Source organism: Mixophyes fleayi, chromosome 2, assembly GCF_038048845.1.
Source record: "Mixophyes fleayi isolate aMixFle1 chromosome 2, aMixFle1.hap1, whole genome shotgun sequence".
NCBI lineage: Eukaryota > Metazoa > Chordata > Amphibia > Anura > Limnodynastidae > Mixophyes > Mixophyes fleayi.
The window spans coordinates 330153452-330225540 of record NC_134403.1 but is presented as its reverse complement, the minus strand read 5'-3'; the positions used below and the strand labels follow the sequence as shown (position 1 = coordinate 330225540).

The 72089-nt window shown below is 41.3% G+C and overlaps 1 protein-coding gene across 1 annotated transcript; it reads left to right on the top strand.

Annotated features, from left to right (window-relative positions):
- The first annotated feature begins 32204 nt into the window (after window positions 1-32204).
- NUFIP2 (nuclear FMR1 interacting protein 2) lies at window positions 32205-62805 on the top strand. Its single transcript, XM_075196852.1, has 4 exons — window positions 32205-32573; window positions 48615-50300; window positions 57302-57334; window positions 58258-62805. The coding sequence occupies exons 1-4, from the start codon at window positions 32375-32377 to the stop codon at window positions 58308-58310; spliced, it is 1971 nt and encodes a 656-aa protein (XP_075052953.1). The 5' UTR covers window positions 32205-32374; the 3' UTR covers window positions 58311-62805.
- Window positions 62806-72089: the final 9284 nt, after the last annotated feature.

Below are 72089 nucleotides of genomic sequence, written 5' to 3'. Positions count from 1 at the left end.
AGAAGATATAAATAGGGATTAATTATGAACTTTAGACAGGAGATGGCAGTAATACCTTATACTCTAAATAAAACACTACATCTAGGGCTAAAGGTATCAAAGTGCGAGTTTGCCAGTGTGTTTAAATCGCGGCAAATCGCGGATGTTTACCCGCGAGTTTTGAAAAAAAAAACTGAAATGTATCAAGCTGCGATTTTGACAGTTCAAAATCGCTGGTTATCTCTCCCGAGATTAGCTAACTCTCCTGTGTTTGGCAAACTCTCCTGTGTTGTAACAGTGAGTTGTAAACACATCACTGTTACACTGCCCTGTCATACAGCTGCCGGAGCTCCGGCAGCTCTTTCTTTCTATACTCACAATACTTCCAGCTCAGTAATAATTATACTTAATTGTACAGTATAAAATACATATGAATAATGACAATAAAGTTTACAGTCAACATCCTAGCAATATTTGCAAGCAACCATGCAGTGATAGTATCCGGGAATGAAGCTATGATGCTTTGTGGTTTATGGCTTAAAGCTGACATATGAACTTGCTGTCACAGAAACACTAAAATAAACATCTAGCCTTACAATTTTTTCCCATTGGCAATGCCAACTTGACAGCATTGTCAGATTATTTACCCTTAATAAATAGAATGCAGTCATCCCACAAGAAATGGATAGATGATATCAAAGATCACTCTATACTAGCCTTGTAGACAATATGGCCTCAACATTGCTGGTTTCTAAATTCCAATAGTAGGCCCTGAGCAGTGAAACTGGCAAATCACATATGTTGCTTTGTAGGAAAAAATACTATCTAGGAAATAAAGTGAAGTCTTTTTCCAATCCCATAAATCTAAGAAGGCAGGAATATGATGTACCATTATGTGATCATTCATTAGTACATTATTGTGCTTTAACAGACACAAAGCATCATTGGTCTTTAAAGGAAATACCAAAAAGATCAAGCTATTTACAAATGCTTTATGTGTGGCTTTTGAAAATACTTCTGCTGCTATAGAAACAAGAGACAACTCTTCACATGCATTATTTGTATGGACAGCAGCACTGCCAGCTTCACCTACATCTGCAGCATCAAGCTCTCTTTGTGTACATTAGAACAGTGTGTTCTAAAAAGGCAGCCTGAACTGAATTATTATGCTAAGTGTCTGTGACCGCTCAAGCCTGAAATAGTTTCTTGAGTAATTTCACATTACCAGTTATGCCAACGTCAGTCACAACATATACAGTATATAAGCATAATGTAACTGATGCAGAGTTGGCTGCCATTGAGCCCCAAATCAGAGTCGCAAATTGTGTTCACTAAAAATGATGCAAATTAGCGCATTTTCAAAGCTGCGACTATTGCAAGATACCTGCACCAGTAGTATATGCTCCCAGTTAATGCAGATATATGTCAGATACACTTATGCCAATGTTTATAATACCATTTATAAAATATGTATTTGCTATTAGGCATCAATAGAACTTCTAAAATCTCTCTATTACAACTTGAATCCATTGAGCTATACTCAATAGTGTGGCATGCGGACGACAGTTGGAGTAAGTTGTACACTGGCTCAGCTCTTTGCCCAAGCTCCCTGTAACGATACTGGTGGTATTATCTGAAGCCCAATAGCCGAGTAGATATCCAGAGAGTAGTCAGGCGTTTTCCAGGTCGGTACACAAGCGGGTAGTCAGACGTTTGCCGGGTCGGTACACAAGAGGGTAGTCAGATGTTTGCCAGGTCGGTACACAAGAGGGTAGTCAGATGTTCGCCAGGTCGGTACACAAGAGGGCAGTCAGACATTTGCCGGGTCGGTACACAAGCGGGTAGTCAGACGTTTGCCGGGTCGGTACACAAGAGGGTAGTCAGATGTTTGCCGGGTCGGTACACAAGAGGGTAGTCAGATGTTTGCCGGGTCGGTACACAAGAGGGTAGTCAGACGTTTGCCAAGTCGGTACCCAAGAGGGTAGTCAGACGTTTGCCGAGTCGGTACCCAAGAGGGTAGTCAGACGTTTGCCGGGTCGGTACACAAGAGGGTAGTCAGACGTTTGCCGGGTCGGTATACAAGAGGGTAGTCAGACGTTTGCCGGGTCGGTACACCAGAGGGTAGTCACAGATGCACGGTAGAGTAGCAGGTAACAGGAGCTGAGCAAGCAGAATACTCAAGCATATGTCTGAACCAGGAAGTACCATTTATAGGCCCAAACAGGAAACAGGATCCAAGATGGTTTCTCTTTGATTCCAAACTGGTCATCTTGGATAAGGGCAAATCTAAGATCAAGTTTGCAAATACAGAGACCTCTAGTGGTCGGAGGTGCAAATGTCAAAGTAATTCCTTACACTCCCACTTTTCCTTATTTTCACAATTATAAAGCACTGGATATTTACGAATACTGGTGGCAAACATCACAGCAGCGCTGAGGATCGACTTCATACTGAAAACAAGGCTGTTTTAGGATCTACTGAACTACCACAGAACTCAACTGTCATTGCTGTTTCAACATCTGTTCAGCTACTCACTTAGCTCAATTGTGATTGCTGTTGCCATCTCTGTTTGGCTGCTGGACCCTCTGCACCAAACTGTCAGCATCCTGGACTTCGTCGTGTCAGCGCTACAGAAACTGCCTACTCCATTAACCCCTGCCAGGAGGCGGTTAAGTATCCTTCACCTCTTTGACTGCTCTGCACCATTTTGATCAATTGTTCCTTTCCAGTCTCATTATCTACCCCAGCTAATACATATTCATTCACATTTCTCACATCTCCCCATCATGCACCTACTCAATTTACACTGTCCTCTATTTACTATCACCATACTTCTTTTCAAACTCTTCTTCTTTCTCCATCATCCTATTTCTCCCTCCCCTGTTATAATTTCCCCTTCACTACTTCCCTCCTTGCTAGTCTGTACAAATGAACTGTTTTGTCACCTGCATCCACCACACTCACCAGCCTACTTAAACAGAAATAAGCCTCACACCCACAAATCCTCCTCACATGTCCTCTTTCTCACCATGTTCCTTTTCATGGCTGCTGGTGTCATCTCGCCTAACACTTTATCCTGTACAATACCCACTCTCTGCTCATGCTCCTTTTCCCATCCCAAACCATTCCGTCCACCACGTACTTCCAACTTTATCCACATATCTCCACTACCCTCTCTTTCTTTCTCCTGTGCACTATGAAATACCAGATCTGTTTGCAACAAACTTGCATTCATTCATGATCTATTCATTTCTAAATCCCTCAACCTCCTGGCCATTACAGAGACTTGGCTCACCTCCTCTGACACTACAACTACTGCATCTCTCTCCTATGGGGGACTCTCCCTCAGCCATACCCCCAGACCCGGAAACAGGAGAGGGAATTCTAATTTCTCTAAGTTGCACCTTCCAAGTCATACCCTCTGAACTCTCACTCTCATTCTCTTTCTTTGAAGTCCACACTATCCTTACATTTTATCCTCTACACCTTCATGTTGCTTTCATTTATCGACCTTCAAGTCCAGTTTCCCGATTTCTTTACAACTTTGCCACCTGGCTCACTTATTTCCTATCCTTTTACCTGCCTACTCTCATACTAGGCAATTTCAACATTTCCACTGTCTCATCTACCACTATACTTCTTTCACTTACTTCCTCCTTTGGTCTCTCCCAGTGGACCTCATCTCCCAACCACTGTGATGGACACTCCCTTGACCTTGTCTTTCCAACTACAACTACATCTCTAGTTTCACCAACTTAGAATTCTCACTTTCCAACCCCAAACTCCTTTCCTTCAGACTCACCTTACCTCATGCCCTCCCCTTTGCACCCAAATCCACACGTACACAATGACACCTAAGTACCTTAATCGAATCCACTTTTCATCTGCACTAAAACAACTATTTTCTTCTATGTCTGTATTGTACTGCCTTAATTACGCCACCTCTTTCTACAATAAAATATTCACTTCAGACTAGACAATGAATCTCCAGCTACCACATAAATCTCCAACTATCTAAACCCCAACCAGGGCAAACCAAACAGACCTTCCGCACTGCACAGTGCCACTGGAGGATATCTCATTCCTATCCTGATTTCCACCACTATAAATTTATCCTTTCATCTTAAAGCACTGCCCCTTCAATTGCCAAACAAACATTCTTCAAATCTCACCCAGTCTTCAATCCTACGTCGCCTCTTGCCATCTTCAACTCACTTCTCTGCCCACCTGCACCTTCTCTCCCTTCCTCACAGCCTATGATTTTGATACCTACTTCAAAGAAAAATCGACACCATTCAACAAGATATTTCCTCATGTCAAATTCCACATACTCCACTCACTCTACACCCCTTTACCTACACTCCTCAATCCACCCTTAATTCATTCTCTCCAGTAATTATCTCATAATCTCACCCTACAACCTGTCCCCTCAACCCTATTCCGTCCCAGCTTCTTCGCTCCCTCTTCTCCACTGCATGTCCACCTCTAGCTCCTCACCTCTTCAACCTGTCTCTCTCCACTGGCACATTTCCATGCTCCTTTAAACATGTGCTCATCTCACCTATTCTAAAGAGACAATCTCTCAATCCAGCCTCTCTCTCCAACTACCACCATACTTCTCTCCTCCCCTTTGCCTCCAAACTACTTGAGCGATTAGTGTACAAACGCCTGACTCACTTTCTCTCCTCTCATTCCATTCTCATATCTCTGCAGTCAGGCTTCTGTCCCAAAAATTGCACTGAAACTGCTCTTACAAAATTGATAATCTACTTACTGCAAAATCTAAGGGTGATTTCTCCATACTCATTCTCTTGGACCTCTCCACTGCTTTTGACACTGTTGATCACCTACACACCCTTCACTCTATTGGCCTTCATAACACAGTTCTTTCCTTGGTTCACTTCCTAACTATCGAACTGCTTCTTACGTTTTTCTATCTCTGACATATCCTGTACTGCACTCCCACTGTCTGTTGGGGTCCCACAAGGTTCTGTTCTTGGCCCTTTACTTTTTTTATTGTACACCTCTTCTCTTGGAGCACTAATTCGCTCATTCAGTCTCCACTACTACATAAACGTTGATGACACCCAAATGTATATCTCTTCCCCTGACCTCTTCAGTTCTGTACTATCTCTTCTAACCAACTGTCTTTCAGCTATCTTCACATTGATGTCCCATTGCTACCTAAAGTTAAAGATACTCAGAAAGCAGAATGGACAATAATAATAACTGGGTCGGATACATGAAGGCACAAGCAGCAGAGTAGTTAATATGAATAGCCAGGTCACATACACAGGAGCACTGGCAGCAGAGTAGCCAATATGAATAGCCAGGTCGGATACACAGGAGCATGGGCAGTAGAGTAGTCAGTAAAAATAGCCGGGTCGGAAACACAGGAGCAAGGACAGTAGAGTAATCCAGAAGCAGCGGTCTAACAAGCCAGAGGTCATACACGGAGGAAAACCAGGAAGCAGCACATGATACACAGAGAGGGAGAGCCAGACACCAAGCTGTAACTTGTTGCTCTGACACAGTCAGTGTGGCATAGCGTGCAAGATATAGGAGAAAGGAATTTAAAATTCCCCGCCTCTGTGTCACATGACCGCAGCTGCGCGCTGCCCACACGGAAGAACAGAGCAGCGGCTGCGATCGATAACAGGAGCGAGGGACACAAAGCCTTCAACAACATCACTACCCCTTCAAATATCTCAAATCTCATATCAAAATACTCTCCCTCCCGTCCTTTTAGGTCTACCTCTGACCTGTACCTTGCCTTCTCTCATAGCCAGCTCTCATGCACGCCTACAAGACTTTTCCCATACTGCTCTCCACTTATGGAATTCCCTACCACGCCCAATCAGGCTTTCCCACTGCCTTTAAATCTTTAGACGTTCTTTATCTCTTTTTTTAAAGCTTACCTTATCCCTCATGATACTATTCACACTAATACACCCTCACAGCTGTCCCAAGCTCCAATCTAAGCTACACTCGCTCCTCTTGTTTCAGCTGTGCCCTCTTCCACTTAGAATGTAAGTGCTCCGTACCTTTTGTTTTCATGTCTGCATTTATTTTGTCTGCCTTGTAAGTCCTTGTTTTATGTATGTCCTGTTTTCCCTACTATACAGTGCTGCGGAGCACTGTGGTGCCTTACAAATCTCTGATAATAATAATAATTCCATTGTACCTAATGTGACAAAATCAGTACAAAGTACTCATTTTAACCAAAGAATGTGCCTTTGATTTACTTTAGTCCCTTGTTACCCAGATGTACCCTAGATAACTTTGTGTCTGTGTACGAACCATGGCTATTTCTGTGTTAAACGTAAGTTTTATAAACCTCCAAGCTAACTGACGTGTGAGTTATGTGGTATTATTATTAATTATTAATTTTTATTTATAGGGCGCCACAAAGTATCCGTAGCGCCGTACAAGGACAAACAATGGCACAGTACAAGGTGAAACAGCACAGTACAAGTAACAGTAAGCACTATAACTCTGGGGGCTCAGGCACAGCTAGAAAGAGAGGGAGGGGAAACGTCAGTACAGGCAGGTAACTTGGGCCCAAGAGGGTGGGCACGGATGACAGGTTAAGAGCCACTGAGGGGAGCGGAGAGAAGCGAGAGGAGACAGAGGGCAGAGGGACAGAGAGGAGGAGAGCTGAGTAGCTGGAGAGCGCAGTTAAAAGTGATGGAAACAGGAGGTAGGAGAGCCCTGCTCAAAGGAGCGAACAATCTAAAGGGAGGGGAGTGGTATTTTCATGTTGTACACAATTCTATTTTCATATATGGCGTTCATTTTGTGGTGCCTGAGCCTGGAACTATTGGTCCATGTTTAATGTGTGGAGTGCATTGCCTAACTATTAACCACTTTTGGTCCATCATGGCATAGTGCTGGTCTGAAAGCTTCTTGGTAGTATGACCAGGATAGGCTTGATATTTCACTATCTGTGGGACAAACCCCTTTCGCCTCTACCTTTCTACTTTGTTTCATCACACTTAAAGGGGATGCCCACTTTTGGCTCCAAGTCCAGCTTAAGCAGAGCTGTCAGTGTGGTTGGGTAGCAGATTCATACTTGAACTCGGGTCGACCTATCCATGCACACCAATCAGAAACACCATGTAAAGGACAAGCACAAAACACTCAAGGACAAACGGACAAGGGTACTTACCCTTGGTTCTCACATAGAAATGCCATGGACCCGTAATTCCTCTCAACGGCTGTTGGTGCAAACAGAACAAACACAGCTGACTGGTCGTAATCTCTGGTTAGTATATCCCACCCACTCTAGTCTAGTTACAACAACAAGGTTCTAACACCTGCACTGGGTCTATGTGTAATACTGCAGCAGAATAGGTGAAGTGCACAATTCCTGACAAGACACTGTAATACACAATGGAGTGGATAGGGGAGAACAGCAGCACACAAGAAACAAAAATAACAAGGCAAAACAAACACATCAACACAATACAAATGGAACCACTCCTGGCTAAACTTTAATGGGGGCCTGGCTAGGGTATAGAAACACAGGACACTGAATGGAAATCTTGCAACAAAATGGCCACCAGGGGATTAGGGTGGGAAAATGGGATCTAAAAATGAGGGGATGCACAGGGCGTAATCTCTCAATGTGCTGTAGCTAACCTCATATATGCCTCATATATGCCCGATCAGTAACCACAGGCCTAACACCCAATATAATATGGTCACAGACTCTAAGTTTGATTTAAGTGTTCCACAGGCTCTTGGTCTTAACAACTCTCTGTACCCACCTAGGCTCTAAGCCTAGTGAATTTCAGGACACATTCTAAGCCTGTATTCACGATGACCCTGGCTTAAGCCTGAACAACTGTTTTCAAAAAGAAAATAATTATACCCTTGCGCCACTTCTCCTGTTTGGCACTTAATTTTGTTGAAGTGGCTCTGTTCTTTCCAGTCTGCGCCAACAGACTCCTCCAATTGATTGTTGCTCTGGTGTCTCTCTGCAATTCTCCCTCAGATTGTCTGTCACCAATGCCTGGGAGCACTGGAGGGAGACCAGACTTACTTGCTCTGGATCAGAGGTCTGGTCAATTCAATCCTCTTCTCTTCTTTTCTTCACTTCCTAGCTGGCTCCAGCACTGTCCTCTTCAGGCCTCCTCTTGTTTGCCCTCTTCATGGGCACAGCTCCAGGGGCACTCTGCTACAGCTACTTGAATAGGAGAGATTTAGTCCAGTAATGGTGACAGCTCTCACCTCAGAATACTGTAAGATACCATAAACTAGAAGCTACATGTGAGGTGCAGAGACCTATAAAAAGACAGCTTTGGTGGAAGGGATTGTCTCAATAGCAGAGTTGCATATTTTTAGAGTGGTTGCTGCCAAATTTGAAATAGGCATGACAGTTTTAGTGTTTGCAAATGACTATATGCATGCATTTTAGATAAATTGGTGTTACTGTGGAAACCTGTTCTGTTACTATGTACAGAGCTTTTCTTTGGGAAAAGAACCATTACATTTAAAATACAAGTTTATCCAATCTGAAAAGTCATTCTATGGGAGTGAACCTGAGCATGACCTTAGCCCCTGGTTAGTCTTGACTTAGCTTTAGATAATCTGATACTTTCCCAATACTAAATGTATCCTTGTTGGATGGAGTTATTCTCCTTTTCTATCTGTAACACTTAATAAGAGCCAACAAGCTGTCTCTTAGAGAGACCTCCACTAAAAAAATGAATCTGTAGTCCTAATTAGCCAACGATGGGACAGCTGTGCCATGCCTATTTCTGTAACTGGATGTTGTTTTGAGATCTGGGGGTAAATGTATCATTTACCCCCTTGCGTAAGCTCTATTTACAGTATTAGAGCTTACGCAAGTAGCGTAGCGCATGCGCAATGAGCTACGTTACTTGCGCAAGCTCTATTTACTGTATTAGGTGATTTCCCCACTAGCGTGGGAAAATCACATAATACAGTGGTTAGAGCTTGCGCAATGAACGTAAGTTCATTGCGTACCGGACCTCCTACTAGGTAGGAGGTGTTAGCGTCAGGTCCACAGTTTTTTTTATATTTCTACAATCAAGATTAAAGACTTGTGGATATTACAAATATGGGGCCCTCCTGGCGGAAGCAACGAAGACTTCAATCAACAAGGGGCCCATTCTGGGCGAAGAACAGAAGAGATTGGCCAAGCAAAACTTTTGGAAGTATAAATATTCCTGGACTAGGGCAAGCAGGACTATTGGATGGTATAATTAATATGGGACTGGGGCAAGCACGGACCTTTTGGAGAAGAAAGAAGACATCTTTGGTGTTTATTGTGGGTTTTTTATTTTTAATAAATGTGTGTGGTGTTTACTAGGGTGTTGTTATTTATTTAACTTTTTTTTTTGTGGAACTACAGGTCCCAGCAAGCCAGGGATGTCAGGGCATGTTGGCACTTGTGGTTCTCCATGTGCCAACATGCCCTGGCTGCCGTGGGTATGCTGGTGCTTGTAGTTATACAAGCAGCAGCATGGCCACACTGTTTTTGGCAACCTGGCTGGCTGGGACTTGTAGTTCCACAAAACAAAATGGCATCCGTTTATTATTTTAACACTTTTGCGCCGTTATTACCGTACTACCCAGAGCCCAGGGGTAGTAGGACGAGCCCTAGTGCTATCAGCACTGGGCTGGTTCTTTCTAGGGGGGGGCCCGTTCGTTTTTTTCAGCAGACCCAACTCTCTAGGGAATCCAGCACAGGGCTGAACAGTCTAGGGTTGGTTAGTCATTATGGTAGGGGGACCCCTGCTGTGTGTCCCACTGCTATAGTGCCACCAACCCTGGCTGGTTTGCCTAGTGCTGGTAAAGTGAAAATCGGGGGGACCCCACGCAAACTTTTCCCCGATTTTCACGGGACCAGCACTAGTCAGGCAGCACTAGGGTTAAACATGAATAGCGGGGGGACCTCACGATTTTTTTTTTCAACTTTTATCTATTCTTTAACATTTTAACACTGCCAGGGCAGTGTAACAGTGATGTGTTTGGACAACACGCTGCTATCAAGCAGCGTGTTGTATCTGGCGTGTTTTGAAGCAAACTCTCCTGAGTTTGCTTACTCGCAGCTTCATACATTGGAGACTTGTATAGCTGCAGTGGCAAACAGTCGGGAGATTGATCTCTGGCAATTTTGCATATAGCGATTTTGACAGAAGCAGAACTCTGGCGATTTTGCATGAAATCTCAGCTTCATACATCTGCGAGTTTCAACTCTCCCGAGAAAATCGCTGGATTTGCAAACTCGCACTTTGATACATTTACCCCCTGGTATACAACATTTCTGATAAATCAACAAGTCCCCTTTGGGTCTGCCAAGTGAGAACATTGGAGGTCCAGCATATAAATCCTGGCTGGATGTATCTCAAAGGCTAGCTCCACGAACAAATAAAATTTTTAGCTAATGCTCCTCCAAATTTGTAGCATTGTGGGTATTCCAAGCTATTGACTCACATAATCCACACTGATTGGACACAGCTCTCTGTGAACAGCGTATACCGCACTACTGCAAAATGAAGAGAGTGGAGACAGACTCTGCTATGCTGATTCCTATTTGAGTGGCAGCATTATTTGTAATTTTTTTAGAAAATGGTTTGCTGTATATACTATATATTTAGTATGAATGACTGTTATGAGCCATCGCTCAATTCGTGATGGTTCAGTCTGAATACACGGGTTGTTACCTTCTTGTGACTGCAATCACCTGTCTCTGCAGGATGGCTTTCTCCTGATGGAGCAATCGATTGGCGCTCTCTACTTTAAAAGACAGGGAGGGCTTAGCCTCCCTGCCGGTTATAGCATTGTGCCTGCACCTCGTTACCTGCTCCTTTGTTGTACATTTGCTGTTTGATTACCTGTTGCCAACCTCCTGCCTGTTCTTGAATATTCTCTGCTCACTGCCCGTCCTGACCCTTGGCTTATTTCGGGACCATCCCTACTCACTGCCCGCCTCAACCTTTTAGCTTGTCTACGGTTGTTCCTGTTCGCTGCCTGCCCTCAACCTTTTTTTATCAGTACTGGTTATCCTGTGTATACCTCCTGGTCTACTACTAAGCCCAACCTCCATAACCTATAGTTACTTGGTTTCTTAGATAAAGTCCTTCTACTCTAAGTATAAGAGCTGTGGGCATTTGAGTACCTGTGAGAATATCACTCCCTATGGGAAAAGTTGCTTGCTATAGATGAAGACCTCTCTTTGCTTTGTTCTAGGAGTGTATCTAGTTTCCAGTGGGAGCCATAACATTATAACCGGGCCAAGGGGAAAAGGAATCCCCATGGAGGATGGACAATCAAGCCCCGATCAAGTGCTGGACAGTCAAATCCAGACATTCTCGCAAGTGGTACAAGAGCTGTCTATTTGTTTGCCTCAGGAAGATACCTCCAGGGCAACCCAAGCTTCCAGAAGTCAGGTAGTGGAAACCAAATTCAACTTCTCTGACCATTTCTTGAGGGAACGTAAACTCTTTTGCAACTTCAAGGAGAATTGCAAGTTATATTTCAAACTGAGGCCTAATTCTTCCGGTCTGAACTACAAAAGATGGGAATTGTTATCTCATTACTCCAGGGAGACCCATAAACAGGCTTTTGGTCTCTGTCCATCCAGCGTTACTCTCTGTAGATGCATTTTTTTAATCCCTCGGATATTTATAAAGATGACCCCACACGGTATTTTCCACTGAGAGTCATCTGCGATCCTTCAAACAAGGCCATAGGACTGCAGAGAAACACTGCTTGGAATTCAGACACTGGTCAACAGACAGTGAATGGAACAATTCAGCTCAGCACAGCAAATTCCGTTTAAGACTTTTGGAACAGATTAAAGAATCTCTGGTCCAGTACCCAGTCCCAGACATTTGGAAAAATGAATGCAATTAGTGATTAAGATCGACAGATGCATCAAATAAAGAAGAATGGAAAAGGAGTCATCTTCTTTTTACCCGTCTCCTATATCTTCTCCTGCCATGGCTGTATTGGAGAGACTATGCAGCTTCTCCAGAGAAGAATTCAAGGAGACAATCTTTGGGACTTTACAAGGAAGCACACACAACTTCCTGATGGCGCACTGTATGACCAATAATATTTATCAATAATTTTTAGCATTTAATAACAATCGAATTAAAATATAAATTCAATAAAGTTCCTGTCTCGAAAGATTACTTTTAAACGAGTTTTCATAATTCTGTTGGCACAAATCTGTAACCACCAATTCTTGGAACAAGTCTATGTGGCTGCTTCTTGATTCCAGGGGATACAATTTAGATGTGGGTTTCAAGCCTAATGTTAAAATACTTTCATAATTGGAAATAATGGCTGTCTCTTTCCTTGCAAAATGTCTTTTCAGGGTCAGTTTCCTCATGTACTTGTTGATATCAATATACATTAAGAACCTATTGGGTTTCTGGGTGGAAGCAAAAGTTAGACCTTTACTTAGTAGGGTAAATTAAGATTTTTCTATTGAATGTTTAGATAACTTGAAGATACCATTATCTCTCAATCTTTCGTTGCTTATTATATGTGATCGCTTCTCTGTTGTTTTATTGCCCCCTTGCTTGCTCTCCTTCGCCATGCCTGCGTTTCATTGGTAAAGCAATCTGAATATTTTCCTTTACAAGTTTTCGGTGTGCTCGTCTTTCATATGGTGTGTGGGCCTGGGATAAAAAAATCATCGATGTCACTAGCATCAGTTTGTTCTAGTTTTCTGAATCTATTTCTAATGGATAAAGGTTCTATACGGAGATCCCTAGCTAGTGGGCTATGTTGTGGTCTTTCTGGATTCTTTCCATATTGTACTGTTTTCTACCTATTGATGAATTTGAGTATTGTCTAGTGGTGTGATGAGTAGTGGTATTGATGAATTTGAGTATTGTCTAGTGGTGTGATGAGTAGTGGTCTTTTTTCATTGCTTAATGTTGTTTTTTTCATAGTCACGTTTATCTCAGATAAATTTTCTCTCTTTAACTTTAATGATCTCGGTTTCTATTCTATCAAGTTTTTATTTAGGACTTGTTCATTAATGACAAAGTCCTCCTTACTTTTGTGGGGTTCTAGTAATTTATCCTTAATAATTATGTTTTCCTCTATTTTACTGAATGATTTTTTTCTTTTCATGTATAATTAGTTTCATCAGTTTAATGGAACATTCGTGTAGAATGTGGTCCCATTCTTTGGTAAAGTCTGGATCATCCAGACCAAAAGTGGAATTTTTATTAATGCGCAAACCTCTTGGGATTCTATTGATATATTGCTCCAAACCTTTGATATCCAACCATATTCTGGTTTCCTTAGTTAATAGTTTCTCAACATCTCAAAAGAGATTATCTAGATCTGTACAAGGTTCAACGTTAGCCATGTTTTCATTAAATACTTTATGGCAGCGATCCGTTTTTTGGTTAATCCTATCTGTATTCCTCAACATTTTGCAATAGTATGTGGGAATCTACCTAAACCATTCAAATGTCCTGCCTATTTATTATAATGTACCAAAATAGATAAAGAAAAATGACTTTTAGAAACAATGGAGCTCAATTCGGAATCGTTAATCACTTATCGATAGTCCATATACACCATAAACACTTCCGAGGTGGCAGCCTTCCTTCAGAATTTTGTATGGTACCCCGAATATATGATTCTAGGAAAAGCAGAAGGAAAAAGGGTGCCTAATATATATATATATATATATATATATATATATATATATATATATATATATATATATATATATTTATATATTAAATACTACAGTGTTTTCGGCTGATTATTGGGCCAATCAAACAATAGACGATCGGTTGGCCCTATATCACAGTAGTGTGTACCCTGCAACGATGAATGATTATTGGGTTTATAGAGTCATGAACTTTTCAGCATATGGTTATGACAGATGAGGAGCTCATATCTGAAGGTTATCATGTACAACGTATATAGTGTGCACACATAAATCGGCATGCTGATCGATACTTTATTTTCCTGTCGTTGGTAAGAACTGTTGTTCGAATTTTCCTGTTGTGTGTATCCAACTTTACTAAGCAAATTAAATGAACAATTGTTCTAAGACCATTGATGCACTTGTAAATTAAATCCAGGTCAAAGTGTTTGATTTAATGCGATTAAAGGAAAACGACTATTAGTACTCCCCACACTCTGAATTCAAAGTACGTACCACCGCATATAGCTAAATTCTAAAGGAACTGTTCCATCTACTACTCACGCTGGTAGTTGATAATTATCCAGAGAAGGGAGCCCACTTTTCTGTCAAGTATCAGACTCACAGAAGGAACATGTCCACTCTCACTGTAAACAACAGCGAATGCCGACAGCTGACCCCTCTGGACCGTAAACAGATGGAACACATATTCCCTGGCTGTTATAATTTGTGTCATGATCTCAAAACACTGTGCGAATGGTGCACTCAATGTTACTACTTAGAGGTGGTGTTGGAGATCTAAGATCGGTGTTTCACTCAGTTTCATAATGCCTTCATCAGTCCCTTGGTAATTCTATGAAGCAAGTCAAATGGAATATCAATCAGGAATCAAGAATGTAATAAATTAGTAAAGAGCAAATCCTGACGCGTTTCTTTTCCATTTGGCGATTTCATTAGAGGGATAGATCTCTCAAAGCGAAAACTCCATACAGCAAACTGAGTACCATAAGTAACCATGTCCTTAAATAACCTACACTAATTACTCAATTAAAACAGCTGTAATAAACATGTATACCGTCTATTAGTATCTCACAAATGCATTTAAATACACAAATGTAAAAGCTAATCTGTGTTGTTGTAAAAAGAATTTTTTTAAAAAAATCACCAAAATAAACACAAAATAAATTATTAACAAAAACAATCAATACTTCCAAAAAACAGAAAGTTTCTAGGAGACATTGGCACTAAATCATACATAATGATAGAATAATGAAAACTTCTACATCTCATTAAAAAATTAGTTACTAGATTGTAGTTTACAATACATCACTTAAATCTAACAACAAAAAGAAAGGAAAATAAAGTCAAGTTAATATATAAAAACAATAAAAATAATAAAGATCTATTAAATCTTGACTTTGGTCATCTAGAAATAGAACGCAAGACTCCAACATCAAGCAACATCTCATTGCTAGTTCTTTGAGGTTCATTTGTATTGTGGTGCCAAGGGTCACATGGCCTGCATCTGCCTCAAAAAGCTTGGAAAAGACCAAGCCTTGTGTATTTGGAAGGGGTCAATCTAGACTTACAATTAAGCTCTTATAAAAATTCTCTTCTTGTTCCAGCTCGCATCTCTTTTCAAAATCAAGTTGCTGACGTCTTTGCTTTCCTGGATAATGGAGGCACTGGAAACTTTTTGGATATTGGGCTTGCTGAGACCCTTAAGATTTCTTTCTGCAAGATGGACCCTCCCATCACTGTATGTGGTTGTGATGGTATTCCTCATGTCAGGGGTAAAATTTTGAACAAGACTCTATATATACATCGATCCATAGGGAGTCTGCATTTGGAGCAGTTGCCGCTGTATTTGATTAATTGTCCAATGGTTTCTCTTATCTTGGGCCATGCATGATTCTTTAATCATAATCCTCTCACTGACTGGACTAATGGAGGAATATTTGTTGGGGGTTTTCTTATGCTGCCTCCTGCTTGGCCTTACATGATTCAGTATGTTCCTCCTAATCTTCCTCATCCATACCACGAATTCCTCAATGTATTGTTGTAGGCATTGTCTTAGGAGGAGGACCCTGGGGTGATGGATACACGTGTTAGCCTGGTTTAGCACTGGCCAAGCAGAGGCGCAGAGTCGAAAGGGTCCCCGGTCTTCACCAAGTACCGCCGCAAGGCGGAATGGACTTTTGTGGCTGGGAACATGCAGGCCGCAGCCCTATGATCAGCCATAGGAGTAATACAGCTGAGAGAAAGGGAAATCCAAAAGCAGGTCAGCTAGCCGAGGACTGGTACACTGGTGGTAGCGAAGTACAAAATCAGTATGCAGAAGGGAAGTCCAATAACAAGCCAGCATCTGAAACACAGGCAGTAATGAAGTGCAAAATCAGGATCTGAGAGAGAGTGGTCAAAAAAAGCAAGGACTGGTACAGGAGGTGTTCACGGCAGAGAGACAAGCCAAGGGAGAAGCACAAGTAAGCTCAACCTCTGCAACAAACAGTCAGACCAGCAGGAAAACCTATTGCTCTGACACTACTGCAGTGTCAGAGTGGGCTTTAGGTACACTGCAGATTTGAATATGCCCCCTCCCAGCTACGATTATGTAACTGCCCGAGTGGAAGTGCTGACCTCTACACAGAGACAGAGGAAATCAGTGGTACAGGAGTGCGGAGCAGGTAAGTTTTGTGACACTTTTCTGAAAAAGCAGCTGATACACTACAGCTCGCATAGGAGCTATGACTGTGCTATTGAATTCGTTCTCGGGGGACAGACTGCCTAAAGGGAGGCTTTATGCTTTGTCTTGTCTAGAAAATAAGGCCATGGAAGGATATATCCTCAGCGAAGGCTTCATAATGCCTTCCAAATCACTCACTGGAGCCAGGTTCATGTTTGTTGCTAAAAAGATGGCAGTCTTTGACCGTGTATTGACTGCATCTTTTGTATCATCAAATACCCCAGATAAGCCTAATATCTTTTTTCATTTTGGTACGAGTTCACTTGGCTCTATAATCTGCTGATTGTGTTAATTATTCTTTTACACTATGTTTGGCCCTTCTGTTCTGTTGTTTTTGAATCTTAGGTGTGACACTTGCAGACATGTGCTATGGAAACAAGGAGCTGCATATTTACATATGAGAATTAAGTATTGTTTTTTGATTATTTTATCACTAAACCACTTGATTGAAGTTCACCTAGCACCTAATTTGGCTTATTTTTTATTTCTCGCTTTTTTTCAAAATAACTGGGTCAAATATTCACAGTGGACAGTGGACAACTCCTGTCATTCTTCCTCCAGTACTTCACCTTTCTTTGTGTTTCATCAGCATCCCAGAGCTAATTCATTAGACCACCTCAGGCCTATTAACCTTTCTGAAGTACAGAATACCACTCTTCATTTAAAATCTATCTGAAGAAAGGTTAATTTTGCTTTCTTACGTTCATCTTTCCACTCAAAGTTTTTCTCAGACTAGCACCTTAAGGCTTGTATCTTTAAAAGTTGCTGATAGGGTTTGGTTGTCCACCTGAAACATCAGACTCGGGCAAACGTCTAGGAAATTTGTACCCAGATAGATCATTAAAAAGGCAAATCCTGTTGCCCTCTGTTTGGATCTTCCCAGATCATTGAAAATTCTTAACACTTTTCACTGCTCATTTTTTAAGTCTGTTTTTTCTAAAAAGTTTGGGCCCAAACTTTTTTCTTTGCTAATTGTTGATGGTCATCAGGGGGTAGGTTTAACAAGCTGCGTGGTTGAAAAAGTGAAGATGTTGCCCTTTAGCAACCAATCAGATTCTAGTTATCATTTAGTTAGTACATTCTACAAAATGACAGCTAGAATCTGATTGGTTGCTATAGGCAACATCTCCACTTTTTCAAACCAGCAGCTTGATATATTTACCCCCAGAAGTATGTTGTTGAGAGAATTCTGGATTCTAAATGGGTTCAAGGCCAGATTCATTATTTAGTCCACTGAAGAGGTGATAGACCGGAAGAGAGGTCTTGGATCCCCTTGAGGAATGTTCATGCAGAAGATTTGAAAACAGCTTTTGAAAAGAAGTTTTCTAACAAACACCGATCTAGGGTTTCTTTTACTCCTCCTCAGAGGACGGTACTGTTATGGGCCATCTCGCTTCTCATAGACGGCTCACTCTGAATACCCTCTGTCCCAGCTGTTGCTAAGCAGCCTTGACTCTACCTTCCCTGCCAGCCTATCAGTGAGCCTCGTTGTTGTCCCAGCTGTTGCTAGCAGCCAGAAAGTAGTTTCCTGTTGGGCTTTCTGCCACTTTTGCCCGGCTGGTTGCTAAGCAGCCAGAACCCTCTGATCAGGGATTGCAGTGTTGGGACTGTTATCACCTGTCACTGCAGGGGGGCTTGCTCCTGATGGAGCAATCTGATTGGCCCACTCTACTTTAAAAGACAGAGAGGGATTAGCCTCCTGCCGGTTATAGTATTGGGCCTGCACCTCATTGCCTGTTCCTTTGTTGTATATTTGCTGCTTGATTACCTGTTGCCGACCTCCTTTCTGTTCCTGGATATTATCTGCTTGCTGCCCATCTTGACCCTTGACTTTATTTCTAGATCATGCCTGCCTCAACCTTTTGGCTTGTTTACGGTTATTCCTGTTCGCTGCCTGCCCTCAAACTTTTGCATTGGTACTGATTATCCTGTGCATACTGCCTGGTGTACTACTAAGCTCAGCTTCCATAACCTGGTGTACTACTAAGCCCAGCTTCCATAACCTGGTGTACTACTAAGCCCAGCTTCCATAACCTGGTGTACTACTAAGCCCAGCTTCCATAACCTGGTGTACTACTAAGCCCAGCTTCCATATCCCATAGGTACCAGGTTTTGAAGTTAAACTCTGACTTCTCTGAGTATAAGACCTGGGGACATCTGAGTACCTGTGAGAATATCACTCTCTATTGGATAGGTTACTTACTATAGGTGAAGACCTCTCTTTGCCTTGTTCTAGGAGTTTATCTAGTTTCCAGGGGGAGCAATCTATGCAAAATCCTGCACCTGCCCCAGGAAAGCATCTCTTCTCCATGTACGTCGCTTGGGCTCTACCACTCCCTCATATGTCAAGTAGAAGGAACCAGTCACCTCATTACATGTACTACAGATCAGGTCTAGGCTGATTCATTCCACAGATCCCTGTCAGCGACATCTGTTACAATGCGTTTCGGGTAGTATATGCACTGCATTGCCCTGGCACGCAGTAACTATGTGTTATGAGCTCCTCCAATTGGGGCTCAGCACACATTTTGCTAACACTCAGCCTCAGTCAGGCAGGGCTGAGCATAAGAGCAGTGTGTGCTGAGCCATGATTGGACGAGTTCAACAACCATACTGAGTGCTAGGGCGGTGCAGTGCATGTACTGCCCCAACCAGGGCTGTCTCACCCATTGGGCACAATGGGCAGGTGCCCGGGGGTCCTTCGGGCAAGGGGGCCCGTCCAAGGCAGCGCTGCATGCAGGGTTTGCCCAGTTTCTGTGTCCTGATGGCTGGGGGGCATCGCGGCGTCGCATGTCTGTGTAAGGCGCTTAATAATGAAAACAAAAAAAAATCCTGGAAAATAAAAAAGTAAATACTTACCTTGCGGCCACGTCAGCTGGCTAACCGGTCCCTCCCTGATCTCCTCCTCTGTGCGGCGCTCGCAGTGAATGTTGGGCGTGACATCATCACGCCCGACATCCATTGCGGAGCGCAGCACGACGGAGGAGTCCCCAGCGCGAGAAGAATTATAATCAGCAGGCAGCAGCAGTGAATCGGAGAAAAGAAAAGAGGATCGCATTGGAGAACAAGCCGATTAAAAGGTAAGTTAAGGGGGATTTGAAAAAAAAAAAAGTGTATGTATATATATTTTCACTTTTTTTTTTTACACACATATATATATATAATCACCTTTTTTTTTTTTTTTTTTACATACACACACATTGTGCGGTTGTTGTTAAGGTGGCCCTGGCCCCAACCGCACAATGATTCAAAAGGAGCTGGAGAATGAAGGAGAAGGATAGAAGAGGAAAGAGTATAGAGGAGGAGGATAGAGGATGAAGGGAGATAAATGTGGAGGATAGAGAGGAATGAAGAGGAGGATGAAGGAGGAAAAGGAATATGAACGAAGAGGAAAATGAAGGCGGAGGAGGCTGAAGGAGGAAGAAGATGGAGGAGGAAGATGAAGCCTGCTGTCTATGTTGATACCATTTATATGCAGATTTTTTTTTGTCATCATTCACAGTCTGGAAAGTAACATAGTTTTATCTCTCAACTATCCTGATCCCATCAGGATCGTCCTGATTTTGGGGTAATGTATTGCTTAGCCAGGAACTCGAGGAACAGTTCGGAGGCATTTGCCACTCTTCACTTTAATTAACCAGTTAATGGTGCATATATTAATAAGGGAAGGTGGAGAGGGAAATGATTGGAGGAAGGTGCTAGCCATGCACTCCATGATGCAGGCCACACCCACTTTGGCAGCACGGTGCATCTCACAATTTTCAGCTCCTGGCCCACGTGGCCATTATTCCAGCCCTGCATATACTAGAAATTTGTGGGTTGAAGTGGCCTAGGCGGATCAGAGTGTGATCTAAAACATCCTGGGTTTTTTCTGAAATATCTGTTATGTGACACATCAAGAAGTATGGTATTTCTATAATTTTAAAGCAAAGTATGTTGCAAGCAGCTGTGTGCATAAAACAGAACAAACAATAAGTACATCAAGCATGAATTCTCTCCAAGTAAAACGAGGCGGATATTGTTCCATAGGAAAGCTTCATGCAAAAATATATGCCTTGCTCATGTATTTCTAATATTTTGCAATGACCAATAGATTAACTACTAATTGCAATTGGTTTGTTGTGGTCTTCTGGTATAGATGTCAAACTTGTGTTTCTGTTAACAGGGTGTAAATAGAATCAAACTGCTGAATGACTTCAAGGTGAAAGAACTATTTGGCGCATCCAGGGGCGGATTGGGAACTTAAAGTGGCCCTGGAAAAAATGATTGAAGTGGCCTCATGTCGGCGGGACCAAAATAACTGTAGGTGGGGTCAACACAAAAGTAGGCGGGATTTAGAACTACAGGAATTTGGTTGTAGTAACATTTAGGAAAACCTAGATGTGATGACTTTACACACAGTGGGTCATCTCTAAAGCCATGCAGGGCAAATGTATAGTATACTATAGGCAGCCCCCTCTTAGTATAGTATAGTTTAGGTAGCCCCCCTTAGTATAGCATAGTATAGTATAGGTAGTCCCCTTAGTATAGTATAGGACCCCCCCTTAGTATAGTATAGTATAGGTAGCCCCGCTTAGTATAGTAAAGGCAGCCCCCCTTAGTATAGCATAGTATAGGTAGTCCCCCTTAGTATAGTATAGGACGCCCCCTTAGTATAGTATAGTATTCTAAGCCCCCCTCACTTACCTTCAGTTGCTCTGAGCAGCGTCTCTTCTCACATCAGACAGACAGGAAGTGAAGTCAGACTTCCTGTCTGCCGAACAGCACCGTGGGAACCTAGCAATTGACTGCCTGTTGCTGCCCACTGAACACCAATATTTTAGATTGCTTTCCTGTACGTGCCTCCCCCCGCCGCATCCAAACGCGCCCCCCGGAAAAATCTGAGGTGGCCTCCAGGTGGCCTCGTTAGGCATCGGCCTACCGGGAAACTGCCCTGTAAGGTCTATGGCCAATCCGCCCCTGGGCGCATCCAATCCAAACTGGAGTTCAACAACCTTATTTAAAAAGGCAACTAAAAATCAAATCAGAATGCAAACATTTTCACATTTGATCTTAGCAACCAGCATCAACAGGCTGAAGAGCAATTATACACTTTTGCAAACAAAATCTACTTTAACTTGGCATTTTTGCCATGACATTTTCAGTGCTTATTTTTTATTTCCCATACTATTAATTGCATCACTGTTTGCAACTGTATTCAATCTTTTTGAGACAATGGTAATCACTATACAATATTTGCAAAGTGTATTTTTAGCATATTTTAGCAGAAATTCCAGCACAATTCCCAATTCACCACCATGGAAAGAAAAACACTTGGAACACAGTTTATTTTTTTACATTGCCTTATACCATTTCTATACAGATGTCTCTTTTAAAAAAAAAAAAAAAAGTTTTTTTAAATGCAGTTCATAACGTTTCTTTTTTTAGTACCAGTGAGTTCATTATTTAAAATGATTAATCCAACCCTTTTATATAACATTTTTATTTTGCATTCTAGACTTGCAAATGAAACATCATCTAAGAATGATACAGCTGTAAAACAGCAGATAACTGGTCTAAGTATAACCATTCACAGCCTTTGTTATTTTCCGTTTACGATCTAAATTTGCTGACAAAGTAGCCAGCTCAGAGACATGTGATTTCCTAGGAAGTGTGTGGAATCAGCTTCAATGAACTCGCAGGCTGCTGTTTACATGGTTCCGCTGTGTAGAAAGTGCAGTCTTGGAAGAGATAATGCTGACGTTGCCATAAGTGGAACATGCCAAGTCATAAAAGAGGGCTGGGAAGGAGGAATTTGCAGAGATTTGTCAAACCCTATGCATACAGTTAAACAGTGACATAAATGAATTTAAATCTGCATCATATCTAAAGCTTGTTTCACAATATAAACATGGTTTATGGAATATGATAATACTATAATAATATATAAAACTGTTGGTTTGCTGTAATTACAATCAATTGGAAGAATCTTATAAGCTTAAGCTGGGTACACACTACACTGTTTTCATCCAATAATCGGCTAAATCAAACGACATTCGACCGCTCGTTCAAAAGTCGGGTCAGTGTGTGCAGTGACACGATGGTCGAAAGTCTGCCCAAATGGACGATTGTCGCCTCATTTGGTTGGTCGTACCGTTTAATATTTTCGTTCCAATCTCGTTTCCGCTGTGTAGTGTGTATAAACTTCTGACCGATCCACAACAGTGAGTACGAAATTACAGTCATTGCTCACAACAACATGGCTGTAAAAAGTCGCTAAAGGGACGTCCGCTCTTCCCTTTATCGTCCTAAACAAGGCTAGTGTGTATGCAGTCCATGGACCGAGCGATCGGACCATCGATCGCATGTAAAATCGCTCGGCATAAAAAGTTGGTTGAAATTTCTGTGGTGTGTACCCAGCTTTACTGTTGTATTCTGGGCGACTTTACCTATTAAAATAATGTGTTTATGTATTTACAATGAGAACCACCAAATCTTATTAACGCAATTCAAAAGGATTACCTAAATTCTTACATGGTCCAGAAAGTGACAACAAGTTAACAGCTACTGAAAAGACACATTTTATGTGCATACAAAATACAGCATTTTCTTGCAAATAAAAACAAAACCTATATTGTATGGGATATATAATTGTGCATATTCCTAATATTTCTTTCGGTCTGTAATAGCATAAAAAATGTTTGTGAAAACACTGATTTATTTATTTATAGTAAAGAGCACTTATTTTTCAAGATAACAAAATAACAATACTGGACTATAAACTTGTGACATACTAATGCCTTTGATTCTATTTTATACAGCAAATAGTTTGTGTTTTGCATTAGTAAATTGCAGGTTATTAGTTTAGTAACCTCTTGAGATCTACAGGATATTACCATATTCCAACTACCCCTTGCACGATATTCAAAGATATATTTTACAAAACAAGTCATACATTAAAACAAATAGCTCCAAATTGGATTTATCTTGACTTTTCACTTCCTAAACAGCTGCAGTCTGTTAAAGGGCCATTAACCCTAAAATGCACGCTGTCTACCATAAAAGAGCTTCTAATAATATAAGTCTCCCCACTTTGACAGAACATTGTGATATTTAACAATGTATTTATATGTGTTATGCAGCTGACTACAATGGAGTTTTCTTTCTGTTAAGGCAATACGGAGGAGGTGGGGAGCGTGGCTATGATGTCACAGCCTACTGCCGCACTCCCAGCCCATCAGAGATATGGAGGAGGTGGGGAGCGTGGCTATGATGTCACAGCCTACTGCCGCACTCCCAGCCCATCAGAGATATGGAGGAGGTGGGGAGCGTGGCTATGATGTCACAGCCTACTGCCGCACTACCAGCCCATCAGAGATATGGAGGAGGTGGGGAGCGTGGCTATGATGTCACAGCCTACTGCCGCACTCCCAGCCCATCAGAGATATGGAGGAGGTGGAGAGTGTGGCTATGATGTCACAGCCTACTGCCCCACTCCCAGCCCATCAGAGATATGGAGGAGGTGGGGAGCGTGGCTATGATGTCACAGCCTACTGCCGCACTCCCAGCCCATCAGAGATATGGAGGAGGTGGGGAGCGTGGCTATGATGTCACAGCCTACTGCCGCACTCCCAGCCCATCAGAGATATGGAGGAGGTGGAGAGCGTGGCTATGATGTCACAGCCTACTGCCGCACTCCCAGCCCATCAGAGATATGGAGGAGGTGCGGAGCGTGGCTATGATGTCACAGCCTACTGCCCCACTCCCAGCCCATCAGAGATATGGAGGAGGTGGGTAGCGTGGCTATGATGTCACAGCCTACTGCCGCACTCCCAGCCCATCAGAGATATGGAGGAGGTGGGGAGCGTGGCTATGATGTCACAGCCTACTGCCGCACTCCCAGCCCATCAGAGATATGGAGGAGGTGCGGAGCGTGGCTATGATGTCACAGCCTACTGCCGCACTCCCAGCCCATCAGAGATATGGAGGAGGTGCGGAGCGTGGCTATGATGTCACAGCCTACTGCCCCACTCCCAGCCCATCAGAGATATGGAGGAGGTGGGGAGCGTGGCTATGATGTCACAGCCTACTGCCGCACTCCCAGCCCATCAGAGATATGGAGGAGGTGGGGAGCGTGGCTATGATGTCACAGCCTACTGCCGCACTCCCAGCCCATCAGAGATATGGAGGAGGTGGGGAGCGTGGCTATGATGTCACAGCCTACTGCCGCACTCCCAGCCCATCAGAGATATGGAGGAGGTGCGGAGCGTGGCTATGATGTCACAGCCTACTGCCGCACTCCCAGCCCATCAGAGATATGGAGGAGGTGGGGAGCGTGGCTATGATGTCACAGCCTACTGCCGCACTCCCAGCCCATCAGAGATATGGAGGAGGTGGGGAGCGTGGCTATGATGTCACAGCCTACTGCCGCACTCCCAGCCCATCAGAGATATGGAGGAGGTGGGGAGCGTGGCTATGATGTCACAGCCTACTGCCGCACTACCAGCCCATCAGAGATATGGAGGAGGTGGGGAGCGTGGCTATGATGTCACAGCCTACTGCCGCACTCCCAGCCCATCAGAGATATGGAGGAGGTGCGGAGCGTGGCTATGATGTCACAGCCTACTGCCGCACTACCAGCCCATCAGAGATATGGAGGAGGTGGGGAGCGTGGCTATGATGTCACAGCCTACTGCCCCACTCCCAGCCCATCAGAGATATGGAGGAGGTGCGGAGCGTGGCTATGATGTCACAGCCTACTGCCGCACTCCCAGCCCATCAGAGATATGGAGGAGGTGCGGAGCGTGGCTATGATGTCACAGCCTACTGCCGCACTCCCAGCCCATCAGAGATATGGAGGAGGTGGGGAGCGTGGCTATGATGTCACAGCCTACTGCCGCACTCCCAGCCCATCAGAGATATGGAGGAGGTGCGGAGCGTGGCTATGATGTCACAGCCTACTGCCGCACTCCCAGCCCATCAGAGATATGGAGGAGGTGCGGAGCGTGGCTATGATGTCACAGCCTACTGCCCCACTCCCAGCCCATCAGAGATATGGAGGAGGTGGGGAGCGTGGCTATGATGTCACAGCCTACTGCCGCACTCCCAGCCCATCAGAGATATGGAGGAGGTGGGGAGCGTGGCTATGATGTCACAGCCTACTGCCGCACTCCCAGCCCATCAGAGATATGGAGGAGGTGGGGAGCGTGGCTATGATGTCACAGCCTACTGCCGCACTCCCAGCCCATCAGAGATATGGAGGAGGTGCGGAGCGTGGCTATGATGTCACAGCCTACTGCCGCACTCCCAGCCCATCAGAGATATGGAGGAGGTGCGGAGCGTGGCTATGATGTCACAGCCTACTGCCGCACTACCAGCCCATCAGAGATATGGAGGAGGTGGGGAGCGTGGCTATGATGTCACAGCCTACTGCCGCACTCCCAGCCCATCAGAGATATGGAGGAGGTGGGGAGCGTAGCTATGATGTCACAGCCTACTGCCGCACTCCCAGCCCATCAGAGATATGGAGGAGGTGCGGAGCGTGGCTATGATGTCACAGCCTACTGCCGCACTACCAGCCCATCAGAGATATGGAGGAGGTGGGGAGCGTGGCTATGATGTCACAGCCTACTGCCGCACTCCCAGCCCATCAGAGATATGGAGGAGGTGCGGAGCGTGGCTATGATGTCACAGCCTACTGCCGCACTCCCAGCCCATCAGAGATATGGAGGAGGTGGGGAGCGTGGCTATGATGTCACAGCCTACTGCCGCACTCCCAGCCCATCAGAGATATGGAGGAGGTGGGGAGCGTGGCTATGATGTCACAGCCTACTGCCGCACTCCCAGCCCATCAGAGATATGGAGGAGGTGGAGAGCGTGGCTATGATGTCACAGCCTACTGCCGCACTCCCAGCCCATCAGAGATATGGAGGAGGTGGGGAGCGTGGCTATGATGTCACAGCCTACTGCCGCACTCCCAGCCCATCAGAGATATGGAGGAGGTGCGGAGCGTGGCTATGATGTCACAGCCTACTGCCGCACTCCCAGCCCATCAGAGATATGGAGGAGGTGGAGAGTGTGGCTATGATGTCACAGCCTACTGCCGCACTCCCAGCCCATCAGAGATATGGAGGAGGTGGGGAGCGTGGCTATGATGTCACAGCCTACTGCCGCACTCCCAGCCCATCAGAGATATGGAGGAGGTGCGGAGCGTGGCTATGATGTCACAGCCTACTGCCGCACTCCCAGCCCATCAGAGATATGGAGGAGGTGGGGAGCGTAGCTATGATGTCACAGCCTACTGCCGCACTCCCAGCCCATCAGAGATATGGAGGAGGTGGAGAGCGTGGCTATGATGTCACAGCCTACTGCCGCACTCCCAGCCCATCAGAGATATGGAGGAGGTGGGGAGCGTGGCTATGATGTCACAGCCTACTGCCGCACTCCCAGCCCATCAGAGATATGGAGGAGGTGGGGAGCGTGGCTATGATGTCACAGCCTACTGCCGCACTCCCAGCCCATCAGAGATATGGAGGAGGTGGGGAGCGTAGCTATGATGTCACAGCCTACTGCCGCACTCCCAGCCCATCAGAGATATGGAGGAGGTGGGGAGCGTGGCTATGATGTCACAGCCTACTGCCGCACTCCCAGCCCATCAGAGATATGGAGGAGGTGGAGAGTGTGGCTATGATGTCACAGCCTACTGCCGCACTCCCAGCCCATCAGAGATATGGAGGAGGTGCGGAGCGCGGCTATGATGTCACAGCCTATGCCGCACTCCCAGCCCATCAGAGATATGGAGGAGGTGGGGAGCGTGGCTATGATGTCACAGCCTACTGCCGCACTCCCAGCCCATCAGAGATATGGAGGAGGTGGGGAGCGTGGCTATGATGTCACAGCCTACTGCCGCACTACCAGCCCATCAGAGATATGGAGGAGGTACGGAGCGTGGCTATGATGTCACAGCCTACTGCCGCACTCCCTCCCAGCCCATCAGAGATATGGAGGAGGTGGGGAGCGTGGCTATGATGTCACAGCCTACTGCCGCACTCCCAGCCCATCAGAGATATGGAGGAGGTGGGGTGCGTGGCTATGATGTCACAGCCTACTGCCGCACTCCCAGCCCATCAGAGATATGGAGGAGGTGGGGAGCGTGGCTATGATGTCACAGCCTACTGCCGCACTCCCAGCCCATCAGAGATATGGAGGAGGTGGGGAGCGTGGCTATGATGTCACAGCCTACTGCCGCACTCCCAGCCCATCAGAGATATGGAGGAGGTGGGGAGCTTGGCTATGATGTCACAGCCTACTGCCGCACTCCCAGCCCATCAGAGATATGGAGGAGCAGCAGCCGACAGCTTCACTGGTAAGAAGCTGCCGACTGCTTCTTCTCCATGTTAGTGCCTTAAACTCTATGTGGGAGGGGGGATTAAAACACTGGATGAGTGACATTATGTCATACTTGCCAAATTTTCCTCGTTGGCTTCAGGGAGATCCCAGGGGAGGTGGGCGTGCGGAGGCGGGGCTTGACAAATCGCATAATTTTGTCCCTGCCCCCTAAACGATTGTCACAATTTTGGCCAATGATAGCAGGGGGTGGGGCTAAGATCACACAATATGTGTGTCATTAAGCCCCGCCCCTGACACTTATCTATTGCGGTGCGAGTACTGGGAGGTTGCGCTGCTCACCCGGGAGGTCTCCCAGAAATGCGGGAGTTTCCCGGACATTCCGGGAGAGTAGTCAACTATGCGTTAAAGAAAAGCAGCTAATGAATCTCTAGAGACTGAAGTGTCTTTTACATTTCTGTCTCCATTACTGAAGTCATGTTGTCTTACCTGTCAGTCTTTGATTAAATCTTGGCCTCCATGAAAATGGCCACCTCCATAGGCCATAGGACACAATTTCTGAACTGTGTCATCATGCCACAGATGGCGAAGACAACCACATCTTGTACTGGCTCAGCATCAGGGAGAATGCCAGACTCTTCAGGGAGTGAGGGAGATCACCCCTATTTCAGGGAGTCTACCTGACATTCAGGGAGAGTTGGCAAGTATGCTATGTCAATGTTTTAGACGCCTGCTAACGATTTGTGCCCTAGGCAACTGCCTACGTTTGGTCAATGATAATGCTGGCCCTCTGTATAGGAAAATAAATCCCTCCATGACAAGACAGTTATCTTAGATATTTTACGCTCTGATAAGCTTTGATTAGTAGCCCGTGTATCAGCCGATTTTAAATAAATGAACAAGGTACAGACATAGTCCTATTACATCATTTAATAATTTCTGTCCATGACATTTAATATTAATAGTTTGAACTTTCTTTTATCATCAAACACTGCATTGTAGAAATAGGGTTAAAACAACATGTTTTCCAAAATCCCTGCTGAGAATGTGTTTGTTATGATACACTCTCACACACAGAGAACAATTTCAGTGCTAATATTTAGCAAACCACAGATTAAGACTGAATGAATACTGAAATCAAGCTACTATAAAGTTACAAACTATCTTTGCTGTGTGTTTCTTGCTATATAGTTATTTTGTGGTTTTGTTTAAAGCTGCAATCTCCTGTCTTGTTCTAAAAATGCATGTTTGGTAAAACAGAATAGCATTATGTTACTTAAAAAAGAATTCTAAAAATGTGTTTTTTAATGTGGAATTATACGTCTTTTTGCTCATAATTAAGTATTTATTGCATGTATAATTTTATTTGGGAGGGACATTGTTGGGTTTTTACATTCACTTGTACCAGGTACCATCCATGAAAAATAAACAGCATATACTTAAAGGATAACTCCACTGGTTTGTATCCTATGTATCTAAAATAAATAGATCCTAAGTATTATTTTAGTTACCTGGGTCCATTAGTTTGGATGATAGATATGATAATGTATCTAACAGCTGCATGCTTCTTCAATGATTTCTCAGATTGTCATGATAACGGCTTGAAAGTCTGTGGTGTGCAGTATACACAGTAAACCCTCCCCTAAATTTAGACAGGCACCCGAGTCCTCATTTATGATGTCCAATATGAACAAGGTGCAGTGCAAAATCCTCCTTGGTGTCACCACTTGTCTCAGTTTGCACTTGCGATTTCCACCAAACAGTACAGGTTTGCAGAGTAGGGGCCTGATTCATTAAGGATCTTAAATGAAGAGGATCCTTATTTCAGTCTCCTGGACAAAACCATGTGACAATGGAAGGGGTGCAAATGAGTGTTCTGTTTTGTACATAAGTTAAATACTGACTGTTTTTTCATGTAACACACAAATACTTGATAGGTTATTTGTACACTGAATTGTAAAGTTAATATGTGTGTGCTACATGAAAAAAACAGTCAGTATTGTTGTGCAAAACAGAACACTCATTTGCACCCCTTGTATTGTAACATGGTTTTGTCCAGGAGACTGAAATAAGGATCCTCTTCATTTAAGATCCTTAATGAATCAGGCCCTAGAACTTTATACCAGCTGTTTGCAATCCTTGAGCAGAGTGAAAGTGTTCTTAAGTACAGAGGAGGCACTCTGCTGTGCCTAGTTTGGCATAGCAGTGAAATGAAACTTCAGCCTCCAGAAGGAGATTATTAAAATGAGATGTATAACTAGTCTTAAAGTGTGCTGTATCTGTTTACATATGTGGAGGTCATCATGGTATCAACTGACTACATGGATACTACAACAAAGCAGTTGTAGCTATGCCAGTTACTATTCGATCAAGATGACATATGATCCAACAGTATTGTCATTGATCATCTGGCTGATTAGGTTTTCTCACTAAACACAAATATGTTATTATTTTAATTAAAGCCCTAGCCTTTAAAATACTTACTTGTCCATCTGTGAACATGTCTTCATAGAGACATGTGCCTGAACCCATATCTGGTTCTATCACATGCGGCAGTGCCTTTGTACTATAAGTACAGTGTAATTCCTGGCTCCATTCTGTTCTCTACAAAGTAAGAGATGGTTTGGGACTACAGCAATGTTAAAAACTGTTATTGAAGCATATTTCTGGAACCATATACTTATTCATTAAGGTCATGGAAAACTGTTTACTATTTTTGTTTCTCCCTATATTATCCAAATAACATAAATGTATTGTATACACAAATCAGCCACAACATTAAAACCACTGACAAGTGAAGTAAATAACATTGATGGCACCTGTCAAGGGGTGGATATATTAGGCAGCAAGTGAACAGTAAGTTCTTGAAGATGATGTGTTGGAAGCAGGAAAAATGGGCAAGCGTAAGGACCTGAGTGACTTCGAGAAGGGCTAAATTGTGATGCCTAGATGGCTGGGTAAACGGCAGGTCTTGTGGTCCAAGGAAGGACAACCGGTGAATCGGCAACAGGATCAGGGGTGCCCAAGGCTCATTAAAGCACGTGGAAAGTGAAGACTTGCCCGTTTGGTGCAATCCCACAGAGGAGCTACTGTAGTACAAATTTCTGAAAAAAGTTAATGCTGGCTATGCCACAGATCGGTCAGAGTGCCCATGCTGACCCCTGCTCACAGTCAAAAGAGCCTACGATGGGCACATGAGTGCCCCAATTGAGAGTCAGCACTGGACTAATGGAAGAAGGTGGCCTGGTCTGATGAATCATGATTTCTTTTACAACATGTGGACGACTGGATGCATATATGTCGTTTACCTGGGAAAGAAATGGCACCAGGATGCACTATGGGAAGAAAGTAAGCCAGCGGAGGCAGTGTGATGCTCTGGGCAATGTTCTGCTAGGAAACCTTGGGTCCTGGCCTTCATGTATATGTTACTTTTACACGCACCACTTACCGAAACATTGTTGCAGACCAAATACACCCCTTTATGGCACCAGTATTCCCTGATGGCAAAGGCCTCTTTCAGCAGGATAATACGCCCTGCAACACTGCAAATATTGTTCAGTAGTGGTTTGAGGAACATGACAAAGGGTTCAAGGTGTTGACTTGGCCTCCATATTCCCCAGATTTCAATCAGACCGAGGATCTGTGGGATGTGCTGGAAAAAGAAGTCTGAGCCATGAAGGCCCCACCTCACAACGTAGGGATCTGCTGCTAATGTCTTGAATGAATGCTTAATGTACTCAGACCTCCATTCCGGCATCAGAAATGAACGGCTAAGTTACTGGCAGAACCATTCTGGCACCCGGAATGGATGGCTAAGGTGTTCAGAACCCCATTCCGGCAGCCAGAGTAGATTATTAAGGCCCTTGGAGCTTCATTTCTGCAGCCGAAATGGATGGTTAAGGTCCTCAGGGCTCCATTCCTGGATGGGTAATACACTCAGCGCTCCATTTCCACATACATTTATATAGATAGATATAGACCCACACAATACAATATATATGCAATATAATATGTAGAATAGTTGTTTCAAATATTACAGAGAACATATCTGAATAGCAGAATGCACTATATAGGCAGAGAAAACACATTTCAACATGCCTCACATGTTAATTTGAATCATATTTGTACTTAAGATAATCCTATACCTTTCTAAAACTTCTAATTATATATTTGTGCTACTTTGTTATAGCACAATAACTATTTGTGCCTCTAAATATGTTGCAAACCAGGAGTGTCTCATCTCATTCCGTACAACTACAACATGCACATTCAAGCTGTGGTCACATTCTTGTGGATGTAGTAGTTTACTGCAGTGGACTAAGCTTTGCCTAAGAAGTGGCTGTGCTGTGTAGAAAGTGCTGTTGCACACAAGTAGAGAGCCATAGTGCTGACGTTGGAAGCCCAGCCCTGTGAGGTTGCAGAAGCAAAGTTGTGCAGGGAGGGAAGTTAGGAGGGGAGGGGAGGGGAGAGATGGGGGGAGGATGCACTGAGAGAGCTGTGGGAGGAGAGTACAAGCACTTGGAGATGCCTGATTGCTGGAGAGAGACAGTCAATCGTTTCTAGAAAGTCCCAGAGCCAACCGGCTTGCCCTAGTGAAAGAGGGACATCAGCACACTCACATCTAGAGAGGGGCACTGTGCTCTGCATCCAGCACAGGGGGAGCCAAGACACCTTCAATGGAGGAGCAGCCTGGCCAGCAGCACCACCACCATCATCACCACCATATCCACTCATCGTCTGCACACAGCAATTATTACTACTACACACCGAGCTTGCAGCATGGAGCAGAGGGCATCGCTAAATTTCAACCAAAGCCGTTAAAACATGACCACAAACACGCCCTACAGCACCAGGAAACACACCAGAAGAAAACAGGTCCGGTTCAGGAGGAGGAGGGGGGGTGCCCAGGGGAAGGAAGGGATCAACAGGGGTAAAGGGTGATGAGGGGGGAGGTGGTGCTGCTGGAAGACATTGGAGTCTATATTTAAATGTGTGATTTAGAGGAGAGTGTGGCCTGTAGAATGATACTCAGTGGTGATCATGTGTTTATAGATTGCCATTAAAATGTGATGGTAGGATGGGCTATGTAAAGTGTTCATTGGTCCTGTATGTCATAACTTGGCAATGCATGGAGATTATTTGGTTTAACTGGGACCATGTGCAGACTTTAAGTTTTATAACTAGACCTACGTGTGTCTGTAAGGACATGATACAGTTTTACAATGTAGAGACCGAATGTGCTATTTAATATCCACAGATCAACTTGGTCACTTGTAAAAACAACTGATACATTGTTTGTCCATTTGTATCCTATAGTTGTGTGTCTTGTGTATCATAAAGGTTGTCAATGAATAACAGACCAGGTGATAACGTGTCCTCTAAAGGCAGAGGAGTAATATCAGACACTGTCTGTGATGGAGGCTGCTGCCACGGCTCCAGGCACTGAGGAGGATTTTCATCGACGTCTGTGTGTTCTAAGTGGCGGCTCTGGGTGTTTACTGTGCAGCAGTCACTTTGGGGTGTAGGGCGGAGAGCTCCCCAAATGGCGGCTTACAGGCAGTGTCTTTGTCTTGCAAACACTCTTGATTACCTGTTTATTAATGTACTTTAAGACCTGGTCTGATCATTTTATGGTCCCTGTGTGCAGTTATGTAAAGCCGGACAGGAAGGCCAGGCAGCTTGCTGCAGGGGGTTAATTGAATTCTCCAAGCCGGTTACGTACACTCTCCTCCCCCTCCAGTCAGCTGCTTCATGTGGCCTAGTCTCAGCAGCTGGAGCCGGGGCCTTGCTTGAAAACCTTAATGGATTATAGGCCGGTGTGTGTGGTCCAGCTTAGCACATGTAGATGGCATGTCACATATGTGGTCAGTGTGTGCATTAGACACCCTCCTGTGTGATGCATCTTCTTGTCTGTGTAAAAAAATAACTTCTTAGATGAATATTCTAGAATATATAGCAGCATTTGCACTTTTATGTTTAAATTATAAAACATGCCTTGTTTTATTATTATTATTTTTTTAAATAGAAAAAAAAATCATAAAACTTTAGTGTAAAACAATTTTATATTCTACAGAATAATGTTGCTTTTAATGGGTATTATTTTTGAAATATTACACAGTGTAATATAGATTACAAGGAAATGTCTATATGCACATTGTTAGTCATAGAAAAACAGTAAGTGAGCTGTCCTTGCCCCCAAGAATTTTAGACTACTTAGGTAACCAGTGGGTGACATTCCAGTGCAAATATCAGCCTGTAACATGGGGTCAAAGTACAGAGCAGAGGTGACATGCTTATTTTGGTTGCTTGATGAAGGAGCGTTATGAATGTATGTTTGAATGAATGCTTTTAAAACCTTGAGAATTATTATGAGAAGGAGGTGCCTGGGAGTGATTTTAAATTTTGATAAACCACATTTGTATTGCCAAAATATAAAGGTCAGCCACAGAAGCAAGCAGGTTTATGACTGAATTATAAGTATTAAGCTGGACACACGCACTGTAATATTGGGCAGTTGGCCTAGTAACGTAGCCTGTGGGGTCTCAAAATGATACTCGGATAGCACTATTATTAGGTATATTTGTAAATGCGTCATGATATGACTTCTGCTTGAATGTGGTCCGCTTCCAAGCAAACGATCCGCTTAGATTGTGTGTCAGCACAGTGGCTAATTGGTTAGCACTTCTGCCTCACAGTGCTGGGGTCATGAGTTCAATTCCCGACCATGGCCTTATCTGTAAGGAGTTTGTATGTTCTCCCTGTGTTTGTGGGGTTTCCTCCCACACTCCCAAAACATACTAGTAGGTTAATTGGCTGCTATCCCAAAAAAAAAAAAAAATTGACCCTAGTCTGTGTGTGTGTGTGTGTGTTAGGGAATTTAGACTGTAAGCTCCAATGGGGCAAGGACTGATGTGAGTGAGTTCTCTGTACAGCACTGCAGAATCAGTGGCGCTATATAAATGGTGATAATGTGTCCGATGTCATCCAGCTTGACCAGTTTCACTTGGTGCTTAGGCCATATCAGGTTTGTGAATAGTCCCATTGTAAAGACAGGCCCGAGCCCTGGTACTTTGTACCTGCCACCTCTCTCGGAGCCCCTGAGGCCATGACCACATTCGCCAGAATAAGGTGAAATTTCCGGTCCATCTTATTCTGCCCAATTATTTAAATAAGTAGTAATAAAATTGTATACTAAATCTGCTAGTTGGTAAACTAAAGGTGTGACCGATATAGTGTGAAGGGTTGAACTACTTTCATGTGCAATTAGAATTTTGTGTTGATCTCTGTGGAGGCCAATGCGATAGCAGTTGCCATAATCAAGACAGGAAAGTTTAAGAGCCTAAATGAGCATTTCATCAGTGGAGACCTATAGGATAAGTTGTATCTTGGCAGTTTTATATAGAAGAGGCAGCATGGTGTTATATGCATCTGTTTGTAAAATATAAAAGGGATCTATTATGTGTCTTATACCCCTTTTACACTGCCACCCCTGCAATATGCCAGGAGACAGTGTCACCCACCCCGCCAAACACTGGGGTAGACTGTGTTTACACTGAACACGGGTCTGCCTGGGTCTCCATGGCAACATCACAAGAGGAACTCTGATTGGCTCCTCTTTTGATGTTTTTTTTTTTTATTTTTTTTGTAAACTTTTTAATTGGTGTCGGTCACCGTTCACAATGCCAAAAAAATTCCCGGGTCGGACCCGGGAATAATCCTGCAAGAGACCAGGGTGGATGTGTGGACCCACTTTCACACTAAGCCTAGACCTGGGTTGCCTGGTCTTTCAGTGTGAAAGGGATATTAGACAGAGTGAATGTTGGGACAGGGACAAATACTGTATGTTGACATAGGGATAGAGAGTTTTTATATGCTATGATGAAGTTTGGGCATTGTTTTCTGTTAGCCACGTGGAAATGACTAAGACAATAAAGGCTCTTTAGGCCTAATTACTTGTTAATAACTTAATTTCCTGTTTTGAAAAGCATATCACTAATATATATATATATATATATATATCTATTTTGATGCCATAGATCCTTGTCTCCTTCAATAACTCAGTTTCTGCAGAATTTCTGTCTCTTTAGCATTGTCGTTGCCTCAAAGTCTCTGTATTATGTTCTTTCTCCACTGTTGTGCAGGAATACTGTTTAGTCACCTAGTGGCTTTTAAATTTTTATCATGAAAAGTTTTAGAATTCTTGACAAGCATTCAAGTGTGAATGCTAGGGAGGCATGTTAGTTCATTCTAGTGTGGCATGCGGATGGCAGTTGGAGTAAGCTACACACTGGCTCAGTTCTTAGCCCTTATTCTCACAAATATAGCGCTTTGGATATTTCTAAATACTGTTGGCAAATGTCACAACAGCGCTGAGGATCGACTTCTTACTGAAAAACAAGGCTGTTTTAGGATCTACAGAACTACCATCTCTGTCCAGATGTGGGACCCACAAGGTTGAACTGTCATTGCAGTTTCAACATCTGTTCAGCTACTCAACTCAATTGTGATTGCTGTTACCATCTCTGGCTGCTGGACCCTCCACACCCAACTGTCAGCAGCTTCCTGGAACTTGTCATGTCAGAGCTGCAGAAACTGTCTACTCCATTAACCTCAGCCAGGGGGCGGTAAAGTATTCTTCACCTCCTCCATTGCCCCACACAATTTGGATCAGTTGTTCCTTTTTACTCTATCATTACCTACCCTAGCTAATACACATTCATTCACATCTCTCCATCAAGCACCTACTTTACAGTCTCTTCTATTTACTGTCACCATACTTCTCTCCAAACTCCTCTTTTTTCTCCATCATCCTATTCTCTTTCACTACTTCCCTCCTCGTTAGTCTGTACAAATGAACTGTTTTGTCTCCTGCACCCACCACACTCGCCAGCCTACATAAACAGAAATATGCCTCACACCCACAAATCCTCCTTGCATATCCTCTTTCTCACCCTGCTCTTTCTCATGGCTGCTGGTGATATCTTGCTTAACCCTGGTCCCCGTACAGTCCCCATTATCTGCCCACGCTCCTCGCTGCACCCCAAACCTCTCCATCCACCCCTTACTTCCAATCCCGCCAACCTTATCCACATATCTCCACTACCCTCTCTTCCCTTCTCCTGTGCACTATGGAACGTCAGATCTGTTTGTAACAAACTTGCATCCATTCATGATCTATTCATTTCTAATTCCCTCATCCTCCTTGTCATTACAGAAACTTTGCTCACCTCCTCTGACACTACAACCCCTGCATCTCTCCTATGGGGGACTCTCCCTCGGCCAGACCCAGAAACAGACAAGGTGGTGGAGTAGGCATTCTACTATCTCCAAGCTGCACCTTCCAAGTCATACCCTGTGAACCCTGCCTCTCATTCTCTTCCTTTGAAGTCCACACTATCCATTTCTTTTATCCTCTCCACTTTCGTGTTGCTATCATTTATCGCCCCCCCCACCACCCCAGGTCCAGTTTCCCAATTACTTCACAACTTTGCAGCCTGGCTCACTTATTTTCCATACTTTGACCTGCCTCCTCTCATGCTATGCGATTTCAACATTCCCATTGATAATCCAACTGTCTCTTCTGCCACTAAACTTCTTTCACTTACTTCCTCCTTTGGTCTATCCCAATGGACCTCATCTCCCACCCACTGTGATGGGCACTCCCTTGGCCTTGTCTTTTCCCGCTACTGCTCCATCTCTAGTTTTTCCAATTTAGCATTCCCACTCTCCGACCACAACCTCCTTTTCTTTAGCCTCCCTTCACCTCATGCCCTTCCCCCTGCACCCAAATACACATACACAAAGAACCTACGTACCATTGACCCAATCCACTTCTCATTTTCACTAAAACAACTATTTTCTCCAATGACAGCATTGTCTTGTTCTCATCAGACTTCCTCTTTCTTTAACAAAACACTCACTTCCGCCCTAGGCAATGCAGTTCCAGCTACTACATATAGTCTCTAACGATCCACACCCCAGGCATGGCACAACAAACAGACCCGCTACCTGCAAAAGCGCTTCCGCACTGCTGAGCGCCACTGGAGGAAATATTCCTATCCAGATTTACTCCACTATAAATTCATCCTTTCATCTTAGAACGATGGCCTTTCAATTGCCAAACAAACATTCTTCAAATCTCTATTATCCACCCATTCTTCTAACCCACGTCACCTCTTTGCCACTTTCAACTCACTTTTCTGCCCACCTGCACCTCCTCCTCCCTCCCTCACTGCCCATGATTTTGCCACATATTTCAAAGACAAAATTGACACCATTCGACAAGATATTTCCTCATGCCAAATTGCACTCGCTGCACTCACTCTATCCACCTTTACCTACACTCCCCAATCCATCCTTAATTCATCCTCTCCAGTAACTGAAAACAAAGTCTCTGCACTCATCTTACCATCTCACCCTACAACCTGTCCACTTGATCCCATTTCCTCCCAACTTCTCTTCTCCTCCAGTGCATGCCCACATCTAACTCACTTCTTCAACCTGTCTCTCTCCTCTCATTCCATTCTCGACTCTCTGCAATCAGGCTTCCACCCCCAACATTCCACTGAAACTACTCACAAAAGTGATCAATGATCTACTTACTGCAAAGCCTAAGGGTCATTTCTCCATACTCATTCTCCTGGACCTTTCCAATGCTGTTGACACTGTTGATCACCCTCTTCTCCTACACACCCTTCACTCCATTGGCCTTCATGACACAGTTCTTTCCTGGTTCACTTCTTACCTATCGAATTGCTCCTTTAGTGTTTCTACATCTGGCACATCCTTCCCTCCACTCCCACTATCTGTTTGAGTCCCACAAGACTCTGTTCTTGACACTTTACTTTTTTCATTGTACACCTCTTCTCTTGAGGCACTAAGTCGCTCATTTTGCCTCCAATACCACCTCTATGCTGATGACACCCAAATCTATATCTCCTCTTCTGACCTTTCTCCTACTGTACTATGTGGTGTAACCAACTGTCTTTTCTGCTATCTCCACATGCATGTCCCAACGCTACCTAAAGCTCAACATGTCCAAAACAGAGCTTATTATCTTCCGACCTACCCTCAAATCTTCATTACTGTCAATAACACCACAATTTCCTCAGTCTTCCAAGCCTGCTGCCTTGGTGTGACTGGATCACTTATAAATAACTTATGATATATATTTATTTAAAGGAAATTCCATAGGTATGTTGGTAAAAGAGATATCTTTAGTTCTGAGAGCAGGGGAAGAAATTTGTTTGTTTTATCTTTGTTAGAGGAAATGCGTGATTTCGGAGGTATGTATCTGATACAATAAGCCTTTGTGGAGGAAGTCTTTTGTCAGTGTCAGTTATCCCGAAGGTACCCGGTTCTGGATGCTGGTAAGTAGTCTCGGGTGGCAGCATTTGTAAGCCCCTCCTACTGGGGTGAGAAGGCCCAATTGGGATAACGGAAGGGAACGGTGGCAAAGTAAGCACAGCCGGTTCCCAGCAACAAACAGGGTGGCATAGGCGGTCCACCTTGTCACACTTGACTCCGCCCTCTGCTTTATTCCTCACATCCAGACTTTTTCCCAGTCCTGTCGACTTCACCTTAAAAACTTTGCCAGCATACGCCCTTTTCTTACTCGATATGCTACCAAAACTCTTATCCATTCTTTCATCATCTCCCGCCTTGACTATTGCAACCTCCTGCTATCTGGCATTCCTGACACCCATATATCCACACTTCAATCCATCCTAAATGATGCTGCAAGACTGATCTTCTCTCACCGCTCCACATCTAAGGAACCACTTTGGCTCTCTATATCCTCCAGAATCAAATTAAAATTACTCACCTTTAACTACAAAGCTTTCAAAAACACTGCCCCTGCATGCATCTCAAATCTCATATTAAAATACTCTCCCTCCCGCCCTCTTAGATCTACCTCTGACCTTCGCCTTGTCTCTTCTCTGGTAACCACCTCTCACTCCCGCCTACAAGTCTTCTCCCGTGCTGCTCCCCACTTATGGAATTCCCTACCACGTTCAATCAGACTTTCCCACAGCCTTTAAATCTTTAGATTTGCTTTGAAAACCAATATCGTTTTTAGAGGTGACCTTCTCCTCGATAACACCATACACCCTAATGCACCCTCACAACAGTCCCAATCTCCACTCTGAACCACATTTGTTTCTCTTGTTTCAGCTGTGCCCTCTTCCACTTAGAATGTAAGCTCTCTAATGAGCAGTCTTTCATACCCTGCATTTATTTTGTCTACCTTGGATGGCCTTGTTTTATGTATGTCCTGTTTCCCCTACTGTATAGCACTGCGAGTCACTGTGGTGCCTTAGACATCTACGATATAATAAAAATAATTAATAAAAGCATTGAATTGATTATCCCCCATAGGTTTGTAATGGTCTTAATTAGCAAAATGAGATAAACTTCTAATAACAATGATAATTTTTTTAATTTGCCAGAAGATGGCATAGTCTTTTACGCAATGTTGCTGATAGTCCTACTTTTGGAGCATTTTTGATGTTATAAAGGAACTTGCAATATACACTTTATACAATTATTGAATACTTGAGTTTTAGAAGGAGACCATATCATTGCAAGAAAACAAATCTTTTTTTAAAAAAAAAAAAGTCCATTAATGTCCATAAAAAACAATCTGAAATATATGATTACAATTCACTAAAACAAATAACATAGGAAGGTCATTGTTGCTGATAGACCTACTTTAGGACTTACCCATACTTGCCTACTGTCCTGGAATTTCCGGGAGGATTCCAAATTTCAGGGAGTCCATTTGGAAGAGTAGGCAAACCTCCCGGACCCTGTAAAATGCCGAAATTCCTGGCATTGAATAGCGGGGGGCAAGGCTTAATCACGTCATTAAGCCCCGGCGTTCAATACCTTGATTTTCTGTCACATGATCTGTACTCCGATCTCCCGTAGTACAGATTTAAAAAGTATCACAATTATGTTTCTGTTATATGGATGGTTAGGTTGTTTTTACTCAAAGCAGATGTACTACTTACCAGCAAAATGGTTCCCTTTAAAATACAGGCCAGCTGTCAGATTATGTAACTTCCCCAGTAGTCACAATGTTCAGTGACTGAGTTCACTATTCACATATTGATGGCCTTGTGGGCATGTGCAGAACCAGTGCATTTGCCACTGCTCTTCCCTTTACAACTATACCTGATGAATTGCAGGCTCGGTCTAGGGCGGACTGAGCCGACTCATACTACATCATACAAGTTTTACAATCTGTAGTCTGTGCATATATTTCCTGAATTCAGTCATCAGTAGTGTGTGTGTGTGTGTGTATGTGTATATATATATATATATATAGATATAGATATAGATATAGATATAGATATATAGATAGATATATATATATAATGTATTTTTTTTTCATGCTTCAAGTGAAAGAGAAATCTCCATATTTAGGGCAATTTATTTTTTGGGGTCATAAAATCTATTCATCATCTGCTATTTATATAGCACCACTAATTTCACAGGGCTGTACAGAGAATTACAGTCTAAATTCCCGAACATACAAACCGAGAGAAACTAAGGTCCATTTTTAATAGCAGCTAATTAACCTACTAGTATGTTTTTGGAGTGTGGGAGAAAAGCCACACGGGGAGAACATACAAACGCCACAGAGATAAGGCCATGGTCGGGAATTGAACTCATGACCCCAGTCCTGTGAGGTAGAAGTGCTAACCACTAAGCCACCATGCTACCCTACAATAGCTTTGGTGTCTTTCTGGTACACAATTTATAAAATCTAATCTTTTCAGTGTTTGCGAGGTTAAAAAGTTTATACATTGAAGTAAAAAATATAGTAAAGCTTGAATTGCTGCTTCTTGAGTGGGTAGAGGTGGTGGTGGTCCTAATTTAGTATATACATTATCAAAATAAATATGTTCATAGGTGAACCTGATAAAGGTGTATTGTGATAATAGCAAATGGTTGTTGATGCATTTAAGATAAATAGTTGTTGTCGGATTTGATATTGTTCACTGACTAGGTGTGATTGTTTTTGTTTTTTATTTAATTTTTTTTCCCCATCACTGTTTTTGATCAGTTGAGCTGTAAAACTTTTAAAATGTGTTTTGTCAAAAGTATGTAAAGCTTATTTGCAATATTGCAGCTATTATTAATCAGCTAGCCCACTATCACTACACGCGTGGCCCAAACATGACCACTATGGCCTATAATAATCTGATTGGATTGTAAAAGCTCACAGGCATACTATACATTCAGAAGAATATATTTGGCTACTCTGTGTATATGTTGGAATCCGATATGATGGGAATAGCTCTGGCACATAAAGTCCCAAAAAGTGCCCTTATTTTGGGAATGAAAAGGAAGATGATTTTGCTAGTAATGAACATCTTTACAGCAAATTTATATAAGTTTCCTATTCTGACATTATGCACAAATCAGAAATCTTTAATGTATTAATGTAGCATATGACGACAAGGCAGCCGCCTTGTCAAGTGTAATACTGTAATGGGCAACACTATTTTGAGAGCCTCACACTTGGCCTTTGGTCTCTTGCTATGACAGCAGACCCCCAGCATGACACAGTTTAAGAAGTAGGTTAGCCCAACAATCCCAACTTTTGCTGAACAGCCCTAAACCTTGGGGTTTGAGAAGGGCGAGGGATAGCATTGGTGGTGTGTGGCGTCTACATGGTTTAGGCAGCTTTGGCAGATCAGTATTCTGACCAATTTTGTCCTGATATTTATTCCTGGTCTGCAGGGGTTAAGGGATGCTAACCAGTGCTTGGCTAGTACAGATGGTGAGAACATATCATTTCACGTCCTAACTTGCTCCACAGACTGACAGCACAGCTATTACACTGTACATTAAACTCTAGATAGAAGACCAAAAAGGGAATATTAATCTGGCAAGGAGGGCTGCATAAAATATCCCTTTTGATGGTTACCTATCACCCAGCACTGGTATATTTAATGGTTGTGTAATCAGTGCAGTAAAAGTTAAAAAAAATAAAAAACATTTAAGGAAACTGTGCGTCTTTGTTTCTTATGCCCGGCAAAAAAAAAAATAAACGTATAAATTCATGTTGTCCACTGTGTCCAAACTAAAAGTTATTTTGGCATACTTTGTAGCACCAAAACCACAACACTTGCTGTTTGTTCTCCTCACACACCAGCCAACATGAGCTGGTTGCCTTGCAGACTACAAAGGATTTCTTCTTAAAACAAAAAAGAAAAACAAAGATTTTACTGTAATCTCAGGTTCTGCTGTGAGAAGGGATTGGCCATTTTGCTAATTTGTGTTTGGGGTTCGTTTAACGAGAAAAAATAAACTCACAAAAGCATTTGGGAAACAATTGTAGGCAGGTGAAAGTGAAAAGTGTGGATGTGAAATATACAGAACGTTGGCCCAGGCAAACATAGTTTGAGAGCTTGATATGCTTTCCGAGGAGAGCTTTCACATTGTACTATGTTCATTCCTGGTCCAGCTTTAGGTATGCCTCACAACTCTGCCCTATGCAGACTGGAGGAAAACTGTCTGGGGTAAGTGTGACATGCCGAACAGAAATGTTCTCTTCTGGGAGAACACTTATTCTATTTGGGTTGCATGCATTCATATATGCATGCAACATTAAGTCTAGTGTATAGGTGCATCCAGAGCAAATATATGTCCATCTTCCGTTTCAAAACTTGCACCTGGTTTATGTAGATGAATCATATTTGAGTTGTGTCCAACTGGTCCATGCTTTAGTGCTGCCTCAAACACTGAATATTTACTATTTGACAGATGAAAGTATTAACTATACATATAATTAACTATACATATAACCTCACATGTGTTATGCTTATGTTGCTGTTACATGATTTTTGAGTGATGAGTCATAATTGATACATTAGGAGGTCTTATCCTTATACCAAGTATTTTTTTCGTTATGCATGTAGATTGCGTTATGGAGTATTATGTTGATCTGTGTTAGCCTTTATTATTGCATCCCTTTAGTCAATGCAAAAAGTTTTTATGTTCTAGGGATCCTTGTTTGGTTATTCTGATTGGATACTGTTTGACATTTTTAAGTAACACATGTATGATTGCTTAACTAGTGTACTGGTATGAAAAAAACATGAGTAATATCAAACCTGTACTCCCAGTATGGAAAATATTATCTTTCAACATATTTAACTCCGTTTGCTCTAGATCTGTGTGGACTGACCCGTTTCATGGGTTCTTCTCAGGCAGTATAATATAGCCTAGGTAATCTGCACAAATAGGTCAGGTATAAGTTGATCAAAACACGAGTCATTGATTTGTGTCTACCGAATTGAACTGTGTAGGGTACATGCAGCCGTTCCATGGCCCATCCAATCAGGGCTTAGCTGTCATTTACACTGGTAACGTTTTGACTCCATTGCTACCCGTTTTGTAAATTACAACTCCTGGTCCTTATTTTCATTAGCCATAAATGTTAAGGTCAACACAGTTACAGTATAGCACCTTTGGCATGCATGTTCTAAAGTCTGTCTTCTAGGATGGAGGTTTTGTTTTTTTCAGGTTTTTTTAAGGCCTGCTGGCATCTGTTAGGAATATTTTTAAATAAAAGGAATCCTTTTTTCAGCTAGCTCCTATCTGATAACTTTATAAAGCCGGCTCCTCCCTGACATAAAGTTTTGTTAACATAAGTAAAAATGAAATGAAAAAATTTGATTTGCATTCCTTACTAGCGTTGGTAGGTCACTGTGTAGGCTTTCCCAATGTGTTTAACCCAGTGTAAGTGGGTTGATTACAACATGATGTGCTCCTAAAAAGTGCAAAAAAAAACCCCCCACCTGTAAAAGCTGTGTCTGGTGCTTGATGTTGCTTGCAAGTCTAAGTTTCCATATTGTATATGGAAAAATTGTGCTTTTTAGAATGTTGGCATTTTTATTTCTAGTTTCAGTTTGGATCTATAGCCTCTCATTGAAGACTATGATAAAAAGGAAATGATTACTTTTTGTATTGCAGATATTTACTATTGTATGGTCTTCTTGTGAAAAAAACCCTCAGTTTTTCAGTAGCATACTGACTTTTGGAAAATGCCATATAGCCCAAGTCTACTCTGTTTACTTGACTTGTGAGATTATTGAACCTGTCGTGCACTAACTCTGCTGTTGGTCTTAGCTGATTGTTTTTGCAGTGGGAAACAGAAGATCTTCTACACCTGCCAGACTACTTGACCCTAGAGACCAATTTTCCCAGGGGGGGCTATTCAGTAATGTAGTTTTCTAGTTAGTGAAAATAATCTCTCTTCACGCTGTCAATAAGTAGACAGCTATGTTTAGCCTATAGTTTACCCAAAAGTCTCATTCTGTCTCCCCCTGCACAATGCTATGTGCATAATGAAAGTTTCAAAGTTCCAAAACATTCAGCACCCTTCAAACTAATCTTTGTCCCATGTGAACTGTATGTTACATACATATAAACATACATACTGTCTTTATGTCGCTGACTCTAAAAACTGGGGTTCGGGATCTGATGGGTTGTGATATATATATATATATATATATATATATCGGGATATAATTACCAATTATTTTGTCCTTCAATTTATTTTTTCATGATTCAACAAATATAAGCCAAAACTGTGTGTGAAAAATTGAGTACGCACTTACTGCTTTCATGGCAATAAAGTAGGTTATTGGAGCGAAGTGCTGCTAAGAAAGTGTATTGGATAACTTGTTCATAAGAAGGTGAACAAATAATATATATTCTTTATTTAAAAGCAGAACCTTTGGCATTAAGCGCAGAAAAACAATTGTTGATGCTTATCAGTCTGGAAAGGAATAACAATTCGACTTACAAACAATTTGAAGACCATCATTCTACAGTGAGAGAGAGTATTTACAAATAGAGAATATTGCCATTCTTTCCTTTTAGAGTAAGTGTCCCAGCAAATTCTCCAAAATATCAGACCGTATGATGCTCCGATAAATTGCAATGAACCCAAAAGCTACATCCAGAGATCTACAGGTCACTGGCAATACAGTAAATGTTAAAATTCATGAATCAACATGAGAAAAATATTGACTAAGTATGGTCCCTTATATCCAAACAAAACAAAACCATTACAGTACAGCTTAGGTTTGCAACATTGTTTCTGAACAAAGAATTCAATAACAATGTCCTCTGGACAAAGGAAACAAAAATAGAAGTGTGTACAATGTCATGTTTGCAAAAACCAAATGCAGCATGTACATCAAGAACCTCATACCAAGCACTGAACATGGTGATTTGGGGTTGTTCTGCAACCACAGAATGTGGGGATGATAATCAATCATTGAGTCCACCTTGAACCTTAAAAATATTACATTATTTTTGATAGTCAAAAGGAAGTAAGGGGTTGATTTTATGGCCTGAGCAAAGGTTTTAATTTCCAAATGATGGGACATTTAGTCATAGTGCATTCACCAAATAAATTCTACACGTGTGCTGTAGGTGGGCTTGGATCATTGATGGCTGTTGCTCACTTGGCATTGGATGTTGTTCTCTTCTCTGTTCACATGGAAAAACCCAGAAATTCTGTATTTGTTCCTCAGCACATTTTGATGTATGGCATTAGGGATCTTTATGGAGTCAGCGCATTGGTTTGTCTCCACGTCTCCTTCCTCTCGAATTTAGTTCCCATTACCATTTCCTTTCTCCTCCCTTTACCAATATCCCTTACGCTTATAACAGAGGACATGACTTTACTTTAGTGCCACGTTATTCCCATTCCGGTTTTCCTATTGGCATAGTGAGTGTGTGTATTTATTTTGGATCTGTTATTACTGTAATGTATTGGGTTGCACTTGGTGTACTATTTCCTTACGTGCACCCGGCGGTATCACGTCTGGGGAGGGGGGGGACACGCGCATTTACTGACTCAAGATATGACTGGGCGGTGCAGCGTTCTCTGCTCTGAGCAGATTATGCGCCTGTTATCCTCTAGCTCTCGCGTTGGCAGTAAGTTCTAGCGACGCAACACTTCCCAGCTCGTGTTCGGTTCTGAATGGGGCATCCAGAGGGAGCTGGTATTGTGCAGCGCCGGCACACTACTGAGCGCTGTAGTGGTATGGCGCTCCTGTAGCCATCAGCCCCAACACTGATCTGTCACTGCTCGTGTCAACCATGACTCTGTGTATTTGGCCGCCTGCTGGAGTTGCGAGCATTACCGGCCCCCTATCCGTCCTTCTGCAACTCTGACTCGGGACCCTGCAGTCAAGGTGACCCATGGGAATTGCAAAAGGGATAAGGTAGAAAAGCGTTGTGTGATGGAATTACTCAGGTTACTGCTGATAACAGCAGAGGTGTGCATCATGTGATGTTTGTGTGTCTAATAAATATCCAATTTTATTTTAGATAGAGTAAGCTATATCCCTTTTATATACTTCCGCTTAGAATATAACAATACCATCCAGGTGTTATAAAAACAGTGACAGTGGAATGGTTACACTTTAATGCATTTTTATTACCACAATTTAATGGGTTCTAAGCACATTGTATATTAGGAAGCCTCCCAAAGTGACCCTTTTCACATTGGACCCATTGCTCTCCTCCTATTCAAACTTATTTTCCATTATAAATTAAATTTTGTTCATAATTTAAACATGTTAAATATTATTTCAGCCCAGATAGTGAAAATGAGAAAAACAGTAACGGAGCAATTGTTCCTGGGTCAGTTTGGAAGGTAAATATTAGGAACCATATCTAATAGCCAATTAAATTCATCCAAAATAGGTCTGTACAAAATCTTAATAAGGGGCATTTTTTATTTTTATTCTAATTTACTTTCATTTTTTACTTTCTTTACTACGTGTGAATAAATCAGTGTGGTCTTAGAATTGTAGTGTGACAAGTAATGACGTAGCTGTTCATTCCTTTTATCTTCTTATTAACAAAGCGCTGACCTATTATGCAGAGCTGTACATTGAGGGGGCCATGACATGGCACAAACAGATTACATATAATTGCAAGAACAGAAGGTGAATACTACCTTGCCCAAATGAGCTTACCATCTTAGAGATGTGGGAACACATGTTACAGAAGGTAGCAGAGTAACAATTGGTGGGGAAAGTGCGTGTGACTATTGTTAGGCCGCTGCATAATCTGGTTCCCATAATAAAGCGGTCATTGGCGACTGGCATTGCTGCGTAGCTACGTTTAGAATGAGGAGAGAGAGCAGAAGGCAGAGTCCTGAAACAAGATATATTGGGAACTGTCTGTAGTAAGACATGTATTAGAAGTTTTGACTAGTTTGTGTAACATACATCACCAATGTACTATTCTAGGTTAGCGTGATCTGAACTTTAAGTGAAGCATGTTACTGTAAATCATACTTACTAACTTTAAAATGTTGGTTTCCGGGAGCCTGCTGGGGAGGTGGGCGTGATGGGGGGGGGGGGCGCTTCAAAATGCGCTGCATTTTGGACCCGCCCCCCGTGACGTAATGACACAAACGCGTCAATTGACGGCGGGGGCGTGGCCAAACGCCACGATTCACCGGGAATCGCGGCGTCTGGGACCTTATTCTGCCCACTTCACTAGGAAGTGGGCACTTCCTAGTGAAGTGGGCAGATCCGTGAGATTGCCACACTCTCCTGGGCATTCCGGGAGAGTTGGCAAGTATGCTGTAAATGTTGTAATGTTAATATATCTCAGTCACACTTTAAAAAAATATCTGTAGTAACAACATACACTGTACACATCAAGGTGTATCTACAAGGGTCTCATGGCATGTACAGTGCATGGTGATAGAAAATGATTATGGGAATGCATTTACAACGTACCCCAGGGGTTAGGCAGCTTATAGCATTTCCACATTTGAGCTACAATCCCCCCAAGTTGTATTTTCTTACAGGCAATTGACAATACTGCATTTAATGATGTAATATAATGGGTTTTTTTCTTCCATAGGACATGGAGAGCTAAATGGTGCTACAGGAGACCGCCACACCCCTGCAAAGATCCTGGCCTCTGACAAATCTGCAAACCAAACTGCATCTCGGGTTCCTAACGGCAGCCAGCAAGTCATTGCTGACACCAACACGAATTCTAAGCACCTAGCCAAGGCTATTAATTTTGGAAAACCAAGCAACAAAACTAAAGCCTTGCTTCATAAAAACAGTATGGACAAAAAGAATGAAAAGTCTTACGAAAGCAAATCTAAAGATATTAAATGCACAGACAAGGGAGAGGTTGGTCTCATTCAGAATGGTTCGCTTTCTAACAGCTCTGGATTTCTTAGTAACGGTTATGTGAGCAAAGGTGCAGAGAACGATGGCAGTGGTTCGGAGAGTGGGTATGCCACTCCTAAGAAAAGGAGGGCTAAGTGCACCGTTGCCAAGACTGCCGAGAACTCCAGCTTTCTGATTGGCAAAATGTCAGACTCTGATATTAAGCTGGATTCTGAGAACTTCAAGCCAGATTTGTTTGCAGACCACGAGGGAGGAGCTCGAGTGGACAATGGTAAAGGAACTTGGAAATGTGAGTCTTCATCCACAGGTGCCAGTCGGAGTAAAGCAATCTCTGGAGATTTACAGAGGAAAAACTCTGATGCCAAACTTGTCACAGGGAAAAAGTTTGATGACCGGCCCAAAGGCAAATCGTCCCCTGTTACCTCCTCTAAAGAGGACTCCTGGACCTTGTTTAAACCACCTCCTGTTTTCCCAGTTGACAACAGTAGTGCTAAAATAGTTCCCAAAATAAGTTATGCAAGCAAAGTTAAAGAAAACCTCAACAAAGCAGCACAGAACAACTCTGCTTCTCTCTCTTCCCTTACCTTCTCCCCTCAAGCTGGGGAAAGTACAGCTTCGAACTGTGTGTCCCAGGTTCCCATGTCTGCCATGAAGTCTGTATCTACAGTTAATTTTGCCAATGGGCCCCTTTTAGTAGGAGCTGACGGGGGTTTTATGGCTGCTGCTAGTACTGTATCACACACACTGCCTGGGGGAGCAGAGCCTTTGTCCACAGAATCCTCTTCTGCCTCTTCAAACCCCTCTGAACAAAAGAAATCTGGCCTTTATACTTATCCTTCAAATATGCAAAATGCCCTGCCGGATGCAATGCAGGGAGAACCGTCTGGTCCATCAACTCAACATAGCTTGGGAGAAATCTTTCAGAATCAGTGGGGCTTGTCTTTTATAAATGAACCTAGTGCTGGCCCCGAGGCTGGAGCAGATAAGCCAGAAGTTGGACAAATGGTCTGGGAGCACCCAACCCCACCAGTTTCACAGGGTGCTGAAATTGTTGCCTCAGGAAACGAGCGCTCAGTTTTCCCCAAAGCCTATGAGCTGGAGAAACGGACTAGCCCTCAAGTTCCAGATGGGGCCATGCTGAAAGTAGCTCATGGTTCTGGGGGAGATGGGGCTGCATTGTCCTTAGAGCCACAACATTTAGGGGATCTACAAAAGCTGGAAGCTGCTAGCCAGGGTTCATTAGTGTTTCAGTCTAAGGTCTATGAAATAGAAGTAACTCTTCAGACCTCCCTGAAAAACACTTTACAGACTTCCGCCAAAGATAAGAGGTACCAAGGAGATCTTGATTGCAAAGAGATCTGGGGTTCTGTGGACCTGAGGGCTGCTATTATGTATCACACTAAAGGTAAATGTGTTGACATCTGTTGGGTTTTATTTAATTACTGAAATATGTCTTTAAAGTGGACCACTCTTTGTATTTGAGAAGTCTGAACCACAAACTGAAATTTTAATGTGTCTTGGGTAAAAAGTAGTACTCGCTCTTACCCTGTATTTTTGACAATGTAATGTGTAATGAAGTATTTCCTCCTTAGCGCATCACAAACCGCACATTAAATATACCTCAGCGGTAAGGCAAAAACTGTTGATATGTGTCAATCTGCCAGCGATTCACTTTCTGATTCATGGCTGGAGTGATCATGTGAATGCAGACTTCAGTTATTTCAGGCCTATTAATTAGCACTAGTGGGTTTAACAGGGTTTTATAATCAATCCAGGATTGAGTAAGTCCTATTGACCACATTTTTTTTACTTTTACAAAGCTCTATATAATGTAATGACATTTCTCTGACTTCTACATTATTTTGACAAATCTTGTTCCAAACTAAATGAAATCCAAATATTTTGTTAAAATTAAGTAAAAGGTGAGGTAGTCTGCTTCAAATGTGCCCCTGCCCTTAAAAAGTCACCTTTTTTTGTCACATGTTCTTTGAATCTCCGTTTTTTCCAAGAATCCAGTTTGCTGTCCAGTATGAGACCTGCAAGATTAGTTGTTTTTTGGCCGGTTTCTAAATGTCCTCCATTGAATCCAATGATTGAGTTGACTTCTTTTATATTTATGATATTTAGTGTGTGAATCATAGGCAAAAATGTTTTCAGTGCAAAAATAATACTTCCCATACAACTCGCTAATGATCACTTACATGTAAATATTTAGTGTCAACACGCATACTTTTGTACAAATGCACTTCATTTCAAGTAAACACATGGACTTGCTGGACAAGAAGGCTGCTGGGAGGAGTTGGATAGATTGGGGATGTGCCTTAAGCTGGGTACACACTACAGAATTTTCCACCAACTTTTTATGCCGATCGAGTTTACATGTGATCGATGGTCCGATCGCTCGATCAATGGACGGCATACACGCTAGCCTTGTTTTAGACGATAAAGGGAAGAGCGGACGTCCCTTGAGCGACTTTTTACAGCCATGTTGTCGTGAGCAATGATTGCAATTTAGTACACACTGAAGCAACATCGGTCGGAAGTTTATACACACTACACAACAGAAACGACACTGGAACGAAAATATTTAACGGTACGACCAACCAAATGAGGCGCCAATCGTCCATTTGGTTGGACTTTCAACCATCGTGTCACTATACACTGACCCAACTTTTGAACGAGTGGTCGTATGTCAGCTGGTTAAGCCGATTATTGGACAAAAACCCTGTAGTGTGTACCCAGCTTTAGTAAGAGAATGAGACTTTATCTTGTGGCATGTAGTTATTTAAATGAGCTGTCGGTGATGAAGAAGGATTATTTTGGCTGATGCATTCATCATTTTAGGTTCGAAGGGGCTTGTTGGAGTGTTCACTGGTGTACTCTATGGACACCCTAAGATAGCGTTTCTTTGTAAATGTGATTAGTTGTGGAACATACTTACTATAAATGTAACTGGCTAATAGGATATGAGTATATGATATGACTTGTATATCCACGAATAGATCTATCCAGCCTTTGTATAAAATGCTGAGTGTAAATACAGCATATACTTTAATAATCTGTATATCAATATTTTGGCATTTTTTTATGCTACGGTTACTTACTGGTGAACACCACGCAGCATGATGCACTAAAGGTAGATCTAAAAATAAGAGTATGTAGCCTTAGTAGTAACCCTTCCTTATTAAGGATTTAGCATTTTAGTGGTCCGTTTAAGTAAAGTGTGTGCATCTTAAAACCTTCCCTCAATAGTCAGTTTTATGGATACTGCAGCTACCAGCAGGAGTCAGATTCTTATAGACTTCAGCTATTTTGGGGGTTGGGGGAAGGATAGTTTATTGCAAATAAAATAAAAAATGAGCACTTAAGAATAAAATATTTTCAGATTTTTGTTAATTTCTGCAATTTGTTAACATTTCACACATACATTATTCAGGCTATTAGAACTTTGCTTTTAGCACAAAGAGGTAAAGCTGTTTTCTGCTTTAAAAGGTATTCTGTGCATCACAGATGAGCTAATTTCATTGCAACACATTTTGTTTTTGACTGCTTGTTATATGCAGCTTATAAGGGCTATTTCATAAGTGTCTTGTGTAAACACTGCTGCAGGAAACAGCTAGTACTGATACATAAGCAAAGGCTGCACAAGCTAAATGGTTAGTAGTTATAATGGGATGTCCCTCCACGTGTAGGTTTGTGCTGTGAACCAAGTAACTTCACATAACAGCCGGTGCCCTGTTGTCCAGTTTGTGCCCTCACATACCAGTTTTTGCCCTTGCATGTCCGCCAGTGTTTCTCCTCATGATGAGCAATGTGACTAATGCTCAGGAGTACAATTCCTTTCTTTACACCGGAAACCGCTTATAGTCTCTGCTAATACTTCAAAGCTAGTTGGCCCCAGTGGGTGGCATTGAGGAGTTTATCCCACTGGTGTCACCATGCAGACCACTGACCCCCCCAAGTGTAGACCGTGGCAAAATGATCCCTGTTTCTTGAAAACTGTATGTTTCACTGCACTTTGCTAGACAGTTACTCTAAAGACATTGTAAGGAAAATTTTATATATATTTATATTGCAATGAAAAGGGGACCTGGATATTAAGTTTTTGACGCAACTGTTTCCTCCAGCATTTCAACAGCAGCTGAGGATTTAATCAAGATTGGTTTTTGATAAGTCATTTACCCAGGGTTGTAGGACAGCCTCTATCACCTTTGTACATCTGGTCTGTTTGTTTACAGTGATTAGAAGCTTCAAGGAATCAATTTATGATTTGTTTATTTTTCTTACTCTGAACTGCTGGGGTTCAGTCCTGATACAAAGAGAGGGTGTACTCTATTTTACCATAAATGTTACAATCTGATTATGGAAATGTTGTATAATCAACATGTGCAAGTGACTATCTAATGCTATCAAATGTTGATAGTTGTATGCAAAGGCTTGGGCATCCCTGGACAAAGAGGCATGTTTTACTGAATCTCTAATTGAAATGAAGTTCTGACATATTCTTGGCATGTTCAGTTGCACAATTATTATATTTCTGAATGTAACAGTGTAAATGATAAATAAAAAATATTACTGTGGCATCTGCCAATCGAGTGCTTGGACACCCTGTCAGTCAGTACTTAAGACCTCCTTTGGCAAAAATTACAGATTTTTTGGTATTGGGAGGGGTTTTTGTTTATTTTAAACCCTTTCCTTAGGAGTCTCTCTTGTCACTCTTCTAGCTTGGTTCGTCTTGCATGCATTGATCTCCCCATAGATTTGGGAACCTTAATCTCCCATACTTTGGAAGTACCATGTGGGGTAAGATTTTGGATAATTTTCTTGCATTTTATATCAAACCGCTCAAGTTAAAAAAAAATAAAATAAAAATAAAATTCATCAGCTTTAGTTTCTAAGATTTGTTGATCAGAGAGCCTCCCTTCACATCTGTTTAGACACAGTGGGCAGAAAGAGCCTCGGACTGAGGCATGAAGGGCTCACCCTGGGACAGCTAGCACCATAGTGTACTATATAAAGAATGCAGTGTATATAAAGAGTACACAGTCTTGACCTGCCCCTTAGATTGGGCAGAACAGTCACCAAAAATAGGTAAGTCATGGCCAATAGTTTTAAGAATGACACAAGTATTGGTTTTCAAAAAGTTTGTTGCTTCAGTATTTTTAGACCTTTTTGTCAGATGTTGCTATGGTATACTGAAGGAAAATTACAAGCATTACATAAGTGTCAAAGGCTTTTATTGACAATTACATTAAGTTTATGCAGAGAGTCAATATTTGCAGTGTTGACCCTACTTTTTGAAGACCTCTTCAATTCACCCTCGTATGCTGTCAATCGACCTCTGGGCCACATACTGACTGAATGGCCACCTATTCTTGCCCAATCAATGCTTTGAGTTTGTGGATTATTGTTTGTCCACCCTCGTCTTGAGGTTTGACCACAAGTTGTCAATGGGATTAAGGTCTGGGGAGTTTCCTGACCATGGAACCAGAATTTTGATGTTTTGATCCCCGAACCACTGAGTTATCACTTTTGCCCCATGGCAAGATGCTCCATCATGCTTGAAAATGCATTGTTCGTCATCGAACTGTTCTTGGATGGTTGGGAGAAGTTGCCCTTGGAGGATGTTTTAGTACCATTCTTCATGGCTGTGTTGTTGAACAAAATTGTGAGTGAGCCCACTCCCTTGGCTAAGAGCAATACCACACATGAATGGTCTCATGATGCTTTACTGTTGGCATGACACAGGACTGATGGTAGTGCTCACCTTTCCTTCTCCGGACAAACATTTTTCCAGATGCCCCAAACAATCTGAAAGGGGATTCATCAAAGAAAATGACTTTACCCCAGTCCTCAGCAGTCCAATCCCTGTACCTTTTGCAGAATATCAGTCTGTCCCTGATGTTGTTCCTGGAGAGAAGTGGCTTCTTAGCCAGCCTTCCTGACACCCCACCATCTTCGACTCACTGTGTGTGCAGATGCACTCACACCTGCCTGCTGCCATTCCTGAGCAACCTCTGCACAGGTGATGCCTCGATCCAGCAGCTGAATCAACTTTAAGGGATGGTCCTGACGCTTGCTTGAATGTTCTTGAGCGCCCTGAAACTTCTCTCCTTGAAGTTCTTGATGATTCGATAAATGGCTGATTTTAGGTGTAATCTTACTAGCAGCAATATGCTTGCCTGTGAAGCCCTTTTTGTGCAAAGCAATGATGACTGCTTGTTTCCTTGCAGATAACCATGATTAACAGAGGAAGAACAATGATTTAAAGCACCACCCTCCTTTTTTAAAGCTTCCAATCTGTTATTTTAACTCAATCAACATGACGGTGATTTTCAGTCTTATTTTCGTCAACACTCTCACCTGTGTTGGCGAGAGAATCACTGATCTGATGTCAGATGGTCTGTTTGTGGCAGGGCTGGAATGCAGTGAAAATGTTGTTTTTGGGATAAAGCTCATTGTTATGGCAAAGAGGGACTTTGAAGTTAATTGCAATTCATCTGATCACTCTTCATGACATTGTGGAGTATATGCAAGTTGCCATCATAAAAATTGAGGCAGCAGACTTTGTGAAAAATATTTGTGTCATTCTCAAAACTTTTGCCCATGACTATGTGTTTCTGTTCATATTGCTTTAGGGCATCGGCCATTTGGTTATGTGTAAATCAATAATTTGTGCTTTCAGTAAGATAACATCGCACTAGTTATTTAGAAATCTTACCTGGTTAAGGAAAATCCTTTGTGGATTTTTTATTTTGCCACAATTGTGGACTATGATACTCTGGAATAATCTGAACCCAGCATAGGAGTCATTCTGTATTGCATCAGTCTATTAGCATTTGTCTAGGTACACATTGTTTACTACCTGCTGTTTTTTGTATGGCAAAGGAATGGGGCGGGAGAAATACAGTATGTGGCAAAGGAAAGTGGGAAAACAATCTATATGACCTCCAGATTTATTATACCATTGCCCTCCCTACCTTTTTGTGTCCATGTCTGCATTTATTTTGTCTGTGCTGCATGTCCTGTTTAATCTAGGATAACGATAAATAGCACCAGTCAAGCACATATTGTTTAAAGCTTTATTTAATGTAATACAGTAATTTACAGATGTATCAGGGTTTATACATTGGTATGAAGTGCTATCCCTCTGTATTGCACAAATATCACTAGAATGCTTTCTGTATTGTGTAAATAACAAGTTAATATTTATAGTTATATAAATTATTGTGTTACATTTCTTAACAAAAGTTTTTTGCCAAAATAGGTAAACCTTTCTGCAATGATATGTTGGTTTTGCTTGGCATAGCTCACCCATTTACGAACAGTTCTTCCACTTCTTTCGGTGCCTACCAGATCTTGCCATAACTTCAACAGTTATTCCATTTCCTAATTGTGTTTCTGACAGTGGGAATTCCAAGTTGTGTAAATGTTCAGATTTTCTTCTGTAGCCTTCCACTGCTTTGAAACAATGGTTGATGAGAGTAGGTAGAACACCCTGAGATAATAGAATGGTCAGTGTATTTATTAAACCCTCTATTGGTTTTTAGATGACTGACTCGTTGGGTCTCAAATTAAGCCAATCAAATTTTGAAGCATGAAAAAAAAGTATTATAGAACCAACTGGAAGGGTGCCCAAACATTTCCACATGCCACTTTTGACAATTTCATTCTATTTTTTTTTTTTTTTTTTTTTTTGTATAGTCTGTTAAATTCAGCATATATTAATTGCTCATAACGTGTCATGTTTAAGTTTGTACTCTGCAGAAGTTGTTAACTTTTTTTGACTTAGAGATTCAGTGAAACATATGATATTAGCGAGATGTTCAAAATATCATACAGCTGATGGAGGTGTGTATTCTAATCCTACAACTAATCTAAGTTTCCTATGTTGTGCATTCACTGAAAATGTCTTTCTGCTCTAGGATCAAAACGTGTGTGTATAGTTCTGACCTATCTGATACAAAATTGTCTGTTAGCCTTTACGTCAAGGACAAAAAACATTTTCTGTAAGTGCTGTTTTACACACAGTGAACGTAGCTATTTTTCAGGGTCATTGGTTCCTAATGTCTTATTTGCAGCAATCAAAATGGCGGCCTCCACTGTGTGTAAGCAACTGGTGCACTTTTATGGTTATTTTTCAAAGGGCCGCTGCCTTATAGGGAGTACACCGTTCACCACATCCACACTTGAAGTAATAAAGTAACATTTGTAATAGAAATATTTTAATGGTATGTGTTGAGGTTCAAATGTTTTAAGTTGGGTTTGCCGATTGCCAGATGGTTCATTTGTGGTAAATGAGAGGTGGAAATACTTGTTAAAAGAAAGTACTTCCTGTATCGATATCCTGATTATGCTGTGTCCTTATATTTACTATTTTATATTTTTTTCTTGTTTTCTTAACAGAAATGGAATATATTTTGAACTTGCAAAAACAAGGTAAGCACCAAATTAATAAATAAACGCAACATTCTGCTAGCTTGTTCACTAACATGTGTCTGTTGCCTAGTCACAGCAGAGACAGCCATTGTGTGGGTTCAATATTTAAAAGAATGCAGCCTTTCCTTTCCGTTGGAACTGGTGATGTCACCATTTCATAGCTTACCAGTACGCTCCATTTTGGTTTAGCCAGTAGATGACTGGAAAACCCTGCTGTAAAAAATGGGCCTGGATTGCGGTGGAATTTTCTTGCCCTTCTTTGTTGTAGAGCTAGTCTCTCTGAATGCTCAATGCTGGGCTGCAAATCCATGGTGTAAGCATAGAGGTTTCTGTTTTTCTATGCTTAAAAGATGAGAGCAGTTTTGACTGGAGGTTATACCAGCTGTGGTTAGGAATTACTTGAGTCTTCCTACGCAAATGAGCCTTGGGGGTCAATGTATCAAGCTGCGAGTTTCTGGTGGGGTTGAAAAGTGGAGATGTCTATAGCAACCAATCAGATTCTAGCTATCATTTTGTAGAATGTACTAAATAAATAACTACAATCTGATGGGTTGCTATAGGCAACATCTCAACTTCTCAAACCCGCCAGACACTCACTGCTTGATACATATACCCCTTACTCCATCTACTCAAAGTAATACACCAGAGAGATTCAAATTACCCTTTTATATGTGCATTACTTTTATTTTTTATTCTTTGTTAAACTTGTATTGATAGTTTTAGATGTTAATTCTAAATGAAAGTAAGTTGTGATATTTCTAGTTTTACTATTTGATTAAAATTAATTTAATTTGCATATTTTTAATGAATATATCCTAATCCTGTTTGGGTTTCTTTCTGTTCTCAGAAAGGTATAACTGTCTAACTTGGCCAAGAGAATTAGCCAACATTATAATATTGTATTTTATGGTTTTGTTTTTCAGATCCCTGTAGGATAATCACTTATAATGAAGCCATGGACAACCCTGACCTCTGAAACTACTGCCAGGGGATTGCTGGCTCTTCTTTTCATCGATGCATGAAAGACATTTTCTGGCTGTCCCGCCCCTTTATAAAAAAAAATATATATATATATATCTCTTGCAGAAAACAGCGGGGGGGAAGAGCAAGAACATAAGTAGAATCGAATCAATGGATATATAATTATATATATACATACAAATATATATATATTTTGTTTAGATAACTATGTATAGAAAATTCTATCCATATAGAAATATATGTTAGTTATTTAAACAAATTGAAAAGTGACAATGTTATTCAAACAACTTTCGATCCAATCAGGAAACAAAACATCCTTTCCCGGTTAACGAAAGGAATTGCATCCCTGGTACATTTTGTCCCCTTTCCCCTGATTTTTTTTTTTATCCCTGATGTGGGATTTTGTTTTTCTTTTTGTCATCTTCAACCAAGACTGAAGTGCTTAATGTTGGCGAGAAGCTTGGGCATACACGCTCTAGCCATCAAGATACATGGTATAGCTTGTGCTATGTAGGGGTCACGGTGAATAAAACATTCTAATGTACTGATTTGCCAAGAAGAGGAGAGCACATCGTATTTAGGGGGAAATACAGATGGCCACACTCTTATTCCTTACCTTGTATGTATCAGTGGCTTCTACATATGACACTTATCCCCCGCTAAAAACAATGAACACATTTTTAGTTTTAAAGATAAGTTTATATATGATTTTTTTTTTTCTTTTAAATTGCTCCTTTTCTGTTTTTTTTCTGGAACTTAGAAAGGAACAAAAACAAAAAAAAACAAAAAACGCAAGCTGTCTTAAACAAATTTTTCACTATTTTTGGAACTGGAGACAGATGCACTTTTACAATTCTGGAAAAATTCGGACAAGCAGGTTTCTTAGTTTTGATCAGTGGAATTTGTGTCCCATCGAAGACTAGAGAATATGCTTTAAAAGTAAAAAACAAAAGGCAAAAAAAAAAACAACAACAAAAAAAAACACAAACGCAAAAGAAAGTAATCTATTTAGGCATTTAATATATTTAAAAGTTCTATAAAAAGAGTAAAATCCGTTTCCCTGTTTGTCATTGTATGAAAGCTGAGTGAGGTTGCTCTGGACTCCGCTGCTTCATCTCACTGTGTGTTGCTAATACTTATTCTTCATTATTTTTGTTTTTGTTTCTCTGCTTTTATCCTACCATCGTTTGATGGAATATCAGTTGTTTGCAAATGAACATCCTGTTGTAAACCTCTGTGGCTTTGACAGGGGGGTTCCATATATATATATATATATTTTTGTTTTTTTAACTGTATGCTTCTAATGTCTTTATGAATCCTTTTATAATTTGGCTGTGTCCTCTCTGTAAGAGGGAGATTACTGGAAGCAGGACTTGAGCAATAAAGGTATTGACCCTTTCCATTAGAGAGTGGCCTGCAATGCATTGGATACTGCTAGAGGAGGTGTTGAAGTACATGCAAAGGTTTGGAGGCGCCCTCTTCATTTCTTTGCAACTGTTGCTTTATGTCCATTCTTGTTTGCTTTTATATATTACCCATACAGGGCTCCCTGAAAATAAAAACTACTGCGCTTCTACGCAGGCAGAAGTGGTGGGAGTGCCTCTGCAACTGAAATAAAAATGTTCTTTGGAATTGAATGGTGCTATATATATAAAAAATATATTGTTTTTATTATCTTGTTGCGGGCCCCTCCAGCATTTGAAGGGGTTAATCTCTTGTTTGCAAGAAGTCACCTCAACACCCTCCAATTCTAGGTTCACTGCAAGGCAGCAAATGGCTTGTGTGTCATTGAAATACATTTCATTGGAAAGGTTGCTTGTTTAATTCAATTACAGCATTGTTTAGGAACCTTGAAATAATACATATCACGTAATTTTGGTTTGGGATTATTTATTTTACCGCAGGAACATGCACATATATACATATATTTAGTGTTTGGTAACCATACTGTACCTGTGCTTAGTTTGCTTTACTATGTTTTTTCTGTTTTAGTATTTTCTTTACTGTTTGTTTGTTTTTCCTTTGCCACTATGGAGACTTAATCTCCTGCATTAAGCCTAAAGCTGGGTGACCACTTGCACGGGAATACAATCCACCCACAAGACAACCTTCTTAAACAATATAGGTTGTTTATAAATGTAATCATTAGTTTCTGTCTTTGAGATAAGGTGTGTTTTTGTTTTGTTTTTGTTTGTTTGTTTTTTTTAATTGTCCTGGAAAGTAGCGCAACATTTTAGTTCTAAAATACATAAACTGTCTGTAAAGTGCAACAAATTGTCATCAATGTTTCTTATTCGGCAATCTACAAGAGCTAGTTATAACTGCCTTATGATCAATGCCATTATTTTTGTCTTGTCTGCAACATAGCCTGTATATGTATGGTCTCATACATTATATTAAAAGGGTTAACAGCTTAAAGGGTAATTAAACCTAAAACACTTGTTGTTCTAACATGAAAATTCTGAAAAATATTAAAGTCCTTGACAGAACTTTTTAATTGTATTTACATTTGTTACGCTGCAGTGGAGGAAAGAGCTACTGTTCTCCTTTTTCAGCCTCTTGAAACAAAAACGGGCTGCTTGCGGGGTCTTTTCAGTAGAGATAAAGACAAGGGCTCTCTGCCTAACAATGCTTTGATGTGTAAAATGTGCATTAAACCATAGCAACCAATCGGGCACTAGCTTTCATTTTCAATAGACCTAAGCTAACTGCTGTAGTTTTAATGCAACTTTTGCCCTTTGTGCAGTGTTATTAAACGTACCTTGATATCCGATTTACCTTAGTGGTGTGAAGGAGGTAAATCCCACCGCAATCTTTTAATTTCTGATAAGTTTCATACAAATATATTTGTATGTTATCAGTAACTCTTGCTAGGCAACTTACATTACTTGTTTCATTGTCTTTTTAAAGGCCAATAGCACAAAAACCTTCACCTGGAAATGAAATAGGCTCTTTAGATATGATCATTGAGACCCCATTTGGTTAGTTACTTATCTTGTTAGTGTTTGTCTTTCGAAATCTACCAAATGTTTCACTACAATATTTTATTTAATGGCAAGTGTTGTTAATTTCTCTTTTTTTTGTTGTTACTGGGCCGAAATTTTTGTTGTTTGTGCAGTTTAATAACTCACAATACTCATCACTGCTGAATCCGAGGGCAGTGACCTCATAGACTTTTTTTTGGGGGGGGGGGTGTTTATGTTATAGCATGTAAGTCAGTCTGTTTATACATACTGTGCAGTATTATGTTATAGTTTAATATCTTGATAATAAAACATTTCTCTGCAGTGAGATCAAGATCGTTTTCCATATTGTTGCTATAGAAAATAACTAGTTAAAGGGGCAGTATAATCACCACCACCCCTTGCCACCAAATGCAGCGTTGTGCCTCTGAACACCACTATCTGGAGAGTTTTGCTAAACTACAGCACCCCAGCTTGGGTGAGACCTTGCCTCTTTCCAAAATATTTTGGGTTTGGTATTCTCTTCCCTTTTAAATTTTAAATTTATGTGTTAAATTGTCAGTAATAAAAACATTTCACACTAAGAAACTGACAAGTGCCTCAGTCAGAGAAATCCTTGTATACTTTAGATTCGATCATTTTTGAAAAACATCAAAATCCAGATAATCCTTTTCAATGGAAGACTTAAAATAAGTCTGTATTTTCCATATGTGGTAAACTTTACATAACACAAGTAGATGCTAAATCTATCTGTTTTTCTTCCATGTAGCAGCAGAGCGTGTGAACCTTATATGGGTTTTGGAAATAGAATGAAAATGTGAAAATGGGGTAAGCCTTGGATGCACTTTGCTGTCCCTAGCCGTGAAGCGCTGGACATACGGCAGAGTGGATCTAACAAACGGAAGCAGCTATGTTCATTGTTAAAAATGTACCCTTGAGGTCTACTTGTTTAAACCGCATCCACAAAATGTGGACATAGTTTTTCAGTGCTGCTCAGTTTCCTTTCTGTTATCACAGAAAGTGCTTGTCAACTTATGGTTTGAAAATGTACAAATTAAAAGACCAGTTGCTCTTAAATTTTGCAATGGACTCTATGAAAATATACAGACTATGCAGGGAATAGTGTAAGGAGACATGAGTCTGGGGGGGGGGGGGGGCATTGTGTTTAAAGGGCGTTACTAGACATTTTAATTTTGTGGATAATAGTTGATATAATGCATAAAAACTGATTAACCTTGTCATGTGACAATATATTTACCCTTTATGTTAACTCTTTGAAGACCCGTTTAGTCAAATAAATAATAAATTGATTATTTAATATAAACATGGTTATTATGTCCCTAATAAAATATACTGTTAAGTGTCATTACAAGGTAAATAATTTTTTTCACTATTTTATGAAAAGCCATGATTGAACCTGTTCTAGGTATTATGCTTTATTTGTGCAAACCAATGAATCGTAACTTCAGTAACTTCAGCCGTCTGGGCAGGAAAACAAGCTCTTCAAGCGTAGTTACTCTTCTTCGTCCAACAAGTCCTTTTCTGAGAGTTGTTGTTCAGTAATAGCTGAAGAAAACCAAGTTGATTACTTTTAGGTCTAAAAGTAGACGTAAATATATGTTGCCGTGTTTCATTGACAAGTTAAGGGACTTATATATATTAAATAAATGAAGGTAGGCGGCTTTTCTTGCTGGCTTGTCTGACCAAAGTGTTGTATTGAAAAGTTAAGTTTGGATGGGTTAAATGGGTTTTGTTCTGGACTTTGCATTTTTAAGTCACTCTAACTTCAAGGCGTAAATGTATCAGGCTGAGAGTTTTCCGGGGGGTTTGAAAACTGGAGATGTTGCCTATAGCAACCAATCAGATTCTAGCTATCATTTTGTAGACTATACTAAATAAATGATAGCTAGAATCTGATTGTTTTTTCAAACCCACCGGAAAACTCTCAGCTTGATACATTTACCCTCAAATGTACTTCCTGCAGGCGAATGGATATTTTTAACCTGCTAGGACAGCCTAGCTTTGTCTGTCTCCACTTTTCTGTTTTTTTAGGGGTGGGGGGGGGGGAGGGTTTGGTGATTTCTGATATTTTGTGGGGTTTTGTTTTTAACATGTGAGAAGATAATCGTGCGTGAATTATGGAGGGGAAAAATGCTGTTTAGGCAAGATAAAATTTATTAAAATATATGTAATTTAGTGAAAGCAAGAATATTATACATTTATCTGCTAAAATTTCTAGTCCACAAATCGAAAGGAAGAATAAAAGGAGATTTTATTATTTATTTATTTTTTAGTTAAATCTAGTCGTGTCTTTTTTTTTTTTTTTTGTTTAAAGAGAGAAATATTTCTTCAAATATATTTTTTGTGTGCCAAAGAGAACTTGCTAGAAAAAAAATAAATCCATGGAGACCTATGCACTTCTAACCACTGCAGTCCTTTGTCTTCCTGTCAAAATGGGTGGTAACCGCTGATAAACCATAAATCAGAAAGATGGCATTTGTCATAGCATCACCCAAGAAAGTGCACAAGCCTCACAGCCATGTTGGTCTTAAATGAAAGGGAATTTGACACATTTTTGTGATTCAGAGCATGTTCTGATGTTTGGTACTGTGCACCTACTTGGAAGCACTTACTGTTTTGTAGCTCTTTATGCAGCTATTCACACCTGAACCAAATTACAAGCTATACTACCAGTTTGATAACGGAGATAATTCATGACCAATCACATTTTCTGTAACTATAGGACTCGCTGCATCGGTTACCAGCCATTGCTTTATTTCTCAGCAGTCTGCGTGTGCCATAGCAGGATGCATATTTGTCAGATTATACTTTATTTCATGACAAATCTTGCTCATTGACTTTAATTGGAGTAACAACAGGTTAGAGGTTCAATATTTAAAAAGAAAAACAGTCATAAGCCACAGATGACAAGGTTTGTTGCTTGCGATAACGTTGTACAACACAAATCGCTAGTATAGACCTAGAGGTAGATTTACTATAGCTTCTAAAAGGAAAAGTGGAGGTGTGACCCATAGCAACCAATCAGATTCTAGCTATTTAGAACATTCAAGAGCATTCTAGTTACAATCTGATTGCTATGGGCAACACTTTCACTTTTCTCTTTTAGAACCTTTAGCAAATCTGCCCCCTAGATTGTTAAAGTTGTGACACACCTGTCACAGGGGACACATGATACAATATTTTTTAAACCTTTATTTCACAAATAAGTGAAATAGTTTATAACCAGAGCTTTCCATAAGTAGAATTGCATACACTTAAAATATTCCACAGTTATTACATGTGAACTATATCTTCAACTTGCTTAGTTTATTTAGTTTTCAGTTTCTTGTGACGCATATATGTCGTAACACGCTGGTTGGTAACCACTGTCCTAGCCTAAGAGGCACAATTGAAATTTGATCCTGTATCTGAGAATCCTTTTGGTTCACATAACTGGAGCACTAACTTCCTCTGAAATATTAAGAATTTTTATTGTGCCTGGATTAATTTACATAAAGTTATGTTCTCATAAAGACACTACGTAGTTGCTTTGAGGTCTAATAGCTTCATATAATTCGAGGGGTACAGACAACTTGCATAGTGTGACTTATTTGTTGTTCGGTATTTCTCTTAGGGTTTTCTTTTGCTCCCACGTGCATATGTAACAGCTTCCATAGATTGTTATACTAGTGGTTTTATTTAATGGAACTATTTTCATTTGCACTACACTGCTTGAATAGCAGCTTCCTGATGTGTCTTAAAATGTGTGCTATGAACCACACAATCATGGAGTCCTTTTCCTACAAGCATGTTAGAATTACAAAATCCATTCATATACAGAAGTTGGTTTGATTTTTTTTGTATCCTTTTGTAGTTTTCATAAGCCCTTAAGGGCATTTTTCTTTTCAAACCTAAGTACATAGGGCTCTTCTGTTAAAGGAAATATGTTGCTAGTTAATAAGGTCACTGTTTTATCAAAAATGAGTGTAAAATTCTAAATAAAGTGTTGATCCATTTTATTATGTTTTGTACCAGAGTCCCCTTCTTCCTATCTGGTCATATCATTGTATAGGTTTACATCACGGTTTAATAATCCACTGCCCTCTTGCTGCTGTTGGGCTATAATTCCTATTTACCGTTTGCCATACAATAGCTGACAGGCACTGAAGCTGTGGTTGATCTCAGCTAGGCAGTAACAGGCAGCTGGCCACTGTTTTGTGGATGTTTGGTGTAACTAGGATACAATCTATAGTACTGTACTTTACCCTATTTTCTCACATCAATGTTGACTTGTGTGGAATGTACTTGCTGACCTTGGGTGAAATAAGGAAATTAAATATAATAAATTTGATTTACCCTCTTTTAGTTCTGTTGTTTTTGGAGTACTTAAAATCCCCAATCCAAAAATAGAATACTGCAATACAGTTATACACTTTTTACTACTTCCCTGATGATTTGTAATGGACAAAATACAGAAGGACAGTCTCAGAAGTGGTGGAATGGTAATACAGTGGTTTTAGTGTAGAACAGAGAAATATTGGCACTGGTCAAATGTTTTCCTGTAGTAAAAAAATTACATTTCAATTTGCCACAGTAAAACACTTCCCGCTATGGCTCAAGGATTTTCTTTATAGAAAAAAATCTGCTAACCTGGTTTTATCTGTTCTTAAAGTGCAATTATATAAAGTCATAATGAAATACACAATTAACACAATTGAAACAGATTGGCGGTTGCTTACTCTGGATTAATTTCAAATATAAGTGCAGGATCGCAGGAGATCCAAAATAGGATGAACTTGATGGACTGGTGTCTTTTTTTCAACCTCATCAACTATGTTACTATGTTAAATGAGGAATTCCACTCTAGTGTAGTTTTTACACTGAATTCTGCAATATTGACACACTACAAACATGACTGCTCTTTTTAAATTGTGTTCTACTATGTGGTGTATATGGTGGTTATACCTCCACTTCTCCTACTGCCTTCATTGTAAAACTATCAAATTCCATTCACAATACAGTGCCGTTACATTTATTTATACCGCAAGTACTAAATGTCTACTTCGATCACTGTATATTCTAATGTGATTGTTTGGAGTCCATATGCTAAGGGCTGGCAGATGTGCTACAGTTACATGATGTCACAAAGTTTCTCAGTTATACAATCACGCTCGTTGGTGTATGTGCAATGTGCTTTCACTATCTACTAATACATATAAATATTACACCTGCAGAGAAGTTAGGGAACAGGCAGGTGTAATATTCATAATGGATAAATGGATGATATTTGGAAGAAACAAGCAACTAACATATACTCTAAATGTAATATGTACATGTCGTATAAAAGGATAAGCTGTATCCTATACCATTATCCCATTTAAAATAATTTTTACTCGAGGGCCAGGGTCCATGCTAATTGGACAGAAACAGGAACATTGTACTAAGAGCACCAAGCTTATACCAAAACTGCATCTTTCACTGGCATATCCATTGATAAAGACATGCATTAATTTTTGACCAAATAACTCTATTGTATATCTCTCATTTTGGGGCATATTTGTGAAGGAGAAAAGTTTTATATTGCTGAAGTGGGGCTAAATTTTGCTCCACCCAATTCATCAAAGAGCTCACCACTGATGATAACCTTGCATGTGGTAAGTATTGTGGTGCAGAACAGAGACTGGAACAGCCAGGTGATAAGTTAATGTTTATCACTCTGGGTCAGTATCACTTGGCTGCCTCTGCAATATTTCTTTGTTAAATTTCAATACGGGATTTTCTTGCAGAGATAAACCCAAAAAAATGTCCATTTAATAATAAATGGGACCTTTTAACCTTGTGTGTATAATGGATCATGCCTCAAGCACAAAGTTATGCAAGCAAATTCAGAAGGCACTATATTTTCTATTTAGAGAAAAGGCAATCTAGTTTCTTGGCATCCTACATTGAATACATTAATTACATGAAACGCCATAAACTTTTTAAAAGTGACAACTCGTCAGATCATTATGATCAATAAAATCATCCCCACTAAAGAGTATTATGCATCCAATAAATAAAAATCCTTGCTATCACTATGACAAAAAATATTATTATAGGGTGTCCAATGCTGAAAGGGCGCTGGGGGTCCAGTGTATCTTTGTTTAAATATATATATTTTGGATCCTTTAGAAGTATATTTTTAGTGAGAATACTTTGTGTGTAAACTTTTATTTCCATTTAGGGCTACATACTGCTGTTTGCCTTTTTTGACTGCTTAAAGTACAAGCAATAATGTATATAAATGGCATTATATTAGAATACCTTTCTAAATTAATCAGTTTGTGTGTTTTTTTTTTTGTTTTTTTTTTTAATATTCCTCTGTGACAAATCAGGATGTCAACTTCATGTCAATGCATATGTAAGCGCCTTTCCTTATTGCAATTTCAATGTACCCCCGTCAGTTGAATACAAGTTTCCAACTGTGTTGATCCATGTCGGGGACACTGAAATGGAGCCAGAAGTGTCGCAGCTTAACAGATAAACACGTGAAACCGTGAATGTACTGTCTCCTTTGCTACAGTGATTTATATTTTTAAATCTGTTTACATGTGATTTAAGCTTAATTAGCCAGATGTTTTACCTGTACTGAGTAGATGCACAGTGTTTTGTTTCCCCACCCCATCTATCCATGTGCATCTTGTTGCATATTGTTGGCTGTAGTATGCAAAAAGTACCTCTCATCATTCTGAACCTCATTCTATCCAAATAACCAGACATTTCCCATTTTTGTTTATTGAATGGTTACTAAATATTAAGAGATTTGTGGCTAGTCTGTAAGTGGATGCCCCGTGTCTCTGTCCCTTTCTGCAAACACATTGAGAATGTGTCAGGACAGCCTTCACCACAAGTAATTTGTATTATACTGGAGGTACCGAAACAGAGGGGGGAGCAGGTTTTCACTGCTGATTTTCCTCTGTTATGACCTACGCATTGCAAGGAGGTTTTACTTGGGCTATTGTATTACATTTTTTTTTTACAGATTTGTATGGCAGACATTTTAAAGGCATTCAAGAAATATAATTAAACTAATTTGAAACCTCTCTTCCAAGGGCTTCACAGAAAACCTGTTGATATTAATCTTGCTACCATGGAATCCATCTTTGCAGACAGCCATTCAAACCTGCACTTGCACTGATGACACTGGTCACTGCCTCTTCATTTATTTTGAGCATTGACCATCAGTGTGTACTCTGTTATGTGATTGTTCGCTCACACTGCCGACTACAGCTGAAGATGGGGGATTTATTTTATTTTTTTCCCTCTTTAGTGATCGTTTTAAAGGAGTTGTTTACTATTGCTCATTGTGTGCCTAAAAAAAACATTCTGACATTCTCCACCTCTGTTAGTATGTACTGTAGCTTTGAAGACTCCTTATTGATTGGCTATGAATGATCACGTGAGGTTAGTGTCACATGTTCTGCAGCCCGTTCCCAACAGCTGCCTTGGGCATTTTTTGCAGGATGTAGAAAATGGTAAGGTGCACATATTTATAATATATTTTATCAAGAATGGTATGTGTGTTGATAACTTTATATTGCAATTAGGCTTTTACTCAGAATAAAATCTTGGGTTTTCAAAACCACAGCAGGAATAAAACAAAAATTAGGGTCACATGGGGGCAGAGTCAATTGTAAAACAAATTTATGCGTAGTATCCCAGAATAACTGAGAGACACTACGCAACATTTTTTTTAGTGAAATATCCGCTCACTTTTGCTTGCGTCCCATAGAGATGTGAGCAAAAGGGAGTGTTTACTTTTTACCGTATTAATGGTAAAAATGCGCAGCCGTGATATTCCTTGGAACACTGTGGCTGTTTGAATCTATACCTTTTTGTGTTACTAAAATGTATTTCCTATTGGTATTTAAAACAGTCTACATTTAGTGTCATCATCAGACAGCAAAATCCTCAATCCTCAATCTTCAAAAGATTAGTATGGATCAAATGTTTGGATTTAGTTAATGTTATGCGAAATATACATAGAGTTCACCTTTACATTTCATGAACGCAAGGTTCTAGTGTTGAATCTTTCTAATATTTTTGTATAGAATATTTGTATTAACAAGTAATACTGCGCTATATATTTGGTTGTTAATGCTTCTGTAGTCAGAAAACTAACTGTGGTGGTGACAAGGACAGTCACTGTTTTATGAACATTATTACTGTACTAACTTTGCATGGATCTTATGTTTCTGCAGTTGTATGATCTTTAACCGCTGACACAAGGAATAAAATGCCTTCTTATTATGGTCCTATAATTTTTTTTTTTTATATTTAAAAGCCCCCATTTGCTAAGATTTGCAAAAACTATGTAGGTTTATGCCTCTGTATGGTAAAAAATTACATACTACAGGCACCCAACTGACTTCTGGGGACTTTCACTTTTATATTGGCGTGAAACAACTTTAAAATGGCTATGGAATGAAACCAGGGAGTTAAATAGTGCTTTTGTTCTGCCATTAAATAAATAGATATGTTGCAAACTAGCGCCACGGTCCTATATTCTACCAAAAGTCCTGATTTTCTGCAATCAAAATGGGTGTGACTTAGTGATCATGTCCTGATTTTTCCCAATTTTACAAGCTAGTAGGCATATTTGTTTAAAATGCCAAGATCCAAATGATCATTTTTTTTGTAATTTTTTAATTTCTCTTCCCTAAGTAATTTAATCCAGTAACACAGCATGCAATGCCCAAAAAGACTGATGCTTGATAATTATCTGATTTGATCAGATTATCCGGCATGTTGGTAAGTGCAGCTTCTCTGCCTTTTGGCTTAGATCAAGTGAGTACCTGTCCAAGTAGGGAATTCCTGCACCTGAAAGGGCCATGGGAAAGCTTGGTCTGGCCAGAAGGCCGGTGGCTTCAAAGCCTGGGATGGAGTAGTGACACAGGGGTGCCAGAACTCACTTGGGGTGTGGTGACCCTCACTTGACACTATGGCACGTTGCAGGACCTCACTTTCAGCCACACACTCTTCCTTGCCCCGGCCTTTTGGCTAGGCAGGAATAATTTTTAACATCTTGGCCGAAAGGCTGGGGCCGCTTTACACGGCACTATTTATTTTCTCACTGTTTGTCATTTCACTTATTTTAGTGTTTTTCACGGATTTTAGGGGTGCGGGTAGGCGCTTATGGCCTCTTCCCCCGAAGATCTAGGGGGGCTGTGTGGCCCTGAGGTTCCGGCCCCCCTGAAAACCATCAGGGGGGCCAGGTGGGTCCTCCCTTCCGGGGGTTGGCCGAGTCGCCGAGCCCTGGGTGAAGCTTCGGCGGATCCCAGGGACTAAAGGGACCCCCCTAGCCTTGCGGCGAAGGGGGTCTGAAGACCGTTGCCCCTAATGGTCCTTTTAAATCTGGGAGTCGGGGACTAGGGCCTTTCCTTTTTCGAGGAGGGCCAAGTACCGCACCCTTGTGCACGTTTTTTTAAGTTTTCACTTATTTTTCAGACACTTGGGCACGAGAGCACTGCTTTTCAGGCTTTCAATAAAAAAAAGTTGGTAAATGCAGCCAAAGATTTACCGCTGTGTATGTGGTCATCTTCAGCCAGCCACAGTCATGCCGGAAGTGACCCAGCTGTTGAGCCTGAGGGGCAGAACGGCCGGATCTTGTCTAATTTGGACACCTGTCTGTGAACATATTGACACTAAACCTGTTACTTAGCTCTTGTTTGTTGCCAGTACTATACGCCTTTCCATTAGAGATGCTCAGGCTTGGTTCCCCGAAAACCGAACACACCCGAACTTAGCAGATCCGAGGCTCAGTTCGGTACTTTCATGCGCTCTCGGAATTGAAAACAAGGCAAAACGTCATTGTTACGTTGTTTCATCTCGCGACCATTGAATTCTATAAGTACCGCTCTCCATGGTGATCCAGCGCCATTTCACAGAGGGACACAGAAGGGGTAGCGCAGTTCTTGTCAGTCTCTAGTGCAGTGGGCAGCGTCATAGGTTGAATAGAAAGAGGAGGGGTAGCAGTGTTCGTCAAAGTCTCCAGTATCATTCAGGAGAACTCCATTGCTGATTGTCATTGCTGAAATAGAAGAAATAGGGCTGCCAGACAGGCTTGGTCTTCTAAATCTGCAGTCACATTGTACTGTGTTATATAGGTAACACACAAAGAGGAGAGCTCCATTGCTAATTGCACCACATTTCTTTACTGACACTGGCAATGTTTCCTAGATGGGCTAGGAGCTGCCGTGTGTTTGAGTCATTACTCTGTCGCTTAAGCCAGGTCGCTGCAGTCTTTGTTTGAAAGTGGGTAAAAATAATATTGTGACCTCTGAGGTGGTCAAAATTGTCTGCAAATGACTTGAAATTACTGTTATTGAGGTTAATAATGTAGGGAGAAGAAAAGCAAAAATAGGGATTTTAGAAAAAAAAAATCCGGAAACAAAAAAAACGCAAGGGCTGTTTTGCCAAAACCAAAACACGGGGGTCAGTGAACTTCTCTACTTTCCATGTTTACAATACATGTCATAGACCATCATTTAAACCACTGTGCTGGGTAAATTGCAAAGGTTGGGGTATTATGCCACATTAACCTGTGATTAGTTGCTATAGTAAAAGCATAAACAATATTGGAAAGACCAACCTTAAGATACACTCTCATAGAAATCCTAATTAAAGTAACAAATTCTCTGTATTGTGAGAAGAATATGATTTTTATATATTGCATTGTTTAAAATGCATCTGCAAATAAGTTTAGTTTCCAATCTGAATCAATAAAGAGATGAAAATAAAGATAAGCAGATTGTGTTTTCTACCATGTAGTA

What these genes read in the sequence shown, in the direction of transcription:
- NUFIP2 (XM_075196852.1), top strand. Translation starts at nt 32,375, where the DNA reads ATGGAGGAGCAGCCTGGCCAGCAGCACCACCACCATCATCACCACCAT. An exon ending in TATTATGTATCACACTAAAG is followed by an intron (nt 50,301 to 57,301) that starts GTAAATGTGTTG and finishes TTTTCTTAACAG; the next exon opens with AAATGGAATATATTTTGAAC. An exon ending in TTTGAACTTGCAAAAACAAG is followed by an intron (nt 57,335 to 58,257) that starts GTAAGCACCAAA and finishes TTTGTTTTTCAG; the next exon opens with ATCCCTGTAGGATAATCACT.